Source organism: Vicia villosa, unplaced genomic scaffold (assembly GCF_029867415.1).
Source record: "Vicia villosa cultivar HV-30 ecotype Madison, WI unplaced genomic scaffold, Vvil1.0 ctg.002577F_1_1, whole genome shotgun sequence".
NCBI classification, from domain to species: domain Eukaryota; kingdom Viridiplantae; phylum Streptophyta; class Magnoliopsida; order Fabales; family Fabaceae; genus Vicia; species Vicia villosa.
This window is the reverse complement of record NW_026705974.1, coordinates 268,716-340,804: the sequence shown is the minus strand read 5'-3', so window position 1 is coordinate 340,804 and position 72,089 is coordinate 268,716. Positions and strand designations below refer to the sequence as shown.

Sequence of the window (72,089 nt, the reverse complement as noted above, 5' to 3'; positions counted from 1 at the left end):
AAACGGGAGACTTGATTAAAATTGAAATTGAAATGTTTGTTTGTTTGAATGTGGTAGAGCAGTAAAAATATCTCTCTATGGAGATAAGCTATGTCTATCTACTGTATAAAAGATTTTGACTTTAGCTGGCTTGTATGAGGCCCAAGCTTGAGGCTTTTTGATTGATTAATTAATATTATTGACTCTGGGAGATGACTCCACTGGGAATTAATTACAGGGTATTTTTTGTGTTCTGTACAAAGCCCAGAATTGAGGCTGACTCTACTTAGGGAGACTCTATTTATGTGCCTTGTACAAAGCCCAAGGTTGTGGCTAACTGTTGAGGATAATTGAATGACTCTATTTTATGTGCCTTGTACAAAGCCCAAGGTTGTGGCCGACTCTAGCTAGGGAAAACATTATTTTCTGCCTTGTACAAAGCCCAAGGTTGTGGCGGACTCTTAAATGAATTAAGTATGGATGACTATATGGGGAAAGATCCTAAGTGTTAGGAATCTTTGACACATGAAAGATATGGTTTATCTGCCTTGTACAAAGCCCAAGGTTGTGGCTACTGAGTGGTGAAGAACTCACTGGGGAGACTCTATTATCTGCCTTGTACAATGCCCATGGTTGAGGCTGACTCTTGACAGGGGAGACTTATTGTTTGGGTGCCTTGTATGAAGCCCAAGGTTGAGGCTAACTGTTTTTGTTGGTTTGGACTCTACTGAAGAGGTTTTATTTATTAAAAGACTGTTTTTCTTTGGAAGCTAACCCTTTCCAGGGATTTTGACTCAGCTGGTGAATTTGTCTTTTAAAAGACTGACTTTTATCATGTTTTTGGAGGCTGACCCTTTCCAGGGGTTCTGACTCTTTTGGGGAAATTATCTCCTAAGAGAATGAAATTATTTATTAATTAATTTTGGAGGCTAACCCTTTCCAGGGGTTTTTATTGAAATGATGGATTGATTTTAATTGACTTTGGAGGCTAACCCTTTCCAGGGGTTCTGACTCTTTTGGGGAAATTATCTCCTAAGAGAATGAAATTATTTATTAATTAATTTTGGAGGCTAACCCTTTCCAGGGGTTTTGGTGATTGAAAAGTGAATGGCAGAAAGATTATCTAGTGAGACTTCTTGTTTAAAGCCCAAGATGAAGGCTGACTCAATGTTGAGGATGACCAAAACATAGATCCTAGACTCTACTAAGGAGGATTGATGAAGATAAGGGTGACAGAGACTGTCCATGTCTCTCATTCCAAAAATGTACTCAATGTGAAATTGAGACAAACTTAGCTTGTTTTAAGTCTGGTTTAAATTGGAAGAAACTCACCAGGGTAGGCTAAAAGGTGACTAAAGACCTGTTCCTATGTTTATAAGAAACCTGATGGGTCCTTGTATACAAGCTCAAGAGGAAGCTGGAAATGCTTTTAAGAAGCCTGTGGGTCCTTGTACAAAGCCCAAGAGGAGGCTAATCGAGGGTCCTTGTTATAGCACAAGAGAAAGCTATGTAGTTTTGAACTTATTTTGGCTCTAAGCAAATGGGTAAGAGGTTTCACCGGGAATAATTCCTCTTTGGGTGGATGTGTCCTATTATTTGGATTCTAAGGTTTTTGCCAAGATGTTTCACCGGGAATAATTCATCTTGGGGGTTTGAACTACAGATCTCTAATTAGGAAAGAGCCTTCACCGGGAAGACATTCTCAATCCTAGGTTATATTCCTATAATATATATATAGTTTTAACTGTCCTAAGGTTTATACTCAAACGTAGTTCTAAACTAATATATATATATGCACAGTTTATATTTGACAGTGATTTAAATAAAGACTGTAAATTGAAAGCTTGTAAAGCCTAACCTGGATGGAGTGGAGGCCATTGAAGAAGTATGTACAGAGCCTCAACAGTATTTTTGTTGTTTTGTTGATAACAGTTGAATATATATATGATAAACAGTTAATGGTTTTTGAAAACAGAAGAAGTGAAGATGGACAAAGGTCACATAGGTATCTGAAGAGTTTCACCGGGAATAATGCCCTTCAAATACCAGAAGAATGTTTTGAAAACAGAAAGAAGATTTTGAAAATACAGTTTTGAAAACAAGCTAAGAAGAGAAGGTTTTTGGGACTTACACTCTATTAGAGGCCCAGTACTTTATAGTACTGGTTATAAAAGCAGTTGAAAATGATTTGAAATGATACAAGGTTTTGTTGTTTGAAAACCCTAATCATTTGATTTTATCAGAGATTGAAAACAGTTTTTGAGATTTGACAAAAGTCAACTTAATTAAAGTAAAAATAAAGATTTTCACTTAATTAAGACCTAAACAATTAGGGTTTTATCATAAAATTATTCACACAAATAATTAGGTTAAAACAAAATGGAAACATATATTTAAAGTATTTAATAAAACACTTAAAACATACTATTTTATACCTAATAAAAATATATGAATTAAATAATATTTTTATGATTTTTTTGATTATACATAAAATAGGTATATTAAATAACAAGTGTGTGAAAAATGAAGTGAAAATGATTTAATTTGATAGGTTAAATATTTATGTGAAGTTGTGAAGAAAATAAGTGTGAAAAGTGGTAAAAAATATAGAAATGTCTTCACCAAGGCTTGAACTCACGCCCTCTAAGTCACACACACAAAACAAACACCACTGGGCCAACGCGCGTGTGGTGATAGTAACTTGCATCCATTTGGTTATGTTTCAAGACAACTAGTAAATCATTGAAAAATAAAAGAAACAAAAAGTCTGGGGCGAGGGGGATTCGAACCCCAGACTTTGGGCATGAGGAGACTAAGAGCGCATGTGTGGCCACTGGGGCAAGTTGTTCATTCGTTAATAAAACAACTATCACTCAAAATAAAATAAACTCTACCCTGAGGATTCAAAAATGGCGCGCTTCACCATCTTCATCTTCAACCTCAAGCTCCATGAATTTGAATTTCTGAACTCACTCGTTTCTCAACCATTTGCCACGATGTAAACATGAAACTTGCTCTAAATTCACTCACGATTCTAAATATGTAACTAACATGAATTAATATTAACTACATCTAACTAATTTACCAGAAATCGTGAAGAACCCTAAAATTTCAAAATCAAATTAAATGACTATACTGAAAGATAAATGAATGATGATAGAGGGTTATCAATCCTCTGATGATGCTGAACAAGATAGAATCGAGCTATTTCACAAAGAGTACTTAAATTAGAGAGGTGAAGTTCAGAAACTTACCTCTGAAAAGGGAGGTCGTGAGGATGATTGAGGGCACCTGGGCTTGAATGAATGATCTCAATAGCTTCCCTGAGACTCAATGATGCTAACTGGATGCTTATTGTAGCCTGAATCCTTCTGAATTGTTCTATGGACCTCCCTCGATTTGAGCTTCAAGTGAACATGGAGGGTGTTGATTCTCGAGTTACAGATGAGCTGCAGCCATCTGGTTAGCTTCACTATGACCTGAGGAGTGTGTCTGAATGATTGGCTTGGCTTGAAACCTCCTGAATCACTCCATGGACCTCCAACTGCAAGTGCTCCAAAGTGAGAGCAACAATGGTGTTCCTCCACCTACAGAAGTGATCCAGGTGCTTGGATCACCTCAAATGACCTCCCTTGAGATGTTAGAATGCTCACTTCCCAAAGATAAGCTCTGGTTTGAAGAAATCGATTCTTCTTGCCAAAGAACTTTGAAAAACAATGAACAAGAGAAGAGAAAGAGAAAGCAAGTAATATGGTTGCTTTGGTGTGTTTTTGAATGAGGAATGCATCTGTATTTATAGGCAAATGGATCAGTATAGCTGCAGAGGAGTGAGCTTCCTTAGTGAAGTTGATTTGCTTTCTTAGCCATGAAGGAAATTTTGCAAATATCTCTTATGCAATGATGAGAATTTTGATTCCATTTGATCAATCCCCTAGCCCTCGATTTTGCTTGATCTTAGGGGACAATTCTGAGCCAGAAATGAGCTCTAATTGGTTGGTGAGAAGATTCCTTGGGTGATTCATCAATTTGCCATAAATTCACAAATGTAATCATTACATAATCACATGTTCTTGTTTTTAGAATCTTCTTCAATTCTTATGGCATGGTGAAAATGAATGCATGGCATGTTTGCAGATGTATTATGGGTCATGTAGCATCTATATTTGAGGTCATGTGCACAGAATTTCAAAGTTCCAAAATGATGCATGACCTATAATTTCACTTCATGAGGCCAACTTTGAACAAGCATAACTCTTAGCTCAAATTGAATTTTGAGAAGGTTGAACACAATTTGGAAAGCCCTAAACATCTACTTTAAATCATTAGTTTATGTCTTCTTCAGAATCCTTTGGGAAATTTATGAAAAATGAGGCCAAAGTTGGAAGAAAACTAGGTTAAAACACTTAGAAAAATTTCTAAGTGTTTATGACCTAAACTTCAAAATCTCCAAAACTTCATAAATGGTTGATCTTTTGAAAAAAGTTCCCTTGTAAGATGTTGTTTTATTTGGCAAGATCTACAACTTTCATGTTGGAAGTTTTTTGAGTTGTGTAGGTGAAATTTTGAGATCTCACCATGCCTTCAAAAACCCTAATTCCCGACTTTTCGCTCCTTGATGAATTTCTTTGGATTTCTTTGGCCAAATGACTTTGACATCCACATATTGATGATATTGATCTTTGAAAGTCATTTTTTGACCAAAAACCTTAAAAGTCAATGATGATCCTTCACAGTTGACTTTTTCCTGACAAAGTGAATTTTTGGGCTTTTGTGTAGAAATAAGATCTTCTCCACAAATGGATGATATAAATGGATTATATGGAGGTAGTAGATATCCTTGAATCATGTCTTGAGTTTTGGATTCATGCCCTGATCATAAGTCAACTATCTTGGTGAATTAGGTCAAAACCCTAATTTGTCGACCATGTGAAAGTAATGACTGTAGACTTTGAATTGGAGTGTGATGTTCAGTAGACCTTGTAATATGAGTTATTTGAAGATGATTGATGTCTTTGAATGACCCTCTGAGGTTTCTTAGGGTTTCCCAAATGTGATCCCTGATTTTAGTCCTTGATAGGCTCAAAACCCTAGTCTGGTGTCCTGAGTATACCTGTACTCATATGACTGGATGTCTAATCAATCATAGATGAGAAAAGTGAAGTTTTTGAGCTTCATGATTGTATTAGAGACTAATCTTTGTATTGATTGATCCTTTGCCTGAGCTTTCTTGTCTTTGAGCATCCTTGATTAGGTACTAGATGGAGAAATGACTGCTCTGGGTACTTGTCTTGACCTGATGAAAAATCCTGAAGATATGTCATCTCAGGGGGTCAAAAATTAGGGTATGACACTTACTTTGAAGAAATCACTTTTGAACATATCCCACGGGAAGAAAATCAACTAGCTGATGCCCTAGCTACCATGTCATCTATGTTCAATGTCAGGTGGGACAATGAGGCGCCAATGATCACCATTTGCAGAAAAAATGAACGAGTCTATTGCAATGAGATTGATACCGAAGGAGTGGAAGAAAAACCATGGTTCCATGAAGTAAAAAGATATCTCGAAGCCCAGGAATACCCTGAAGGGGCATCCATTAACGACAGAAAGTTTCTAAGAAGATTTGCTGCTAAATTCTTTCTAAGTAATGGAAACCTGTACAAACGCAACCATGACTCGACTTTGCTTCTTTGTGTGAACAAGAAGGAAGCGGAACAAATTATGGAAGACATACATGATGGTGCCTTTGGTACTCATTCAAGTGGACATACAATGGCTAAAAAGATTCTGAGAGCAGGTTATTACTGGTCTACCATGGAGACAGACTGCCATCATCACTCCAGAACTTGTCACAAATGCCAGATATATGCCGACAAAGTACATGTACCTCCAGTCCCATTAAACGTTCTGACAACTCCTTGGCCTTTTGCAATGTGGGGTATTGATATGATTGGAGAAATCAAGCCTACTGCTTCTAACGGACATCATTTTATCCTGGTCGCTATTGATTACTTCACCAAATGGGTAGAGGCAGCCTCGTTTGCTTCAGTCACCAAGAATGTTGTGGCCCGGTTTATCAAGCACAATCTCATTTGTCGGTATGGCATCCCTGAAAGGATCATCACAGACAATGGCACAAATTTAAACAACAGGATGATTACTGAACTCTGCACGCAGTTCAAGATTAAACATTATAACTCCTCCCCATATCGACCAAAGATGAATGGCGCCGTGGAAGCTGCCAATAAGAACATCAAGAAGATCATCCAAAAGATGACAGTAACCTACAAAGACTGGCATGAGATGTTACCTTTTGCTCTTCATGGTTATCGCACATCAGCGCGTACTTCAATAGGGAAAACTCCATTTTCCTTAGTCTATGGTATGGAGGCAGTTCTTCCAATTGAAATTCAGATTCCTTCCCTAAGGATTATGAAAGAAGCTGATCTAGACGAAGACGATTGGATTAAGACTCGGTTGGACCAGATAAACTTGATTGATGAGAAGAGGCTCGCAGCTATTTTTCATGGTCAGTCATACCAGAAACGTATGATCAAAGCCTTCAACAAGAAAGTCAAAAGTCAGGCATATCAAACCGGTGATTTTGTTGCCAAACATATTATTTTACCACAAGGCGACCCCAGGGGCAAGTGGACTCCCACTTATGAGGGAACATTTGTAATCAATAAAGTATTTTCCGGCGGGGCCATGTTGCTTACCACTATGTATGGCGAGGATTTCCCACACCCTGTAAATGCGGACATAGTCAAAAAGTACTTTGCTTAAAGAAAAGCTTGCTAAGTTGAAAACCTGAAAGGGAGACTTAGGAAAAAAATGAGCGTCTCGGTGGATTGAAAACCTGAAAGGGTAATCCAGGAAAAAATTAGAGACTAAAAAATAATCATAATCCCGGTAGGCTGAAAACCTGAAAAGGAAGCCTAGGCAAAAGTTAGGGAATAAAGCGTACGACTATCAGTCCAATCACTTTCTTCCAACAAGTGAGGGATGAGATACTCGAAGACAGATTGGCAATAGCAGAGTTGAAACTTGACTGGATTGTTTTCACATAGCTATTTTCCTTTATAAGTACTTTTCGAAGCTTATGACAATTTCCTACTACTAGGATTTTTGTCTCCTTGTACTAATTAGCCTATTCTGGCTCTCTTTAAAATCAATACAGCTCATGCTCAAAATCAATGTTTGCACTTTTTCTATTTTGAACGCATAAACGTCCCAATGATAATTTTGAATGAACATATGCCTTCATTTCCAAAATAACAAACAGGGATTTATTTTCCCAACCAGAAGTTTGATACGCTCTAAACTACATAAGTCATGTCCATACATCATACGCATATTCATACATAGCATATAATGTTTCATGACAAACGCATACATAACATGCACGTTTCTCATTTAGATTAAGAATCTCAACATATACATTACATGCATCATGATATTGCATGTTGCTAACTTGGTTTTTCAGGTGGACGAATATTCACAGCAAAGTTATTCTCAATCACATGCCATATTCTCCTGGATTCTATTCAGACAAGCATTCCTCTCAGATATAATCAAACCAAAGATTCATTCTGAAGAGATCTCTCTTTCCAAACAACCTATCAACTCAAAACAAGCAAAGCAGATACGGTCTAATGGTGACTCATTCTGACGCTTCCAGACTATACTACAGTCGAATAAACAACTTCATATCCTTCAGATCTAAAGCGGATACCTCAGACGGTTCCTAAATGATCTACCTTCAGATCTAAGACGATACCTCAGACGGTTCTTTAAAGCAGTCGATCTTCAAGATCTAAAGCGGATACCTCATACGGTTCCACAACTATCAACCTTCAAAGATCTAAAGTGGATACCTCAGACGGTTCCTTAAAGCAGTCAATCTTCAAGATCTAAAGCGGATACCTCAGACGGTTCCACAACGATCAACCTTCAAAGATCTAAAGAGGATACCTCAGACAGTTCCACAAAGATCAACATTCAAATCTAAAGCGGAAAAACTTTGGACAGTTCCGTAACGATCAGCCTCCAAGATTTAAAGCGGTAACCTCGGACGGTTCCGTAACAGTCAATGCAAGTAGAGATTTTCAAATCCTTCCTCAAGATATAATCAACGGACTCATGCTGATGATCAAACCATCAACACATTCGATAGATGGCATCTGAAAGCCTATCTCAGATAATGTTTTGATCGTCCAACGACATTTTTCAGATAGCATTCAGTGCAAATTCCAGCATCATTTCTGGCGGAGGTAAGTGCAAATTTCAAGGCATCTAAATATTCAATCATCTTCTACCTTCAGATTTTAATCGGTCTCTTCAGGTTTAAGAAGATTGAATACGGGCAACTGTTATACCCCAAAATTTGCCCGCATCTTTTTCAAGAAGAAGGAAACAGACTTCTGTCTAAAAATTGGGAGTTTCATATAATCTTGGATTTTATTTCATAAATATCCTGATTTTATGAATACTAAGTTTTTTAGAATATTCTTATACGGTATTTTGGTTCGTTGTTGAACTTATTCTTACACAAACGCCAAGTACTATTTATCACTTCACACACGCTGTTTATTTGAGATTTATTTGTGGATAAATAGTACTGACGTAATTGGTACAGAATTAAATTTTTGCAGGCGCAGAGTCCGGGGATTCAGACTGTACTAGTAACAATTAAATTATTATTAGTTTCCCACTAATTTTTGTACTATACTATTGTTTTCAAATCTTTTCTTTTCTTTTCAAATCTCTTTATTTCAAATCAAATCATAACTTTATTCCATACATGTTTCTTTTCAAACCCTACCATACACTTTCTTTCAAATCCTACTACCACTCAAATTTTCCTTTTTTGTACGGTATCACTTCATTCCCCAACGTCTCCATCTTTCTTTTCACTCTATAAATACCCCACATTTTTTCCATAAATTCTCACATCAAAATTCACTCATTTCCCAAATTTCTATCTCATAATTATCTTCTCTTCTTCCATGGCAAAAATGGCAAAGTGGATGGATACGTTTTTTCTTATGGTCATCACTGCTTTGGTGGTGATCATGTCTTTTTTCAGTCTACATAGTCCTGAAAAATGCGGACCTGGAATGCTTACACTCCTGTGCATCTATATGTTGTTATTTATAGTATGGGTTTTTAATCGTCATACTTAAAGTTTGTCGTATCTTTCGCTTTCAAATAATGTACCGTTCATTATATTTGTCGTACTGTTCGTTATATTTTGTAGTATTTGTACTGTCAGTATTAAATGTTGTACTATCTGTCGTACTGTAGTTTAATTATCATGATAATATTATGTGTGTTTATTGCTAGTTAAATATTTATTTTTCTGTGCATTAAATATTTTTCAAGATTATTATCGGTAATTTCGTTCGCGTACGGTTGATTTTATTTATTTATTATGTTTTTGTTTTTCTAACAACTCATGTAAATAAATTTTCACCATCAATACAACAAAAAACAAAAAGAAAAAAATTAACTTCAACTGTTAAGTTTTCACTTTGACTGTTATGTTAATTCCTGGACAGCCAGTTAACAGTCAAACTCGCTGACAGCAAGATTCTCCGTGTTTGTACTATCATTCAAATCAACCTTTTGCATTTCAAAATTCCAAGATTTTTGTTCTAGAAGTCTTCTGATAATCACATGATCAACAGAGACTCAACACTGCACAAAAATCAGGTACGTTTAACTGTCATGATAATATTTTTGTTTTTTCAGGAGAACAAGTTTTTTGAGACCTAAAATGGATTTCATGGATCTCCATATGTCTCAAAGTACCACTAGACAAATTTTCAAACTTCAAATTCGCTCGGACGCACAGTCAGCAGCTCAAACAGTCAACAGACGACCAGTTTGACCGAAAAGTCAACAGACAGTCAAAAATGAATTTTTTTGTCAAACTCCATATTTTGTCCAAAGATTCATCATTTGATCAATGGTTGATCATAATTCATCAAGAAAAGATCAGAAATCAACAAAACCGTAAGTTTCAAAATTACGGTTTTCTCCTGAAAAGTCAACTGAACTTTGACCAGCCATAACTCTCTCCTCGTTCATTCAAAAAATTCAATTATATTTCAAATGAAATTGATACCATGGTCATTGGATTTACCATTTGGAAAATATGAGCCAAGACATTACAGGTCATTTTCAAAGTCAACAAAAAGTGGTTTTTTGTCAAAGCCCATAACATCAAGATAACTTCTCCAAATGCAAAAAAGTTTCCAAAGTAGCTTGTAGAGGACATCTTGAGGTTTCTAAAAAGTACAAGAAATCCTTCATATGATCAAAATTGAGGGAGTTATGCCTTGTTAAGGTTGGCTATCTTTTGGGAAAATGCATGAAACTAACATTGATCAAAATGGTTTTTTTTCCAAAAGAGGCCAAGCATTCATGATCCAAATATGTTTCTAATGATGTTAAAGGGCTCCCATGACCAACATTAGGCCCATGACATTTTTTTTTCTTTTTTAATTTAATTTTATTACATTTAAAATTAAATTAAAAAAGAAATAGTTCAAGACAAATATCCAAAGCTTTTGTCCTTAGCTTGAGTCACCAAGATAGCTTAACTTCTGCAGCATAGAGATTGTACAGCAGGCCTAGAGCAAGAGGGTGAAGAAAAATGAAGCCATGGCCATAGAATTCAAATAATTATATATTAAAATATTCAAAAGTTCAAAAGCAATCAATAATTGTTAGCTTAAGATTGAAGCACTTCTATTGCTCATAAATAGCTTAGGATACTTCAGTAAGCATAGAGACACAAATTCAGAACCAAACACATGCTTGTATCACTCTTGTATCAATAAAAAATTTTGCAAGAAACTTGAAATTCGAATTTTGGATTTAAGGCTAAATTAGTGAGATTTAAGCATTCAAACACCTCCCTCAAGTATCACTGAACCTATTCCAATCATTTCCAGGCTTTGAAGCTCACAGAATCGAGCTCCATAAGTCATAGTTCAGTGACTTTTATTTGAACTCGGTTACACTAATTCATGCACCATAAACTTGTTTTAAATGCATATTCATGATCATATGAACTTGTAGAACATTTCTGGTTTGTTTAATTTGAGTTTAATCGCAAGTATGTGGAGTTTCCATTTTAGGGTTTCGAAACTTAAAAAATGGGGATCTATGATAGAGACAAAATTAGGAGAAACTATGGGCATATTTGAACTCAGGGGACGATTTTAAGTCGAACCATGGTCTCCTAAATAATTTATCTTGCTTGTATAAAGTTTTGATATGTGCAGGTGCTGTAGTGACGGAAAAAACCATTGGTAAAGCCTTTACCTACGGTTGCAAGTATTTGCAAGGTTGAAGACGAGGACGTGGCGTCCTCTGATTGGCTAGTTTGCGCGCGTGTGGATTTTTAAATCCAGCCAGACTCTGTGCTTGCCATCCACACATATTACCATGCACCTCTTCAATCTCAGCCTTCAGATTTCATTTAATCCCAATCCAACGCCCATAAGCCTGCTATCTATATATTAGATCCTCAGCTTTGACACACCAGATCACAAATTATATATTTTCCATTTTATTTTATTTTCTTTGCAAAATTAATTTAAAATAGTTTTAAAAATCAAAAAAATATAATAAAAATATTTTCAGGTTGATAGAATAATATATTATTTTTTGGCACAAAAATATTATATTTTTCTTCATAATTGAAATATTTTGTTTAATTAATTAGATAATATTGCTATATTCATCTTTTAATTACTTCTAACCCATCAAAAAATCAGAAAAAAATATTTTCATTTATTTAAATTAGGTTTATATATTATAAGCTAATTTTGCACATATTTATAATATTTTTCTCTTTAATTTTAAATTATGTGTATAATTGTTTGTATAATTATATGTTAATTAGCTTAATAATTTCCAAAACAATTTCAAAAATCCCAAAAAAATTAATTTTATTTTAAAATTAATTGACACACAATTTGGACATATTTTAGACTTAATTTTTTCGGTTTAAATTTTATTTCTAATTCCTAGCCTTTTAATTAAATTAATTATGCATTAATTTTAATTAAAATCAACCATCAAAAAATCCAAAAATACTTCACTTTATCTTATTGCAATTTAAATTCATAGATAAGTGTATAGGTTGTCGAATTCATGTAAATAGCGTAGTTTACATTTTTCGCACAATCGATGTAATAGCGTAGATTTATTTTCCGCATTTTACATTCCCGCACTTTAAATTCTGTACATATAAAATTGCGTGTATGACAAGAATAATAACTGAAGCGCTAGATCACTAATTTCAAAGACAAAAATATCTGAAAATAAAACACAATCACACTTGCACCTCTTAGGGTAATCCTTCTGTTACTCTTTTCAAAATCAATTCTATTGTTTCAAAGGTGATTCAAAATAATTTCTTTCTGTATCTAGTCAAAGAAAATTTTCTAAAAGAAATAAGAAAGGACCTTACGAACTTAGGGTAGACCTCTTAATTGCTTGCTCAAATCAAACAAAATAACAAATGTCTCACATATCATTGTTTTTCAAAACAAAACTTTCAAAAAAGACAACACTTTGTATATATCCAAACAAGGATCATTACGAAGTTAAAAATCTTTTTTCAAACCATCAAAACATCTTTCGAAAGATAAACACTTTGTATACATCCGTACAAGGATCATTACAAAATCAATTCTTTACAAAAGTATTTAAAACCATATACAAGCATTTCAAAGCAAGACAAATGATTCAAACAAGTGAGCTAAGCAATTAAGAGCCCATGGATAACCATGGATACAAAGGGGTGCTAACACCTTCCCTTTGTATAACCTACCCCCGAACCCAAAATCTCCTAAAGGTATTTTTCTGTTTCTTTTATAAGCCTTTCCTTAATTGGATAATATAAAAGTCGGTGGCGACTCTCTGATTTTCAAAACTCAAAGAAGAGTCAGTTCGTATCCCATGAAAAAACCGAGGACGGCAGAACTGGCGACTCTGCTGGGGATATTTAAAAAAACAAAATGTTTTCAAAAGGGGTTACCTTAGAGTTTAGATCACTTCAATGTTTTCAATTGCTTGTCTTGATTGCTCTTTTTTTTAAAGGTTTGTTTGGGAATTGAATTTACTTGTGTGAAAGATTCTAACCCGAAACTCGAGATACCTTAAGTATGTGACAATAGACCAAGGAAACTGTACGGCGTGTACCGATACGGTTGATCTGGTAGTCACCGTTAGTGCGACACTTTGGTCTGTACTGATATCCCTTGAAAACGATCAAGGAGTATGTTAGGCTTCCGAAATGTCATTAAACACTAATTTGTCTTAGAACCTTTAGTTGTACTTGACTTGTGGCATATGATTATTTCTTGTCTCTTCTTGAAACTGAGAACATTGTCCGGCCAGTCTCTCAATAGCTACTTCCCATTTTTCCTTCTGAGGAACTTGTTGTTGATCTTTCCATGAGAAGTTTGGATGATTCTTCCATCCCGGATTATAGGTGTTAGAATAAGGATTGTTCTGCTTCAAGAACTTGATCTCTTCAATTTGTTGAGGAGTTGCAAAACAATACACAGTTTGGTGAGGGCCATTACAAATCTCACAACTCACCGTCTGAGTCGGTTGAACTTGAGCCACAGTTTGAGTCTCAGCAGTCATCTTCTTGAGTCTTCTCTCGACTTCAGCTGCAATTTGGTCTTCCATTTTCAAAACTTGATTAGCCAAGTTTAAATCAATCATCCCTTCCGGTTGGCTTACACTACGGTCCTATAATTCCAAATGCTCATTCGCAGCAATGGCTTCAATGATCTTCTTGATACCAGTGGCTTTGTAAAATTAGATGAGCCACCGACAGCTGTGTCAATGAGTTGCTTAGTCTTCATCTTGAGGCCATTCACAAAGTTCTGCATCTGTTCAGTTGCATCCATATTCTGAGTAGGACATGCAACTAATAATCATTTAAACCTCTTGTACGCATCTCCAAGTTATTCTCCTTCCTTCTGTTTAAAATTTACTATGTCATACCTCTTACGGATATCACAGAAGCAGGAAAATACTCGTTGAGAAATGTCGTCTCCATCTGTTGCCAAGTTGTAATGCTCCCAGCAGGTAAAGAGTAGAACCACTCTTCAGCATCTTGTGAAAGGGTAAAGGGAAACATTACCAACTTTTTCGTTTCCTCAGAGTGTCCTTGAATTTTTAACGACGTGGTCATCGTGAGAAATCTCTGTAAATGCTTATTTGCATCTTCATTGATTTTTCCCAAAAAAGGTCTCTTTTCGAGTTGCTGGATCGTTGAAGGGTGCAACTGAAAATGAGCAACATTGACCGGTTGATTTACTATTGTCAAACGTCAAGTTGGAGCATTTGATCCTCCATAGTCACCGAGAAGTCTCTCCACTGGATGTGGATCTGCAGCCATGGTTTTAAATTCGGTGTCTGAATGTTCGGAATGAACCGAAATTATTTCCTCTTCTTCAGATTCAGAAACTGTCAGTGTTGCTTTTGATGTTTCCGGTCTTTCTTTCCTGACTTCCCGGAGTCTGGTACGCAATGATCTTTCTGGTTCTGCGTCAAAAAAAAGTTCAGCTGAGGCCTTACCTCGCATCCACAGATTAGTAAATGATTAGTAGTAATAAATAAAAACACAGAACAGAAAATTTTGGTTGCAGAGCAACAAAATTTCAATTGAGTTACAAATTGAACTTATATTTTTGGAAGTCCCCGGCAACGGCGCCAAAAACTTGATCGGAAAATAGCAAGTGTACTAATTTTTACCGATGTAGTAATAAAAGTGGAGATTCCTAAAGTATCGATCTCGAGGACTGCTGTGGTAATATAAGTTATGACAAGAATTCAATTGAACAAAAAGCACATGGGGTTGATTTGGTTGGTTGAATAAAGATTACAATAATTTGAAATAAGCAATATTTAAAACTGGACTTTGTAAAAAGTAAGAGAAGACATGCTAGGGTAGATGTATGAACCGCCTTGTAATACATGTAACCGCTATTTCATGAAAGATTCGTTAATATGATTAAGTATCGATTCTCAATAGTTATTTTCCCTTATTCCTTAGCGGAAAATCATTAGATACTCAATTGAGATTTTAATTCCTTAACAACTCAATTTTGTATCAAGAACCGTATGCACATAAACAAGAATAGACGATCACTATAGTTAAACCCTCATTCCTAAGCGATTTACTGATAGTGTTATTATTCAAAAAGCATTAAAGTGGTTTGTCCGCCCTGACCTTAACCATAAATCAAAAATCTATTTTCCAATAGAAAGAAGCATTAGACACTTTGAATATAAACTTATATCATAAAACTTCAAAGTCATAAAACAACGGTAATTCGATTCATTACATAAACGCGATTCAGGGACATCCCCCTAACATAAATTAGTTTAGCTACTCATAGTGTTTAAAAAAACTACAAAGATAGATGTAAACATTATAAGAAATTCTGGATTTGTTTGATCTTCAATTGCTATTGCTCTTGAGATCTCCTCCCCAAAACCCTTGCTCGCTCTCCTTTCTTCTGTAATTTTCTGTCCCAATGATCCAAGATGCCTCACTCCTCATCAGAATTAGGTCTAAGTAGTGCTGATTCACGTTCTAAACATGCGAAAAGTCCAAACTACCCTTAATGAAGTTGAGGCCTTTAAAAATATAAAACTGGAAAAATTGCTCGCGCCTGCCAACACGGGTCGTGTCCTGTGACATGGGCACCCGTGTTGGACCTCTGTCAATGTCCTAGATTTCCTTTCGTCCTAGAATTCTTAACACGAGTCGTGTCTTGTGGCACGGGTACCCGTGTCAGGCCACTGACTGCTCCATTCTCTTTTGTTTCCTTTAGCTTCCTGACACGGGTCGTGTCCCGTGACACTGGTACCCGTGTCAGGCCACTGTATGCGCCATATCTTCATTTTTACTTTTATTCGCATTTGTTTGGCTCTGCATTCTTCTTATGGACTTTACCTCATAAACCTGAAACATAATTACTACCAAAATAAGCATCAAAAACAACTATTCTACTAGAAATTACAAATAACATATAATTGAAAAATATGAAAGAACTAAATTAAAACAAAAAACAAACAAACAACCATGTTACCGAAATGACCGATTTTTATCAGATAATTGACGGACTATAAGTAAAATTGGTGACCGATCAAAACCATAGTATTCTTATTCGAAATTGTTTATCCTTAGAATCTCTTATGCACGCGTTAGACAAGTGAGTACGCGCATGGTATAGCAGTCCGAGCTGGAATCTCAAATCTTCGTGCTTGGCTTATTGCCTTCCGAGTAAGTAAACCTTGAATGTGTAGCACTCTCAGGTTTTAGCATCCTGAGGAGTTTGATTGGGAGGATTTGAGGAACGATGAACCATTGGAGGCCTGTTCAAACACCTGTCAGTTGTGACTATAGGATACATGTGGAGATCGTTATACGCCACTGAGGTAGGTTACCTGGATACATGGCCTCGGAGTTGGACCACCATGTTAGTACTACCAGACGGGTATAATGCCACAATATCGCTATCATACATAAGATGAGTGAGTCATCCTTTTTCTGACATGTGTGGGACAAAGGTGATCCGAAGCCCACGGTAGAATTCTGATTTGGTACTCGTGAGACATAGACCCAGACTCTCATAAGGTATATGGAATAAGGATCCATATGTCACGCTCGATAGTAGAGGAATAACTAGACAGACGATGGTGAAATGGATCAAAAGCATGACGTTCCCTTCGTCTTTAGTAAGGATTGTATGAACTCTTTCAAGTTGTTAAAGAAGGCTCTAGTCTTTTCTCTAATAGTGAAAGCTCTAGACTGGACGAAGCCATTTGAATTGATGTGTGATGCAAGTGACTTTACAATTGGCACTGTACTTGGTCAGAGGCATGACAAAGTGTATTCACACTATATACTACGCTAGTAAAACCTTGATTGACGCTCAAATTAATTACACTACCACTGAAAATGAGCTACTAGTTGTAGTATTTGCTTTTGACAAGTTCGAAACTTACTTGGTTGGCACCAAGGTGATTGTGTATATGGATCATGCTGCAATAAAGTATCTCATTGCTAAGAAGGATGTTAATCCAAGGCTTATCAGATGGGTTTTGTTGCTGCAAGAATTTTACCTAGAGATAAGAGATAAGAAAGGAGTGGAGAATCTGGTAGCTAATCATTTATCAAGACTGCTAGAAGAAGTTCATGACAAAGATGCTGGGGAGATACAAGAAATTTTTCCTGATGAACAATTTTTGTTAATAACAGATGGTGTGACTCCTTGGTATGCAAACATGGTCAATTACCTGGTTAGGAGAGTCGTGCCACCAAACTTTAACTCATGACAAAGGAAGAGGTTCTTTCACATGACAAGGAATTACTTTTTGGATGAACCCATCCTATATAAGAAGTGTATTGATTAATTAATGAGGAGCTGCGTGGATCAACTAGAGGCAAGACAAATCTTGCCTTCTTGTCATGAAGCATCTCATGGAGGCCACTTTGGTGGATGCAAGACTGCAGCTAAGGTTTTACAATCGGGTTACTTCTGGCCCTCTCTTTTTAAAGATGCTCATGAGTATGTTAAAAAATGTTATAGATGCCAAAAGAGTGAAGAACATTTCCATGAGGCAAGAAATGCCTTTAACAAACGTTTTAGAAATTGAAATTTTTGATGTATGGGGCATTGACTTCATGGGACCGTTTCCTCCCTCTTTTGGCAATTTATACATCTTAGTGTTTGTGGATTATGTGTCCAAATGGATTGAGGCAGTAGCAACTCCCACTAATAACGCTAGGGTAGTTACCAAATTTTTGGTTAAAAATATTCTTTCTAGACATGGTACGTCTAGAGTGATCATTAGCGATGGGGGAACTCTATTTTGCAACAAATGTTTTGAAAATCTAATGGTTAAGTATGGAGTGAAACACAAAGTTGCTACAGCCTATCATCCACAATGCAGTGGACAAGCTGAGATCTCCAATAGGGAGATAAAGGGAATCTTAGAGTAAGTGGTGAATCCATCTAGAAAAGACTGGGCTAGGCATTTAGATGAGGCCTTGTGGGCTTACAATACAACCTATAAGACACCCATAAGCATGTCTCCATACATACTTGTCTATGGCAAGGCGTTTCATCTGCCTATTGAGTTCGAACACAAAGCTTTTTGGGCCGCCAAAACTCTCAATTTTAACTTATCCAAGGCTGGCCAAGCAAGAATGTTGCAACTCAATGAGCTTGAGGAACATAGATTATTTACTTATGAAAGTGCGGAAGTGTTCAAAGAAAAGACCAATAAGTGGCACGACAAGAAGTGTCTTTAAAGAGAATTGAATGAAGGCCAACTTGTTCTTTTATGTAACTCTAGATTAAACTATTTCTAGGAAAGCTTAAATCTAGATGGTCCGGCCCCTTCAAATTGATTAAAGTTTATCCACATGGGGATGTGGATCTATTAAATGAAAAAACAGGCGAATCTTTCAAAGTTAATGGTCAAAGAGTGAAGATGTATCATGGTTAATCCTTGGATAATGGAAGGATCACTGTTGATTTGTTCGAATCCACTTGATTTATGCTAAGGTCAGGCTATAAGACTTTAAAATAGAAATACTGGGAGGCACCCTAGATTAATATTTTTTGTCTTTTAGTTATTTTGTTTTTAAAGTGAAAAGGAGTCAGAGGCATGCGCTGTCTAGCCTACGAAGGTGATTCAATGGAAAGGATAGGATGTTAAAATACTGAGTCTCTATGACTTAGCATAAAAGAGGAAAATACTTGGGGCACGTGATTCAGAGGGATAAGCAAGGGTCACGCCGGTGGCACTGTATCGGTGTTAGTGGTGATGTCATACGGACATGGGCATTTATTGCCTTGCACGTTTTTGAAGAAAAATCATAACCTACAAAACCACTCACTATGCCCTAGGTCTGTCCGTATCACTTCTTGCCACTTATTATAAAATTCAAATTTCTCCCTCTATTAACACGTAATTCCATAACTTTCAACCTCTCATAATCCCAAACCGCCACCCTACTCACTCAACCCCCCACTTCCCTATAAACCACTTATCACTCCTTCATTATTCCCACAGTAACTTTCAAAACCAATTTCGTTAAAAATTTCCTAAGTCATTTTCTCTCTCTCTCTCTCTCTCTCTCTCTCTCTCTCTCTTTTTCTACCCCTTTTCTCCCCAAATCACCGATGAATTTCACAAACCCTCAAACACCATGAAAGCTTCCGCCACCCATGTGCGAACCAAGAATGCTGCTCGAAATAACACAAACCCAATTGTTGATGTTTCTGATGAAGATGGAAGTGACATTGAAGCAACATTCATTAATGTTAAAGCAAGGATTAGGTTCATGAACTACATTTCAAGCTGAGCTCTCCTCTCTGAACGAGGGTTCATTCTGAAATGCAAAGACGACAACATAGGTCTTCCTAAAGGCATTGGATCATTGATCAAGGAGAAAAAATGGTCAAGGTGGTGCAAGCATGCAGGTCCATACAACACTCAAATGGTGAAAGAATTGTATGCCAATGTGATGATGAGCAGCAAGAAGAACAAAGTTATGGTAAGAGTGATAAGTGTCTCTTATTTTGAAGAAACCATCAACATGATGTTAGGGATGGAGAACCTTGGTAGCTTATATCACGAAATTCTACAGAGAACATCTGAAGATAAATATGAAGTGTTCATGCAATCTCTTTGCAATGAAGGAACAACTTGGGTAGACTCTTATGGATAAAACATAGTGAATAGGATGGATTTAACACCAGATTCTAAGTCATGGTACTAGTTAATCAAACACTTTATCAAGGCAAGAACACACAATGAAACTGTCAACAAAGCAAGGCTCACGCTATTGCACTGTGTTGTTGTTTTTATTGGCTGATTGGCATTTATGTTTGGCTAAAATATAATAGCCACAAAATGTAATAAAATGTATAAGTCTTGCAAATATAAAAGAACAAAATAGGTACAAAAGCAAGATGCTGTATGGAATGTCATGACATCGCACATGCAGAACTGGAACACGAAGATTTAGTCTGATACTCAACAAATACAAAATATTCTATGGAATATTATCTAATCATATGTAGCGCAAATTTAAAGGTCAAAAGAATCAAGTCAGAATATTGAAGAATCAAATCAAAAAATGGAAGATTCAGCAGTTTCTAATTTAGGAGAAAAATTAGGAAACTTATGATTGAAGACCTTTCTTTTAGCAGAAGATATCTGCTGATTTGTAACAGCTAGTAATGTTGCGATTTTGAGCCCAAGTCCAATTGGGAATAGGTTATAAAAAGAAACCTTTGTAACCAAGTTTTATAAGCAAACCAAGAATAAGAATAATGTAGTCATTAGGGTTTGTAAAGGTAAACCACCTAGGCTGTGGGATGGCTACCGTGTCCTTTTCGAAACCTGTAGGTAATAGATGTTATTGTTCTCACTCAATCCCGTAGGTAAGAGTTGAGTATTATGTTATTGATTGAAAGCTGTGAAGCAAGATCAACTATTGTGTCTTGAAGAGTGTCTTCAGTACTATTGGTAAGAGTATCACAGGGTGTGATTGATAAAGGGAATTGAGGGGAAGCCTCATACCTAGGAGTGTCTTAGGTAAAATATAACACGGGTAGCTTTAAGTGATTAGATCGCAGACTAGAGGTTTGTTTAGGGTCTATGAATTGATTCTATTATAGTGGACTTATTCTTGGCTTGGTAGCCCCCGGATGTAGGTTGGTTGAACCGAACTGGGTAAACAATTCACTATGTTATTTATCTTGTGCAATGTATTGTCTGTTCAGTCTTGGATGTCGTAACATCGTGTTTAACATCAGTAACAGGTTTAATAGCTTGTCCTATTACAGAACCAATGATGTCTACAATTTGGTTATGTTGACTAAACTAACATGCTCCCAGTACTCATGGACTCCTTCCTCTTAGGGGTAATAAAAAATTGGGGACCATTCTGTGCTGCCTTTGATAAGCTGATAACAGATCAGATGTCTTGATAACATGAGTGACATCTTGAGTCTGTCATACCAGAATTTCAATTGGTATCAAAGCAGGCATCCTGTCTGTTTCTGGATAAGATCCCTGGTTGTGCTGAAGGTAGAAGATTGTTTGAACAAGGAGTGTTCATATTTAATGGGCCCTTGAAGTGGAGGAAGGACCTTCGCGTGGATGATTAGACCAACCTGACCAGAGCTATTATGGCTTCTTGATGAAAGGAGATATTGATGATGGAACAAAGATAGTTAAATCCAAAGGCTTCATACGGGAGTGAAGAACTTGAATTGAACTGTTCAGCCTGTATCTATGTACAGGGAAGAAAAGTATCAAAAACTTCACGTGGGAGTAAAGATGTTGATAAGGAACCTCTGTGCCTATGTGGTTTTATCAGGTCAGGAATTTGGTTAGGTCTAGTCTGTTGCTTAGTGCAGAAGCAAACAGTTTGCAGGGTTGATTTACATTCAATCCTTGGATGTCATGCTTATAATTGGTTCATGGAGTAAGTATAGTGTAAGTTCTGTTGATGTATGGCTATTTTCCGCTGCATAGCCGCTGGTGCAATCCCTATTGTAAAAGAAATATTCCAGGGTTATTTATATTCAACAGAATGTATGGCAGCACCATACAGCTATACTTAAAGTGTCAAAGATACTTGGGTAATCTCTTAAGTCCAGTCAAAATGGCATGGTTCATTAGAGATGATGAATATCAAATGATCAATGATATTCATAATCATCTGTAAGTGTGAACCTTGAAGAGCTTCAAGGATGATGTGTTCCAAGGAGATGGAACTGATGTGGTACTGGTATGCAGCTACCAGTTAAAGACAAGATGTTCTGGTTCTGAACTAATGTAGTGTGAGTACATTTGTTTGGAACCTACTCCAGATCTGGAAGAGGAGACATCTGCTTTGTGATGGTTGATCAGGACACAGTCAACATGTACTTCTACTCCAAATCTTAATTTATGGGAGTTTAGAAGTAAAAGCTCAGTGCTAAAGAAGTCTCGTGAAGATATTCCCTTCTGATCCTTTGTGTTTAAATCAAAATGAGCTTATGTCTGATATCTGCTTCTGATCAAAGGAACTAGATATGTGGATGTTATTCATAACCATAGAGAAGTTGTTGGAGCTGAATACTGTGTCTCAACCACAATGAAATATGGTCACGAATGTTGACTGCCCTAGTTGTTATCTTAAAAGGGTAGTATTTTTTTTCAAGGAAGTCAGATGGCTCAGAAGAATCTGACTAATTCAGTGTTATGCCATAACAGAATCAGTTCCAGAAACCTAAATGAGGGAATCTCCTTTATAGGTACAGACTATGGCATCCATCATCTCAAAATCAGAATGAAAGTCTGAAGAAAAGCTTATTGAGATGTTGGCTATTCTATTCCTTGATATATCTGGATGTTGTTGATTATTATACTCTATTGTTTCCACCCCAAGTGCTATGAATTAGATGTTAGAGATGTTAACCAAGAACCATAAAGGATGATGTCATATCATATGTTACAACATCATCTCAAGGTCTTCAGTATTTTTTGTGTTTATTGCCAAGAGTAAGCAAGGAGGTGATTAGTCAGAATATTCTAGTGTCAGTAGTAAATTCTAACTGACTAACCGATAAGCACCTTGATGGTAGACTTAGTACTTATTAGGTGAAGAACCTGGATGCAAGACTGTGAAGAAGAAATCAGTCAAGATGAACTAGTGTGAGTAGTAAATCTTACTGAGGAACTAATGAGTACTTTGACGGGAGACTTAGTACTTATTAGATGAGAAGTCTGAATATAAGTTCCAGTTGTGTATTCAAGGACTAGTGTGAACTAAATGTTAATGTTCACTGTTATCTTCACAAGTTTAGGAAGTGTGGCAATGGTATCTGGTGAAGCATACAGATAATGTTAAATATCTTGATGGGAGCTGGATATTTGCAATAACTGTATGAAGATAAGAAGTAAGTGATTTAGAAAAAGCTCTACATAAAAATACATAATCACTACTATTGAAGACACCAGAAAGATAAGGTTCAGACTTATCTGCTGAAGATTGATTTATGGGTAGACAATTATAGTTTCTTCTACTTCAAGTTGATGAGTGTGGCAATCTGAATCTAGTGTAGCAAGCAAACTGAAGATTCTAAATTTGGAAACCCTGACAAACTACAAATGAAGGGTGTTTCAAGAATAAACATCAAAGATGTCCTAAATTTGTATATCCAAGGGGGGTAAGAGAGTATAGAGATCATCAAGGGCAATGTTATTCTACTTCTAATAAAATGGAAAGTCTTTCAAAGACTAATCTTTAAGCCAGAAGAACAATGTCATACAAGATGTCAGAACATAACTCAAGACACATTTTATCATTGAAAACCAGCAAGGATCATTTTTCATATTATCGTATAAAAACATGTATTGAAGGTGTATATCACTTGTTCTGATATAGTGCATGTTCCAACCATTGCACAAGTCCACCTGATGCAGTTCGTATTCAAATAACATCACTTGATCAAGACATTGGATAAAGTCCAGGTATGTTGTTTAAATTGCTCAGGTTTCTAGAGTCTTTTCCGCTTCATTTTTTTTAGTCTTGTTTGAGTCTCTCATGTTCTTCTTTCGGATATGAGTTAAGTATAGAGTCTAGGCTTTATTTGCTAAAGTGTGACAAGCATAGGGTACAAGGGTAGTGTTCAGACATTATTAAGTCTGAGGTCATTCTTTGAAGTTGTTTTGTAAAGGTAGTTTTTTAAACTTTAGAATCTTGTTTCGAGTCATGAACACAAAGTGTTTCTTGTGTTCTAAGTCATCCAATGTAGAGATCTTGTTCTCTATACTTGTATATGGATATGTCAAGTGAGTGAGTCTAGCAGTTGAGTCACCTCTCATGCTCTAGGAGAGGAAGGTGTGTAAGTTGTGCCAACTCTCAAGTTGAGGGGGAATGGCTTGTAATTTCTTCCTCGTGTGCATCAACTAAGGGTAAGGGGGGAGAAAGCTGATGAAAGAGTATACTGTTGCAGACATGGAAGTGAGAAGTTGTATTGACCTAATAGACCATGTATCTAAAATAAACATGGTGAGATTATGCTCAACAAAAGTGTAAGACGTGGCAGTTCTTCTTGTTGAGAATGTGGCAATCTCTTTGTGTTTTCATGTTATGTCAAGTGATCATCTACAGAAGGAACATTGTTCATGTCAAGGGAAGATGTGATGATCTAAATATATGGAGCTTACTTGTATTGTTAGATCCCTCAGGAGTGTGTGAAGAGCATATGTGGTTAATAAGTGAAAGAGTGCAACAATGAGTGTGTTCAACTGGTTTGCTGAACAGAGAGTGAGCTCTTGAAAACATGAAGATGAGTCTTATGTTTTCGTTCATTAGTGCAACTTTTTTTGCTTGAAGAAGCACAGGTTATCTTGGACAGGGGGAGTTATTAGTTCCTTTTTGGCGGTTATTTATTTGGATGGTTCTCTCAAGGTTAGTTTAAGAGGTTTGGTCTGTGTGGATAAGCAATAAAAGGTGACAATGTCTGACAGGATGTCATGACATGTTTAAAGACATAGTATCTACTAAGTCAAACTAGGAAATTTTTTTGATACTATCTATACGCATCAATGGACGGTGTAAAGTGTAATTTTTGACTATGCATGCGTTGATTTTAAAGATAACTCCTATCAGAAGAAACAATCAAAAACTGCTTTGGAAAAGTTATTGCTTTTGGAATTGTTTCCCAATAAACCGTTTGACCGTTAAACAAGACCAAACCATCACTATTTCCTATGATCTCAAATGACTATTAATTGGCATCTCCACAGATTGCAAGAATCAAATTCTCTCAATATGTCCTTCGTGTGTGTTCAAATAAGTGTTGTCTGGGTTTGGTACTGTGATGGGTTCCTATGCCAAATTTTGGCAAGACATGGAAAAACACGGGCTGGGGAAGTTATTGGTTTCTGTCATGAGTTTTTCTGTGAGTTCAACAAAAGTGTTCCACCGTATACAGCCTTTTGTATAGGATCTTTTGTTGTTGTGATTTGTGATCTTAGTTATGAACACAATTGTGATTTGTGTTCTGATTTACGAGGAGTGATGGTAAGATTTCATCCATGTTCTCTCTTAGACTTTAAGCTAGGATTTGGTTTCTAGTTGAAGATTGAGTAAGGGTTCTCTTATGCCACCATTGTTCCTCAAAGATAAAGGCTGTCTCCCATCGTCTTCCTCATGTACACTAGTGTTGCATGAAGATGTTCCACTGCATATTATGACATCGGTTCTATCTTTGTCATATTATGGCTAAAAGGGGGAGAGTTTCTGATTCTGCTTCTGTCGAAAGAAACAAAGGAATATTTGCAGACAGAGTATGATGTGAAGCTTTGAAGAACATAAGACCAATTCTGAGAATGTAAAAGATCTGTTCTTCTTTGTTGTCTTGAAATTTGAAGTTATGTTTTACTTCATATGTAATTTTTAATGTATGTATAATTTTAACCGAAATAAGCCAGATGAGGAAATTGTTGTAGTTTTTATTGGCTGATTGGCATTTATGTTTGGCTAATATATAATAGCAGCAAAATGTAATAGAATGTATAAGTCTTGAAAATATAAAAGAACATAATAGGTACAAAAGCGAGATGTTATTTGGAATGTCATGACATCAACTCATGACATAGCGCCTGCAGAACTGGAACATGAAGATTCAGTCTGATACTCAACAGATACAGAATATTTTAAGGAATATTATGTAATCCTATGTGGCGCAGATTTAAAGGTCAAAAGAATCAAGTTAGAATATTGAAGAATCAAATCAGAATATGGAAGATTCAGAAGTTTCTAATTTAGGAGATAAATTTGGAAACTTATGATTGAAGACCTTTCTTTTAGCAGAAGATATCTGCTGATTTGTAACAGCTAGTAATGTTGCGATTGTGAGCCCAAGTCCAATTGGGAATAGGTTATAAAAAGAAACCTTTGTAACCTAGTTTTGTAAGCAAACCAAGAATAATAATAATATAGTCATTAGGGTTTGTAAAGGTAGACCACCCAGGTTGTGGGATGGCTGCCATGTCCTTCTCGAAACCTGTAGGTAAGAGAAGTTATTGTTCTTACTTGAAACCTATAGGTAAGAGTTGAGTATTATGTTCTTGATTGAAAGTTGTGAAGCAGGATCAAGTATTGTGTCTTGAAGAGTGTCTTCAGTATTTTTGCCAAGAGTATCACAGATTTTGATTGATAAAGGGAATTAAGGGGGGCCTCATACCTAGGAAAGTCTTAGGTAAAGTATAACACAGGTAGTTTTAAGTGATTAGATCGCAGACAGGAGGTTTGCTGAGGGTCTATGAATTGATCTTCTGCAATGTATTATTTGTTCAGTCTTGGATGTTGTAACACGTGTTTAACATCTAGAACAAGTTTACTAGCTTGTCCTATTACAGAACCAGTGAAGTTTACAATCTGGTTATGTTGACATAACTAACATGGTCCCAGTACTCATTGTCCTAGTACTCAGATGTCTTGATATCGTGAGTAACATCCTGAGTCTGTCATACCATAATTTCACACTACATCACAGCGGGAGAAGATGTCAATGTTGGAAAGTTCATTGTTCAAGAGATTAAGGCATGCGCTGGAAAGACAGACAAGATACTATATTTTACTTGCCTCATCACTGCCCTGTGCTTAAAGGTTGGTCTTCAGCACAAAGAGATTGATGAGGTGTGCTCAACTCCAGCTGCATTCGACAAGGCGAGCCTGCAGTTGCTTATGATGCCCAAGGCAAGAAAGAGAGAAGAGGCAAGACATCACTTGGCTGATGAAGGGAAAGTTGAAGGAAGTAACAAACAGATTCTGGAGATAATTAATAAAATAAGGGGAGAGCGTTTCTACCGTATAATGGACGGTGGTGAAGAAGGCCCTCCATTCCCAAATCACATATTGGGGATGGAGAAAAAGAAGGATGAAAAAGCTACCAACACTGAGGAGAGTGAGAAAAAGAAAGGAAAGAAGGTGGGGAAAGTATGGAAGGTGAAGAAACCCAGTGAGTCTGCAACTGTTGTGACTCTGGATAACTCTTTAGAAAAGAACAAAAAGAAGGGAAAGAAGGAAGTTATTAAGAGACTTGAGTTGGATATTGATGTGTTGATTAACTAAGTTGTCAAGCATAAGAAGGAGATGGATGCTGAAGCGTCTAAAAAGGCAAAATCCCTTCTCTTGACAGATGAAGAAGAATAAGGAGAAGAACAAAAACAAAGAGAAGGAGGAGTTCAAGGATGACAAACAAGGGAAGAAAGATGATGATGTGGCTGCTTATTACTCTTCAACTAAATAGGAGAAAGGAACTGAAAAATCTAGAGATGAGGAAATGAAGGAGTATTCTGGAGATAAGTCTGCTGATGAGGAGGAAGAGTCTGCTCGAGAAGAGGAGCAATCAGGTGAGGAGGAGGAAGAAGGAGAATGATCTTCAGCCAGTTCGAAAGAATTGGATCAGGCTAAAGATACTTCTGAGACAGTGAAGGTTGTGACTCCCAAAAAGGCGTAGGGAGATGATCAAAGTAACACCCCTCCACCAGCAAAGATAACTACTAAAAATAAGACTCCAGGCAAGGCTCTGGAAAAACTAAAATCTCCAAAGAAAGTCCAGGTCAAGACTGATGAAAACAAGGTTGTGGAAGAGATTCCAGAAGTCTCTGACACATTTGAAAGTGAAAAATCCAAGTCCCCATCTCCAAATCCTACCAAGAAGGAGGCTGATAAAAATAAGAAGATTGTCAAGCCTACCAGAAGGAGCAACATGCGTAAAGTATAGTTGGTAAGCAGGAGGCAAGGCAAGCCCAGTCTCCCTACCAGAAGGAGCAACATGCGTAAAGGATAGTTGGTAAGCAGTGAAGACCCTGTTCATACTTTAAGTTTGGGGGAGTGGTGGGTACAACCACGACTCTTTTCTATCCCACCTTATCTTACCAATCAATCATCTTTTGTTGTTTCAATTTGTTCCCCTTTCCCTAAATGGATGTAGAAGCCTTTTGCTAAGTTTTTTTTAATTCTGTGTGTTGTAGGCTTTATCAGCCTTTTTTTATTGATGAAATGTTAGTTTGTTTTCATGTTTAATGCTAAAAATAATTATTGTCAATCATAAAAACAAAATAGAGAAACTTAATGTGACATTCCCTCTGAGAGCAGACTGTAAATAAACTTAGGCTCTTAAAAGACTTAAACTAACTTAGAAATATAGACTTGAGGAGGATTTTGACACTGCTCTCAGGATAAGAGACAAGACTTGTCATGACTTAAGTAGCCTCTTAGGTAACCAAATTATGTAAAATAGTTGATTTGAGTTTAATTATAAAATAGAAGTTAACTAATTCTTAATGGGGTAAATGATGTAATAGTTATAAGAACTGTAACACTCCGGGAACACTGCATGACTTAGCAAATAAACACACAAATGTGTGCAGTAGGTAAGGGCCAAAAAAAGCACTCCTAAATAAAAACTCTCTTGCCCGAAACTGGAAGAGTATTGCAAATAAATTTATGTTCCTGAAACAGGAGGAATAATAAGTTGTCTCGTCATAATAAGCAGGTTGGACTCATTACAAGTGAGATCCCGTCTAGTGAAAAGATGAGGCACTTACAAAAATGATTTTGAATAAAATAAGCATGCATGTGTAGGTCCTAGGTGTAGGTTTATAAAACAATAAACTCACAACCCTTTCAAGCTGTTGGTTTGATTTTTGGACAACAGGAGAAAGGAAACAAGAGTTTAAAACAGGCTGGTTAACCTCAGAGGAGACTTCTGTCATGACATGAGGTGTTCTATAGCCTGGTGAGTAGTCGATCATTGATGTGCCTTTTGCATATGTTGTGCCCATTTGAGCTAAAACGTCTGAATAGAAAAACTCTAGGTTAAGATATGGGTCTAGCAACCAGTAGGAGGTTTGCTTAACATGTTATGTATGCATTTTCTTGTCAAATCACCTGAGGACAAGTGATAGTTCAATTTAGGGGTGTGTAAACCCATACTTTGTGAGTTAATACATGCATTGTTAGTAATTAGTTTAATGTTATTTTATTTTAAATCTGTTTAGTTTTTATGTTTATTTGATGTGTTAGATTAGTTAGTGTGGAGCACATTAGGTGCTCCCTTTTGTTGGTTTAATGTTTTTTTAATGCAGGAGTTAGCAAAGAGGCATGAAGAGGCATGACTAAGCAAGTCAGAAAGTATGCCGTGAGGAAGGAAGTCTAATTCGTAAGGGAATAAAGTGTAAGTTAATATAAAAGAGGAGAAGTAATCATACTGGAGGGAAGAAGTGTATTGGGCACTAAAAATGAGAAGGGAAAATATTCAAACACAAAGTGGAAGCAAGCAGCGTTGCAAGACAAAATTCTACAAAAAGTACACTACTGCGCCGCCTACTGTGACAGTCTGCTCATTTCACCTTGTTCCCCCACTACTAACGGCTAGTACTGAAGCCCTTTTTGTTCTTACTAAAGAGACGTTTAGGATCCCTTGTGTTGGGTGATTCTTTATCCAAGGCTTAAGATCCAAAACACAATAGAAACCCCAGTTTTCTTGGTCTATAAAAGGAGCTAGATGAATCATTTGAAAAAAGGTCAGCATATTTTGGTTACAAAGATATAATTTCCTAAAGTTTGCTGAGGAAGTGTGTTAAAGTTTCTCTCCCCATTTCTTTCTATGCTTGTTGATGAACACTAGTACGACTGAAGTTGTTTCTTGAAAACTTAGCCATCTCAAGTTCTACTTTAAGCCTCTCTTAAGTTATTATCTTTTGTGCAACTTATTGTTCTAAGATGATTCTTTTGAGAATCTTGTTCATTGTTTGTACTCAGCTCACCATGAGCTAAACTCCTTTTAGTTGATTTATGTGAAGTTAATATATAAGTGTGTTTATGTTAAATGAGTGTGACTAATGCATGATTTACCATGTATTATATTTCTAATATTTGTTTCTTTGACTGATCACCTTAGATATATTTACAAGCTTGTTGTTGTGAGAGATCCAACAACAAGTGGACTTCATGAGTAAAAGTGATTGGAAGAGTAGGATAGATATGTTCACTTAAATTAGTTGCTTAGACATAAGTAACTACAATCATTAAGGAACTCAGAACTTTTAATAAACATATATTAGGGTTACTAGTGGAGCTCATAGATTTGTTTTCCATGCCCTTTTATATATGCTACTGATTGTTGCAGAGATATACGTTTATATCCTTCTGACCTTGCATGTCACGACTTTACACTTCATCAGCACATGAACACACTAACATATATATATATATATATATATATATATATATATATATATATATATACGAATCATAGCTCAAATATACTTCTATTATCACTTTCACAACATATTGTCTCTTACTGAATTCTCATAATATAAGAGAGTTGGACTGAAATCCAACAATCATTATTATTTTTTGCCTACGTATGCTTAAAATGGAAAATAGAGTTAAGACAAAACTTCATGTCTGCATAGTAGCACTTCCTGTGGGTACTATATTCTTTTATTTATCACATGCTACAATTCCAACATGCATACTTGCATGTGACACTATAGAATTGCGAACAAGAGTTTGGTGTCGTTAACGATGAAAGTTTGCATGTGTGTTAAGTATAGAAATATGAATAAAGTCAGTCCTAAAGATGATTTTACTCTGCCTCACATTGATATGTTGGTAGATAGTATGGAAAATTTTGAGGGTTTCTTCTTCCTGGATGGTTTCTTACGATACAACCAGATCAAGATGGCGCCGAAAGACATGGAAAAAACCACATTCATCACACCATGGGAACATTCTGTTACAGAGTAATGCGTTTTGGATTGAGGAATGCAGGTGCGACGTACCAGAGGGCCATGAATATCCTTTTCCATGAAATGATGCACAAAGAAATTGAGGTATATGTGGATGACATGATTTCCATGTCTTAATTAGAGGAAGGGCATGTGGAGGATCTACTGAAGTTGTTTCAGCGTTTGAGGAAGAATCGTCTTTATTTGAATCCAAACAAGTGTACTTTTAGTCTCCGTTTTGGAAAGTTGTTGGTTACATTGTCAGTCAGAAAGGAATCAAAGTAGATCTTGATAAAGTCAAAGCTATTCGAGATGCCAACACCAAGAACTGAGAAACAAGTGAGAGGTTTCCCGGACGTTTGAATTATATATTCAGGTTTATCACCAATATAACTGCTACCTGTGAGATGATTTTCAAGTTGTTAAAGAAAAATCAGGGATGTTTGTGGACCAAGGATTGTCAAAAGGATTTTCACAGTATCAAGTAATATCTGCTTGAACCTCATATTTTGCTACCTCCTATTGAAGGAAGACCTTTAATTATGTATTTGATTGGGTTAGATTTTTCCTTGGGTTGTATGATGGGTCAACAAGATGAAACAGGAAAGAAAGAGTATGTCGTTTACTATTTGAGTAAGAAATTTACTGATTATGAGTTTCGGTATTCGTCGCTTGAATAGACTTGTTGTGCTTTAGCTTAGGTTGCTAAAAGGTTGAGACAATACATGCTGAATCATACCACTTGGTTGATCTCCAAATTGGATCCAATCAAGTACATATTTGAAAATCCTGTGTTAACTAGAAGAATCGCCCGATGGCAGATGTTGTTATCATAATAGGATATTGAATATTGTGCTCAAAAAGCTGTGAAAGGTAGCATGTTGGCAGAGTACCTTGCTCACCAACCGACTGAGGATTATCAGTCTAGCAGAATGGATTTCCCAGATGAGGATGTGATGTATTTGAGAGCTTGAGTTTGTGACGAGCCATTACCAGAAGAATGACCTGAAGCTGGATCTCAATAAGGTTTAGTTTTTGATGGAGCTTCTAACGTTCATGGTCATGGGGCTGGTGTTGTTATTATTACTCCAAAAGGTTCACATATTCCTTTTAGTGCAAGGATATGTTTTGATTGTACAAATAATATTTGTAGCGGTGAAATTGGTGAAACTAAAGCAATGGGAACGACTTGGCTCATTTGTTTAAAACAGAGTCGCCACCGCGCTTTATTGTTTCCAAAAGGAATGGGAGAAAGAGCGAATAAAATCCATATATATTTTTAAAATCAAAACTAAGAAACTTATCAGAGATTTGAGTAAGGAGAGTTTGTTATACAAGGGGAAGGATTTAAGCACAACTTATATTCATGGTACTTCATGGGAACCTGTCATACCCCAAATTTGTCCTACCCTTTTACTTTCATCTGGCTTAGGCTTTTCATTCATGTACATATCTCCATTAGGACGTTAACATGATTCATGCATTCATTAATCAATAATTTGGCACTGGGATCAAGGATCTTGAAGAGCTAAGGTTGTTATATTACTTTGAAGCTCTCACTCTCGTTAAGAAACTACTCAATCAAGGCATTTTACTTGTGATTCAAGTCATTCTATTGGGCTCTGATCAAAAGACATGAAGTATGTGCTTATTGACTATGAATAGAGATGTGTTTATATGCTTGCATTCACCGGTCGACCTTAGAAGGTGAGAACGACGTGGGGATCTTCTCATCTTTGGAATTCATTTGGTTTATTAATTAAAGATTGGTGTACTCTGAACTTGGGATTTCACAAGAAGATTAGACATACTTGAAGCATCATTCTAATGCTTAAAAGGTTTTGAGCAAAAACTTTGACTTTTGATCAAAGTCAACCATGGGAGGGTGATTTTTTGTCTAAGTCTTTCATGAAAAATATTTGTGGGCTTTCATCTTGTCATCATATGGTTATCATCCAAGTTTGCAAATTTGAAGAGGAAATTCAAGCTCAAATCAACAAAAAGAGCCAAACAGTGACTCGCTGGAAGAAATGCAAGCTCATCTCAATTCAAGGATTGTTCAGAATCTTAAAAATCAAATAGGATCATCCATAATTCATACAGTATGTTCATTCAATCCAATAAATTCTACTTCAAAGTCAAAGAAAACATGTCATCCAAAAGAGGAGCATTTCACTATAATTCTAAGTTATAAACAAAGTGTACACATTCAGTTCCGTTACGAAATTCCAAATCCATTACAAATTTCAAGTCCATTGCGAAATTCAACTATACAAAAAGAAAACAACAGCTGACTCCATAAATTAGATCCGCCTCATTTTCACCACAATGTTAACTAGCTTTATGATCAAGTAATCCATATCTTTTAGAACCATTCTCCATAGTTCCATTTGACATAAACCTGCACATTTAAAACCAAATTCATTCTGTATATTCATTTCAAAATATAAACTCATACATACACATTCATAACAACCAATACAAGTTAGCTTTCAGATAACTAACAGAGATCCAATACCATGAACCGTTTCAGCAATAACCGCTTTCATCAGCAGAACTTCTCCTCATACCAATCCACAATCCATATTGAAATGGTCCTGTACATACAATTCAAAACCAGTTCAGACTTGAAGTCAACCATTGAAAAATTCAAAGCAAAAATATAGATAACATCACATATTCAAACATCCATCGTACATTCCCATCATGTAAATACCTTACCATTTCAAAGAAACGTGACAATCATAACATACCAGATATTGATTCATAAAACCACAAGCATTTCCATTCCATATATATCCTACATAAGTCATACCATATTCAAGCTCGCAGCATTTAACAGATGGAGCCCTACGTGTTTTCTCGTCATCATAGACTTGCACAAGAGTCCGATTCAGCTCACCATAACCCCAATTCAAATATTTGAAAACCTGCAAGAAAAGCACATTCAATACAGGGGCAAAGGAAATGAACAGACACTAATGCATACATGCCAAAACGCAAGGATGAGTTCAAGCACTCCAAAAGTATTCAGCAGGATTCTACATACACCATTCATTCAGCTCGACCTCCATTCATTCACGCTGCAGCCAACGGGAACTAGTTCAGTTGACAAATAAACAACCTGCCCCGGCCCTTTGTGTCTTGCTATTCTTTCTTCTTCAAGCTATGAACAAATACCAGTCCTAACCACTAACAACCGCATTCAAACCTACACAAAACCTGCAGTTAGTAACTTATAAACAGCCAAACTCTAACTAACAGCAGGGCTGCATTACCATCAGAACACAGAGAAAAATAAACCTACTAATTCGTAACAGCTGCATACGCGTAAAATCACAATTCAGCACTCCATTCAAATCAATCCTTTATCCAAAACAGCATGCCATTCAATCTATATTCACACACAAAAGAAAAGGAAGACAGCAACCAGCCATACATAACATAACAGAAAAAAACAAAATCCATACGTGAAATTCTGCCACACAAACAAGCAGCTCCACATTGGTATCACTCTTCACCATCAAGAAACCTGCAGAGCCAAAGTTCATATTAGTCCCACGTTCAAGGAATTGAAAACTATGTTGTAATTATGCAAGTCCCACATTCAAGAAATTAGAAAAAGCATTGCAAGTTGTAACTCCGAGTCCCACACTCAAGGATTCGTAATCATTGCCCAATCATTGCTGTATAAATAGTCAGCTCCACCCACTCAGAAAGGGACACCTAGAAAAGACCTAAGCACTATCAGCTTTCATCATTGTCTCGCTTGCAGACTTTGAAGAAAGAAGTGAAAAGCCTCAGTTCAAACACTCTCACTGCCACCCTCACCACCACCATACGCTCAAAACAACAACTCTTAGAGCTTCAACATCTGAAGCTCTAAGCAGCGAGCTAAACCTCCATCACACCTTTAATCATCATCTCTCAGCTCTCAATCACTCACAGCACCGAAATTACAAAAAAAAGAAGAATCGAAAAAGAGAAAAAAGAATAGAGCAAGAGGAGCTACCGGGATTGAAGGAGTATCGCGTCTATTTCGCCTTCGCAACTTGGAGTCTCCCGGCCTTCTTCGACGGTCTTCGCCGATTCACGCTTCAGGTACCATTCACACCTTGTTCCGATCATGTTTGCTTAATCCTTTTCGTTTTGGGTCGTAAAATACGATGAAGCTTCGATTAGATCCCAATTCCTCTGTTAAATCTCGATTGAATATTGAGCGGTATAGACTGAGAGCCAATTTGATTGAGGACCTTGGTTTGGAGAGATGAAGGCGCGTACGGTGGCGTTGGTGAGCTTCGACTGGAGAATGAAATTCATCGCCGCCGCACCATCGTTTTCGTGAGAATGGGAGAGACGAGCACGAGGGAGACGAATCGTCGCCCCTTTTGTTTACCCTAACACACTAAACGCACCGTTTTGTTGTTTTTAATTTTCTCTTCAATTCATTGTTTGTTTAATTGATATAAAAAACGTGAAAACCAAAATCTGATTTCTCCTTGGGCCTGTCACGAAATGCTGAAGACACCCCTCCTTGAGGCTCATCTTAAAACCATTTTTTAGGATATAAGAAAATGCTGTAACAAAAACCTTTGGGCTGGGCCCTGCGCCCCTATTACTCTTCACACCCATAATCCAGTTCACACCCCCCTGTTTCCATGATTAGAATTTAAGTTTTAATTAGAGTTTTATCATTTTCTTTTGTACAATAAAAATTGCTAATTTTCTTCCTCTTATTTTAGACTTTAGTACATATTTTTTCATATAAAAATGTTCATAAAAATGTTAGCTTTAGGTTCACATTTTAGCTTCTTTAGCTTGATTAAAATTCAACTTCTTTCATAAAAAACCATAAAAATAAATAGTACCTTTAATCCACTTTTGTGCTATATTTTCTACTTGTTCTTTTTATGCTCTTATGCTATTTTCATATATTCCACTTTTTGCTTTATTTTTCACGTGTCTTCTATTCCTAACCTTAGGTAGAAACCATGATAACATTAGGTAGAAATTCCCATTCATATTAGGCTAGATTTCTTAAGCTAGTTCTTTTTCTTTTCAACTTTAATCCATCTAAAAATACTTGAATAAACTCCCATAAAAAATACCAAGAAAACTCATAAAAAATGACTAATAAATACTTTGACTAATAAAAAGGGAATGGAAGCTTGTAACTTCTCTTGCTTAAGGGATGTTCGAGTGCTTGGAGCTCCCTTGCTTAAGGGTTCCATTCCGGCGTAAGTTCCCAATCTCTAAAAAACACAAACCAAAGAGTAACTCGAGTTTCCCTTGCTTAAGGGATTTCCTCGAAACACTCAAACTCTCTCTCTCTTCTCTCGCTTTCTTAAGGGCGCCGTTATTTCCGCTCCATTGCATCCTAGGCTGTCCCCTTGTGCAAGAGCGCGAACGTTAACGCCGCCCAATTAAAAAACACAAAAACAAACAAAAATATGGAGCCGAACTACGGCGCTCTGATTCCTGAAAGGGATACGTAGGCATCAAGTCGCGGGGCTTGAACGAGCACATTTGTAAATAATTCCTTCTCTTCCCCGTATTTCTTTTGCATTCATTCGCATGTAGACATAGTACACACCCTTTAGATAGAAACAAACATAGGTGGATACCATCGAGTACGATGGGCGCGAGGGGTGCTAATACCTTCCCCTTGCGTAACCGACTCCCGTACCTTGATTCTCTGGTCGCAAGACCCTGTTCCTTCCCTTAATAGGTTTTCTGATATTCCTTTCCCTTATGGGATAAATATATTGGTGGCGACTCTGTTCATTTTTCGCGAGCGTGCGACAGCTGGCGACTCTGCTGGGGACATCCTAAGCAAGTCGATCCTAGCCTTTGTTTGTTTCTTTTATTGGGTGTTTATTTGTTTTTTATGTCTATATCTTGTATATATGTTTGCATGTTTTATTTTCTGCCTGCATATCATGTTTATTTCTATTTGCACATCATGCATATGGATTATATTTTGTGTTCCTTGGGGTCTTCTGTTCTGTTTTGCAGGTGGGGGGTTTGTGTGAGGTAAAAGGCCCACTACCCAGGCCAGTGACACATAGGATTAGCGTGGATGCTCATGTTGACTACCGTAGCGCTTGCTATGGATGAGTTCAATATGGGGTACCACAGCTGGGCGAGGTTCTTTCATGGAACACTGTGTCTGGCATGCTTGTTGCCTCAAACACTTTGTACCCCATGGGAACTGTAGACCCTAGTGACCATTAGGGACCACCTGTCCGTGTCTAGAATTCATACCCGTGAGTTTGGGGAGGGACAGGATACTAGCCTTCATCATACCCGGATTTTCACATTGCAATCTGAAGCCGAAACTTTGAACTTGTTATACCCAGTGTTACTCAGATATTCAGAATTGCGAGAGGCACTCAGTCTCTCACCACATTGCACAATGACACATCATGTTACTGCATCCACGTCACTTCATTTGAGGAGAATTCTAAAGTCCACTTCAAAAATAAGAAGAAAAGAAAAAGAAAATGAAAAAAGGAAGAGAATATTTTACTTCACAAAAAGAAAAGAAAAGAAAATATGCAATTATGAATGGACTTTAGGATTCTCCCGATGAAATGCATTCCGCCATATCATTTAACATGCATGTTTATTTATTTTCAGGAACATTTGGCTTTGTCTCCGACCAACTCATGGCTCCTCCATTGAAGACTGGTAGTCGCAACATCTCCTACACATTTCTAAATCCGAATCTGGATTCTCTCGAGTGTTTGGTTAAGAAGATCACGCCGGATGAAACAACCAGGTTCCGTGAAAAGTATGGGTATATTCTGAGTCTTCTCAAGATGCCATTCACCAAATACGAGCAAGAAGGAGTTCATACCTTGCTTCAGTTCTACAACCCTTCTCTCCGTTGCTTCACGTTCCCTGACTACCTTTTGGTTCCCACATTGGAAGAATATTCTCTTTTCCTCGGTTTTCCGATCAAGAAGGGAGAAGTTCCGTACTATGGCACCATGGAGGCTCCCACTTCTATTGAAATCTCCAAGGCTCTTTATTTGAGCAAGTCAGTTGTTGATGCAAATCTTTCCGAGAGAGGAAGATATCAGGGTTTTCATATGGAGTTCCTGGTCAAAAGAGGGTGTGATGCTGCTGAAGCGAAAGAATGGGACACTTTTAGGGCTATCCTGGCTCTAAGTATCTATGGTGTCCTAATGTTCCCGAACGTGCCTGATTTTGTTGATATGAGTGCAATCCATTTGTTCATTCTACAGAATCCTGTTCCTACACTCTTGGGGGATGTTTATCATTCAGTTCATCAAAAGAATCGTCAAAAGAAGGGTTTGGTCAGATGTTTTGCTCCTTTGCTATACCGTTGGTTCAGATCACATTTGCCTGATCGTGGAGCTTTCGTTGATAGTAGGCACACCTCTAAATGGGCTGAAAGGATTATGGGACTTAGAGCCAAAGACATTATATGGTATAACAGATCTTTGGAAGACAAGGAGGTTATCATGAGTTGTGGAAGGTTCAATAATGTGCCCCTCATGGGTGTTAGAGGTGGGATCAATGATAATCCCGTCTTGGCTAGGAGAACTTACGGATATGCTTTCGTCAATCCTCCTGAGCAATCTGAGATTGCTGAAAACCTTTTTTATCATGTAGCCACCAACACTGGGCAGATGGCAGAAGTTGTGCAAGCCTGGAAGAACATTTGTTGGAGAGACAAGAAGCATTTTGGTCAAAGGGACTGTGCGACTTATGAAAACTATACTAAGTGGGTCGAAACTGTGGCTAATACCCAAGGGATGCCTTTCCCTATTAAGGATCCTTTGTACCCTCCTGTTGGCGCACAACCCAACATCGTCTCCATGCCTCGTTATAATCAGACTGTTGAGCAGAATCGGAAATTGACTGAACAAATGGAGACGATGCAAGTTAAGATGAATACTGATAGGCAAGAGAAGCTTTCTGCCCTTCATAAGTTGAAAATGAGAGAAATAGAGCTTGAAGAGTTGTATGCCAAGGGAAGCACTTCTCAGAAGAGGCCGAGAGTGGTTGTCGATCCCAAGTCCACTAAAATTCAAGAGAGGAAGATCAAAGAGCATTATGAGGATCAGTTGGCGGAATTGACAAAGAGGCTCCAAATCCAGACTGATATAGCCAAATCAGAGAAAGCCCGTCGAAAGAAAGCAGACAAGCTCCTTCTGGAACGTCAGGCAAGGATTGAAGGGTGTTATGAAGAGATTCGCAAGTTGAAGGGTCGAGTGGAGGAAAAGGGGCAAAGTGATACTCAAGCTCAAGAGGAGGCCAGAGGTTGGGAATTGAGAAGCCGTTACTTGGAGACCATGCATTTCAGAAAGGACCTATTGATTCAAGAAGTTATTAAAAGACCAACCCATGCTGAGACCAAAAAGCTGTTTGAAGAAATGAAGGCTTGGAGCTATAAGAACATTGGAGATAGCCCACTCCGTCATTTGGACATGGGAGATCCTGCTTAGTATTGGTTTTTTGTTATAGAATCACCACCAGTCTTGTTGGATGGGGTTCTTATTTCCATTTTCTGTATTGTTGGCTCATGAGAGCAGAATATTTTGTACTTCAAACGTGGTTGTGGAATTAATGGATTATGGTTGTTTATCTTGGTTGCGCTTCGTTATTTCTCATTATCTTGTGGTGTTGGTTCGAGACAAAGCCAAAAATTCTTGAAAATAATATAACATGCACACATGCACCCATGCACTCATATCATACTGCATTTTCAGGTTTTTTTTATCAGATTCTAATTGGGGTCCCTTCCAACAACAGATTTCTTTTCCGACGACGAAGCTGACTTTCTTACATCCTTACCGCACCAGGAGCAACGAGAGAATCATGGATCAATTTGAACAGAGTCAAGCTGCCCTCCGTAGGGATATGGATGTTATGGGGGAAAGAATGACCCAACTTATGGAGACTCTTCATGTCGTTGTCCAAGGGCAAGAAGAGCTCAGAAAGAGCGTTGCTGGGCTGATAAAAGATACTCCTACCAATTCTGCTGATGGAAGGGTGAAAACTAAGGAGATTCCTGCTGAGGGGATACCAAAGATAGTGGATGACCACCACGAGGTTATTGACCTTGAACATGATCTTACCGCTGAGTTAACTGAGACTGCTAAGATGTACCAAGCTCTCGAAGAACGCCTTAAGGCCGTTGAGGTTGCTATAACTTCGAGTTTCGACACTGCTGCTATGTGCTTGGTACCTGGGATTGTTATTCCCCCGAAGTTCAAAGTGCCAGATTTTGATAAGTACAAGGGAGTTACCTGCCCAGAGACTCACATTCGTTCTTACTGCCGTAAGATGGCCGCTCACGCTGAGAACGAACCTCTGCTTATGCATTTCTTCCAGGATAGTCTCACTGGAGCCCCATTAGAGTGGTATATGAAGCTCGAGAGGTCTAATGTTAGTACTTGGGGAGAACTTGTTGATGCCTTCTTGAAACAATACCACTACAATACTGCTATGGCTCCTAGCCGTGCTCAACTGCAAAATATGTCACAAAAGTCTGAAGAATCTTTTAAAGAATACGCCCAGAGGTGGCGTGAACTTGCTTCCCGTGTCCAACCTCCTCTCTTGGACCGCGAGTTGATTGATCTGTTTATGGGAACTCTGAAAGGGCCGTATCTTCAGCACATGGTTAGTAATACTTCTCCCTCCTTTTCGGATGTGGTTATCATTGGTGAGAGAGTTGAGAACTGTGTCAAAGCGGGTACCATTCAGGGTGTTACTAGTCCTAGCACCTCAAGTGGTAATGGTAAGAAGCCGTATTCTGGGTTTGTGAGGAAGAAGGAAGGTGAGACTAGCACTGCCTCTGTTGACCAAAGCCGAGCTCCTGCATATTCTGCTGTTCCACCTCCTTATTATCCGATGCCTTATGCTGTTCCTGGTCTATATGTCCCTCAGGCATATGCTACTGCTCTTCCACAACCATGGATGGCACCCCAACAGCCTTTCGTACCACAACAACAAGCTGCTGCTCCTCAGAATCGTCAACAGAACCCTAGACCCCAAGGTCAAAGGGGCCCACAAAGAACAAGATTCCAAGATAGGCGTATTGATCCGGTTCCGATGTCATATGCCCAACTCCTCCCTCAGTTGCTTGCTGGCCAATTGGTACAACTCCGTGAACTTGGGCCTCCACCTAGTCCTCTCCCTCCTGGTTATGATGTTAATGCTCGAGGTGAATTTCATTCAGGGGCTCCAGGTCATACTATTGAAAAGTGTAGAGCATTCAAATTGAAGGTTCAGGATCTCCTTGACGACAAGCTTATCTCATTCGCCCCCACTGGTCCCAATGTGCAGAATAATCCTATGCCTCCTCATGCTGGTACGACCAATGCTATTGAGTTATGTGATGATCAGATCCTGGTAAATGATGTTAATGAGGTTAGGATGCCGCTAGCAGTTGTCAGAGAGTATCTTATGCAACAAAAGGTTTTGTGTGAACTACATGACTACTGTTTGCAATGTTCTTCTAACCCTGAGGAATGCACTAGGTTGAAAGAAGAAATCCAGAAACTAATGGATGAAGGTGTTCTTAGGGTGGAAAGGGTTGTTTCTGGTGAAGATGTGGCCACTTTAGAGATCCCTTACTATCCTGCTGAAGTGTCAAAGACTCAAGACACTTCTTTGGTCATTCATGCTCCGAGTACTCCTTTGGTTATTCAAGCTCCGAGAACTCCGTTGGTCATTCAGGTTCCAGACGCCTCTTTGACCCCCTCCACCTCATCTCTTGTTCCCGTTTCTGTGAGCAATTCCAAGGCTGTTCCTTGGAGTTATAATGCTGTGTATATTCGAGGAAAGAAATATGATTGTCCTCCGGTGGGTAATTCTAGCATCACTAATGTTACTGGCACTAGTGGTATTACCCGTAGTGGTCGGATCTTTGCTGCCCCTCCTCCGCCTCCTAAAGAGACCAATAAAGAGGCTAGTACACAAGCAAAAGGAAAGCAAGTTGTTGTTGGTCCTCCTGTAACACGTAATGCACAAGATGCCGAGCAACTCTTGAAGATCATTAAGAAAAGTGATTACAAAGTGATTGACCAACTTGATCAGACCCAAGCCAAGATCTTCATCTTGTCACTCTTAGTGCATTCTGAAGCCCATCGTGATGCTCTGATGAAAGTTCTGGCTTCCGCTCACGTAACTCAAGACATTACCGTGCCTCAGTTTGAAGGGGTTGTGACCAACATTGCTGCTGGTAATTGTTTAGGTTTTTCCGATGATGAACTTCCACCTGAGAGTAGGGCACATAACAAAGCGTTGCATATCTCAGTCAAGTGTCTGGATGCTGTGTTGTCTCGTGTTCTGATTGATACAGGTTCTTCTCTTAATGTGATGCCCAAGACTACTTTGTTTAAGCTGAGTATGGATGGGGTTATGATGAGACCGTGCACTATGAGTGTCAGAGCGTTTGATGGTTCTAGAAGGTCCGTAGAAGGGGAAATTGATCTGCCTGTCTTGATTGGCCCTCACATGTTCTATATTGCCTTCTATGTTATGGATATACGTCCTTCATACACTTGCCTCTTGGGTCGTCCTTGGATCCATGCTGCTGGGGCTGTGACATCTACCCTCCATCAGTGTTTGAAATTTGTTGTGAATGACAAGATTGTTGTGATCACTGGTGAAGAGGATTTGATAGTCAATAATCTGGCGTCATACCGTTATGTTGAAGTGGAAGGAGAGATACAAGAGACACCTTTTCAGGCATTAGAGATTGTGTCGGTTGATAAACTTCCCGTGGTTGAGAATAAGAAGGAACTCGGAGCGCCCCTCTCGTCTCTAAATGATGCTAAGGCCTTCTTAGAAGTTGGTACTCCCCATAGTGCCTGGGGCAAGCTGATTGATGTTCATGAGAAGCGAGACAAGTATGGCCTTGGGTATCAGCCATCTTCCTCTACTCAGCTCAGCGTAATTCCTGGAAAGAAGGTGATTCCCCCCATTTCTCAAGTGTTCGTCAGTGCAAGCACCAGTTCTGGAAGTCAGGTTCTCGCCGTGGATGATGATGATGAAGAAGATCTCTCTAGATTCGTTTGCCATGCTGCGCCTGGACAGGAGCTCAACAATTGGACTATCTTGGACATCCCCAGAGTCACTTTTATGGAGATGTAATTTTCTTGTTTCGATAAGTCATATGCTTCGCCCTAAGCATTTTGACCGCTTGTATAAAGAAGGGCCCCCATGTTGTTTCAATTTGTTTAATATTGAATGAAAATCATATCTTCGCATGCAATTACTGTTCCATTTCTTTCATTTTTGTTTTTACTTTAAAAACTTTTTTTCAAAAATGGCAAAGCTTTTTTCTTTTTTTCTTCTTATGTGTTGCATTCTAAGGCATAAATCATCCATCGTGCAGATCCGGCTCGAATTCCATCAAAAATGATAATGTTACAGTTCCACGTCTTAATATCCTTGAGAATCCAATTGACCAAGCTGATGAGGATAGTGGGGAAGATTGTGAAGTCCCTGAAGAATTGGCAAGACTTTTGAGACAAGAGGAGAAATCTATTCAGCCACATCAAGAAGCCATAGAAATCATCAACCTCGGTATAGAAGAAGTAAGGAGAGAAGTCAAGATAGGCGCCGCTTTGCAAAGTGATGTAAAGAGAAGGTTGATTGAGCTGCTTCGAGAGTATGTTGACATCTTCGCCTGGTAATACGAAGACATGCCTGGTTTATACACGGATATAGTTATGCACAGGTTACCGCTCAAACCAGAATGTCCGCCTGTAAAACAGAAACCACGAAGAACTCGACCTGATATGGCTTTGAAAATCAAGGAAGAAGTTGAAAAACAGTTGAAGGCTGGCTTCTTATCTGTGTGTGAATATCCTCCTTGGATTGCAAACATCGTCCCTGTTCCTAAGAAGGACGGAAAGGTACGCATGTGTGTTGACTACCGAGATTTGAATAGGGCAAGTCCGAAGGATGATTTCCCTCTGCCTCATATTGATGTGCTAGTCGACAACACTGCTCAGTATTCGGTGTTCTCCTTCATGGATGGTTTTTCTGGCTATAATCAAATAAAGATGGCTCCTGAAGACATGACCAAGACCACTTTTACCACTCCGTGGGGTACATATTGTTATAAGGTGATGCCTTTTGGTCTTAAGAATGCTGGTGCAACATATCAACGAGCAATGGTGACTCTTTTCCATGACATGATCCATAAAGAGATTGAGGTGTACGTCGATGATATGATTGCAAAATCCCAAACTGAGGAGGAACACTTGGTATATCTTGAGAAACGGTTTGCCCGTTTGCGTAAATTCAAGTTGAGGCTTAATCCAAACAAGTGCACTTTTGGAGTGCGATCTGGAAAATTACTTGGATTCATTGTGAGCCAACGAGGGATTGAGGTCGACCCTGATAAAGTAAGAGCAAGACAGAACATGCCAGCACCGAAGAATGAAAAAGAAGTTCGAGGGTTCCTTGGGAGATTGAATTACATAGCCAGGTTCGTTTCTCATCTCACTGACACTTGTGAACCCATCTTCAAACTGCTGCGCAAAAATTAAGATGTCCGTTGGGATGATCATTGTCAGGAAGCCTTCGAAAAGATCAAGCAGTATCTCCAAGAGCCACCAATTCTCATGCCTCCGGTTCCCGGGAGGCCGCTCCTTATGTACTTAACTGTGCTTGAAGGATCTATGGGGTGTGTGTTGGGCCAACATGACGAGTCTGGTCGAAAAGAGTGCGCCATTTATTACCTGAGCAAAAAGTTTACCGATTGTGAATCCCGCTACTCACTACTCGAGAAAACTTGTTGTGCTTTGGTATGGGCTGCTCGCCGACTGAGGCAGTATATGTTGACTCACACCACTCTATTGATCTCCAAAATGGACCTGATAAAGTACATCTTTGAAAAGCCGGCTCTTATAGGAAGACTAGCCCGATGGCAAATGCTTTTATCAGAATACGACATCCAGTATGTCACACAGAAGGCCATCAAAGGAAGTGTCCTTGCAGATCATCTTGCTCATCAGCCATTAGAAGAGTATCAGTCAATGAAGTTTGACTTTCCTGATGAAGATATCATGAAACTAGATGATAATGAAGGACCCGAACCAGGGGAGCGATGGACTCTCACGTTCGATGGTGCATCAAATGCTATGGGCCATGGTATTGGGGCAGTTTTGACTTCTCCTCGTCAAACTCACATCCCTTTCATAGCTAGAATATGCTTTGATTGCACGAACAAGGTCGCAGAATACGAAGCTTGCATAATGGGTCTCGAAGCAGCCATTGATATGAGAATCAAGATCCTTGAGGTTTATGGGGATTCTGCCTTGGTTATACATCAAGTGAGAGGTGATTGGGAGACACGACACCCCAATTTAGTTCCTTATAAGGACTATATCTTGGAGTTGCTGCCCGCTTTCGAGGAAATCACCTTCAATCACATCCCCCGAGAGGAAAATCAATTGGCAGATGCTTTGGCTACGTTGGCGGCTATGTTCAAAGTTAGCTCCCCTAAGGAAGTGCCAGACATAACGATCCTCTGTTACAAAGAGCCTGCCCATGCAGTCCCTGCTCATTGTCTCACTACTGAAGATGTGTATGATGAAAAGCCATGGTATTACGACATCAAGAGGTATGTTGAGAAGCAAGAGTATCCCGAAGATGCTACGATTGGTGATAAGCGAACGCTTCGAAGGTTAGCATCCAAATTCTTCTTGTCAGGAGACGTCCTGTACAAAAGAAACTATGATTCAGTTTTGCTCAGATGCGTGGATAGACACGAAGCAGAATTGATCATGCGGGAAATTCATGAAGGATCTTTTGGAACTCATTCCAATGGACATTCTATGGCCAAAAAGATCTTGCGAGCGGGATATTACTGGATGACAATTGAAAGTGATTGTTATGTATATGTGAAGAAGTGTCACAAATGTCAAGTGTATGCTGACAGAATTCATGTCCCTCCAACCCCTCTGAATGTCCTGACGTCGCCTTGGCCCTTTGCTATGTGGGGCATAGACATGATCGGACGGATAGAGCCACAAGCTTCAAATGGGCACAGATTTATTCTTGTTGCCATCCACTACTTCACCAAATGGGTTGAAGCTGCTTCTTACAAGAACGTAACCAAGCAAGTCGTTACTCGCTTCATCAAGAAAGAGATCATATGCCGATATGGGGTTCCAAACAAGATCATCACTGATAATGGGTCCAATCTTAATAACAAGATGATGGCAGAGTTGTGTGAAGAGTTCAAGATTGAACATCATAATTCATCACCCTATCGGCCAAAGATGAATGGCGCAGTCGAAGCTGCTAACAAGAATATAAAGAAGATTGTCCAGAAAATGGTTAGAACGTATAAAGATTGGCATGAGATGTTGCCATTTGCTTTGCATGGCTATAGAACTTCGGTTCGTACTTCAACTGGGGCAACTCCCTTCTCCCTCGTCTACGGTATGGAGGCCGTACTACCTGTCGAAGTGGAAATCCCTTCGTTGAGAGTCCTGATGGATGCCAAGCTCGATGAAACAGAATGGGTTCAAACGAGGCTTGACCATCTAAATCTGATCGAGGAGAAACGCTTATCCGCCATCTGCCATGGCCAGTTGTACCAAAAGAGGATCAAGAAAGCGTATGACAAGAAAATTCGGCCTCGAGAATTCCACACAGGTGACCTAGTCGTAAGGAAGATCCTGCCAATCCACACCGATCCAAGGGGCAAATGGACTCCCAACTATGAGGGACCATATATCGTGAAGAAAGCATTTTCAGGTGGTGCTTTAATCCTGACAAAAATGGATGGGGAAGACGTTCCGCTTCCAGTCAATTCAGACTCAGTCAAAAAATACTACGCATAAGACCCGCTAGGTCGACGTACCTAGGAAAAAATAAGGGCATCCCGGCAAACCAAAAGGGTTTGGGCAAAAATTAGGGATAAAACAAAAAAGAGAATAACCCGCTAAGTTGAAAACCCGAAAGGGCGACTTAGGCAAAAAGGGGCATCCCGCTGGATTGAAAACCCGAAAGGGCGATCCAGGCAAAAGTTAGGGATCAAAAGCGAGAGGCTGCAGTCCGAATATCTTTCACAAAGATCACTATACGCCCTTGACAGAACAGACGGATCAATCCAACCATTACCCTTCTGAAGCAAAGCATTGAGAGGATCGAGGATATGGGAACTGTAGCAATATCAGTTTTAATGGAAATCCGAGCATTTCTCTTTGCCATTTTGCTCTTTGCATTTTATTTCCTTTTTCGCAACTACCTCATTTAGGAGTTGCTTCCTTGTACAGAAGCCTATTCACAGGCATTCCATCAATAAAATGATCTTTTGATGCAAAAGCTTTCTTTCTTTCTTTTTCGCATGCGAGATGTGATTTAATTCGTTATTAAACATTGCATTGAAAGCATAGGGGCAATCATCACAAAATCAAAACGAAACATGATGTTACATAAACATAAAAGTGTTCTAAGGGGCACCATTTGCATCCAAACGTTGTTTTCTGTGCAGGTTGCAGGTTCTAGCCATCATCTTGGCTCATGATGTGTCACCAAGGTCATCATCATCCCACGTGAAAGTTCCAGAGTATAATTGATCAGTACTGGTAAGCATGGGGCACCTGAAAAGGTCCATATCCCTCTTCCATATGACAAACGAAGAGCGGTCTCTCAAAACTCGTGATTCCCCAAGCAGCTTAGGATGTAAGGAAAGTCGAGCAAAATCATTTCATCCCCAGCAGGGCTATGTTCCAACCCTCAACGCAGTTACCAATAATCTTTGGTACTGTAGGGTTCCAATATCAATTCACGATGATGGCTCAAGACAACAGACAACGGACCCCAATGATCCCGCTCCTCTGCCTCACCAAAGCCTTTATTTGGCGCCTTGCATATAGTATTCATTGCATTCATGTTGCATCTACAAAAAGGCGTAGCATTTCCATGAAAATGGAGCATTATGCTAAAGGAAAATTCAAACATGCATACAAAGCATAAGCCAGATAATACAAATCGTCCCTCAATCAAGACGATGATACATCCCCACATAAAAGGTTGTCCTTACAAACTTCGATTGGTATCTGCTGCCACATCACAAACATTCCCAAACCACGGTGCCGATACGCGGTATCCTCAGTTTCTGATGAGCGTCTGACACAATGTCTCCTTTTGTCCCTCGATGTCGAGTCGATGTTGAGTCAAAGATCGCCACGAGATCTTATTCCTTTCCAAAGTGTAGAGGATCGCACGAGATCTTCTTCCGATGTTGAGTCATTGATCGCCACGAGATCTTATTCCTTCCAAAGTGTAGAGGATCGCACGAGATCTTCTTCCGATGTTGAGTCATAGATCGCCACGAGATCTTATTCCTTCCAAAGTGTAGAGGATCGCACGAGATCTTCTTCCGATGTTGAGTCATAGATCGCCACGAGATCTTATTCCTTCCAAAGTGTAGAGGATCGCACGAGATCTTCTTCCGATGTTGAGTCATAGATCGCCACGAGATCTTATTCCTTCCAAAGTGTAGAGGATCGCACGGGATCTTCTTCCGATGTTGAGTCATAGATCGCCACGAGATCTTATTCTTCCAGAGTGTGGGAGATCGCACGAGATCTTCCTTCGATGTTGAGTCGTAGATCGCCACGAGATCTTATTCCTCCTAAAGTGTGGAAGATCGCACGAGATCTTCCTTCGATGTTGAGTCATAGATCGCACGAGATCTTATCTTTTCAGTCATAGTTTCATACAGCAGTCGCTTCTATCAATAAACTTGTATTGGCACCTTGGCTACGTTACAAGCTACCACCGTTCATCTGATTACTCACTGTAAATTCTTCCACCAGAAAAAAGAAAAAAAAATCTCTTTCCCCAGCAGATATCAAAACAAAAATAAAAAATAAGGATAACATTCATACCATCTTTTCAGGACAAATTTCTGGTACTATGATATTTAATCTTCTTCCACCCCGAAGGTTCGAAAGACTGGCGTCAATCTCACCTTTAGGTTTAAGACGATTAAATAGGGGCAGCTGTCATACCCCAAATTTGTCCTACCCTTTTACTTTCATCTGGCTTAGGCTTTTCATTCATGTACATATCTCCATTAGGACATTAACATGATTCATGCATTCATTAATCAATAATTTGGCATTGGGATCAAGGATCTTGAAGAGCTAAGGTTGTTATATTACTTTGAAGCTCTCACTCTCTTTAAGAAACTCCTCAATCAAGGCGTTTTACTTGTGATTCAAGTCATTCTATTGGGCTCTGATCAAAAGACATGAAGTATGTGCTTATTGACTTTGAATAGAGATGTGTTTATATGCTTGCATTCACCGGTCGACCTTAGAAGGTGAGAACGACGTGGGGATCTTCTCATCTTTGGAATTCATTTGGTTTATTAATTAAAGATTGGTGTACTCTGAACTTGGGATTTCACAAGAAGATTAGACACACTTGAAGCATCATTCTAATGCTTAAAAGTTTTTGAGCAAAAACTTTGACTTTTGATCAAAGTCAACCATAGGAGGGTGATTTTTTGTCTAAGTCTTTCATGAAAAATATTTGTGGGCTTTCATCTTGTCATCATATGGTTATCATCCAAGTTTGCAAATTTGAAGAGGAAATTCAAGCTCAAATCAACAAAAAGAGCCAAACAGTGACTCGCTGGAAGAAATGCAAGCTCATCTCAATTCAAGGATTGTTCAGAATCTTAAAAATCAAATAGGATCATCCATAATTCATACAGTATGTTCATTCAATCCAATAAATTCTACTTCAAAGTCCAAGAAAACATGTCATCCAAAAGAGGAGCATTTCACTATAATTCTAAGTTATAAACAAAGTGTACACATTCAGTTCCGTTACGAAATTCCAAATCCATTACAAATTTCAAGTCCATTGCGAAATTCAACTATACAAAAAGAAAACAACAGCTGACTCCATAAATTAGATCCGCCTCAGTTTCACCACAATGTTAACTAGCTTTATGATCAAGTAATCCATATCTTTTAGAACCATTCTCCATAGTTCCATTTGACATAAACCTGCACATTTAAAACCAAATTCATTATGTATATTCATTTCAAAATATAAACTCATACATACACATTCATAACAACCAATACAAGTCAGCTTTCAGATAACTAACAGAGATCCAATACCATGAACCGTTTCAGCAATAACCGCTTTCATCAGCAGAACTTCTCCTCATACCAATCCACAATCCATATTGAAATGGTCCTGTACATACAATTCAAAACCAGTTCAGACTTGAAGTCAACCATTGAAAAATTCAAAGCAAAAATATAGATAACATCACATATTCAAACATCCATCGTACATTCCCATCATGTAAATACCTTACCATTTCAAAGAAACGTGACAATCATAACATACCAGATATTGATTCATAAAACCACAAGCATTTCCATTCCATATATATCCTACATAAGTCATACCATATTCAAGCTCGCAGCATTTAACAGATGGAGCCCTACGTGTTTTCTCGTCATCATAGACTTGCACAAGAGTCCGATTCAGCTCACCATAACCCCAATTCAAATATTTGAAAACCTGCAAGAAAAGCACATTCAATACAGGGGCAAAGGAAATGAACAGACACTAATGCATACATGCCAAAACGCAAGGATGAGTTCAAGCACTCCAAAAGTATTCAGCAGGATTCTACATACACCATTCATTCAGCTCGACCTCCATTCATTCACGCTGCAGCCAACGGGAACTAGTTCAGTTGACAAATAAACAACCTGCCCCGGCCCTTTGTGTCTTGCTATTCTTTCTTCTTCAAGCTATGAACAAATACCAGTCCTAACCACTAACAACCGCATTCAAACCTACACAAAACCTGCAGTTAGTAACTTATAAACAGCCAAACTCTAACTAACAGCAGGGCTGCATTACCATCAGAACACAGAGAAAAATAAACCTACTAATTCGTAACAGCTGCATACGCGTAAAATCACAATTCAGCACTTCATTCAAATCAATCCTTTATCCAAAACAGCATGCCATTCAATCTATATTCACACACAAAAGAAAAGGAAGACAGCAACCAGCCATACATAACATGACAGAAAAAAACAAAATCCATACGTGAAATTCTGCCACACAAACAAGCAGCTCCACATTGGTATCACTCTTCACCATCAAGAAACCTGCAGAGCCAAAGTTCATATTAGTCCCACGTTCAAGGAATTGAAAACTATGCTGTAATTATGCAAGTCCCACATTCAAGAAATTAGAAAAAGCATTGCAAGTTGTAACTCCGAGTCCCACACTCAAGGATTCGTAATCATTGCCCAATCATTGCTGTATAAATAGTCAGCTCCACCCACTCAGAAAGGGACACCTAGAAAAGACCTAAGCACTATCAGCTTTCATCATTGTCTCGCTTGGAGACTTTGAAGAAAGAAGTGAAAAGCCTCAGTTCAAACACTCTCACTGCCACCCTCACCACCACCATACGCTCAAAACAACAACTCTTAGAGCTTCAACATCTGAAGCTCTAAGCAGCGAGCTAAACCTCCATCAAACCTTCAATCATCATCTCTCAGCTCTCAATCACTCACAGCACCGAAATTACAAAAAAAAGAAGAATCGAAAAAGAGAAAAAAGAATAGAGCAAGAGGAGCTACCGGGATTGAAGGAGTATCGCGTCTATTTCGCCTTCGCAGCTTGGAGTCTCCCGGCCTTCTTCGACGGTCTTCGCCGATTCACGCTTCAGGTACCATTCACACCTTGTTCCGATCATGTTTGCTTAATCCTTTTCGTTTTGGGTCGTAAAATACGATGAAGCTTCGATTAGATCCCAATTCCTCTGTTAAATCTCGATTGAATATTGAGCGGTAAAGACTGAGAGCCAATTTGATTGAGGACCTTGGTTTGGAGAGATGAAGGCGCGTACGGTGGCGTTGGTGAGCTTCGACTGGAGAATGAAATTCATCGCCGCCGCGCCATCGTTTTCGTGAGAATGGGAGAGACGAGCACGAGGGAGACGAATCGTCGCCCCTTTTGTTTACCCTAACACACTAAACGCACCGTTTTGTTGTTTTTAATTTTCTCTTCAATTCATTGTTTGTTTAATTGATATAAAAAACGTGAAAACCAAAATCTGATTTCTCCTTGGGCCTGTCACGAAATGCTGAAGACACCCCTCCTTGAGGCCCATCTTAAAACCATTTTTTAGGATATAAGAAAATGCTGTAACAAAAACCTTTGGGCTGGGCCCTGCGCCCCTATTACTCTTCACACCCATAATCCAGTTCACACCCCCCTGTTTCCATGATTAGAATTTAAGTTTTAATTAGAGTTTTATCATTTTCTTTTGTACAATAAAAATTGCTAATTTTCTTCCTCTTATTTTAGACTTTAGTACATATTTTTTCATATAAAAATGTTCATAAAAATGTTAGCTTTAGGTTCACATTTTAGCTTCTTTAGCTTGATTAAAATTCAACTTCTTTCATAAAAAACCATAAAAATAAATAGTACCTTTAATCCACTTTTGTGCTATATTTTCTACTTGTTCTTTTTATGCTCTTATGCTATTTTCATATATTCCACTTTTTGCTTTATTTTTCATGTGTCTTCTATTCCTAACCTTAGGTAGAAACCATGATAACATTAGGTAGAAATTCCCATTCATATTAGGCTAGATTTCTTAAGCTAGTTCTTTTTCTTTTCAACTTTAATCCATCTAAAAATACTTGAATAAACTCCCATAAAAAATACCAAGAAAACTCATAAAAAATGACTAATAAATACTTTGACTAATAAAAAGGGAATGGAAGCTTGTAACTTCTCTTGCTTAAGGGATGTTCGAGTGCTTGGAGCTCCCTTGCTTAAGGGTTCCATTCAGGCGTAAGTTCCCAACCTCTAAAAAACACAAACCAAAGAGTAACTCGAGTTTCCCTTGCTTAAGGGATTTCCTCGAAACACTCAAACTCTCTCTCTCTTCTCTCGCTTTCTTAAGGGCGCCGTTATTTCCGCTCCATTGCATCCTAGGTTGTCCCCTTGTGCAAGAGCGCGAACGTTAACGCCGCCCAATTAAAAAACACAAAAATAAACAAAACTATGGAGCCGAACTACGGCGCTCTGATTCCTGAAAGGGATACGTAGGCATCAAGTCGCGGGGCTTGAACGAGCACATTTGTAAATAATTCCTTCTCTTCCCCGTATTTCTTTTGCATTCATTCGCATGTAGACATAGTACACACCCTTTAGATAGAAACAAACATAGGTGGATACCATCGAGTACGATGGGCGCGAGGGGTGCTAATACCTTCCCCTTGCGTAACCGACTCCCGTACCTTGATTCTCTGGTCGCAAGACCCTGTTCCTTCCCTTAATAGGTTTTTTGATATTCCTTTCCCTTATGGGATAAATATATTGGTGGCGACTCTGTTCATTTTTCGCGAGCGTGCGACAAAACCTCTTTGAAAATGTTATTGTTTTTGTGTACATGTATTTTAAAAATCATATGTGAACATGTTAAAATAGAGTGTGGGGATGGGAAAAGAAGTTTTTGAAAGTGAGCTCGATAAGACATAGCATCTTAGGCCTACATACCCCTTTAACAATAGGGAAGTAAAATCTTTTGTAGTTCCTCTTAAAAGGAAAATAAAATGGGGCAAAAGTGGCCAAAACCTTTTTGGGTGTTAAGCTTTAAGAATACTTAACAAGTTTTTAATAAAAGGGGACGAAACACTAACAATACAAGGTCAATGGACTAAGAGTAGTTTCACCGGGAATAATTATCCTCTTAGTACCACGGTTTCAAAACAAAAGGGGTGGTTGAGCTTTAACAATACAAAACCAAAAAAAAAGGAACAAGCTTTAACAATACAAGGTCAATGGACTAAGAGTAGTTTCAGAAGGAATAATTCTCCTCTTAGTTCCAAGGTTTTAAAACAAAGGGTTGGTTGAACTTTAACAATACAACATCAAGGGAGGGTTTAAAAATGTTAGGCTTGAAAAATACCAAACCATTTTTAACAAGTGGGGGTGCAAAGCTTTAACAATACTAAGCACAAAGATAAAGAGATTGAAAGAGAAATTGAGTACCCTGACAATTTTAGTCAATATCATTCCCATCCCTTTGGATTTTTCTACAACAACTTAAGTAGTCAATCAATGATACCTCAAGTGTGTGTGTGTGTGTGTGTGATTTAACATGTGTATCATGGATAAAATCAAGGGTGAGTTCAACAATATCATGGTGTAAAATTAAAGATAAAAATTGAATGAATAAAAATGGTGACATATGTCAAGATCATTTCATGTATGAATGTATATGATGAAATGGATGAATATATAGAAAAGCATGTATGTATGGTTAATCAACTAAAATATATAAGAGTATATAACACAAGTATATATGGATCAATCACAATATTACAAATCGAGATAAAACCGAAAATAGAGAAGTGTAAGAGTAATTAGACAAGCCCAAGAGAAAACTCAATGGAGTATTAGTAAATAGTAATAAACTTGTATCAAAAACATAAGCATACTAATGAATTTTTTAATTGTGACTAACCATATAAAAAATAAACTTATTTCTCTAAATTTTTCAAGTGGCATGTTTATCAATAAATTACCACAAAAGAAACGTGGACTAACAAGCCCATGAATGATTCCCAAACCAATGATGAACCAAAGGTACTAAATACATATGGATTAAACAAATGAACATAAAACCAAATTTTTCAAAAAGATACAAAACTTCTTGCGTATGAAGTTTCTTTTTAATTTTTTTCATACAACCACTTCAAGTAGACATGATCTGCTCTCCTCAACTTCTCTTTCTTGAATGTAAAACCAATTAAACATAATCATTAAAAAATAAACAGCTATTTGCCTTTTTAAACGAAAAACATCAACCAGTAGGAATTAGACGTACAACATAGCAAATAAAACAAACAGAGAAAATAAAACACATGCAAGGGTCTCACGTGAAGATTCTTGAGAAAATTCTTATGAAAAATTAAATTAGAAATAACAAACATGGTAACAGTAATGAATGGAAACCAAAATTAAAAGTTATCACTTAAATACCAGTTCTCTTTTTCTAATTTTTCCAACCAAACACCACACAACACTTAATGCATTTTTCTAATCGAGCAAGTAGACATGAATAGCTCTCCTCGCTCTCAATCATATTCACAATAAAAACAAAGACGTCAACAGAAAACTTTCAAGCACACAAATTAAAAGAAGAATAGAAATGTACCGGCGGAAAGAAACGGCACTTCAGTTAAATTCATCAAAAAATGAAGAGAGAGAAGCTCCAACTTCTCTCTTCTTTTTGAACTTTCAGTTTCGCTTTTTATTAGGGTTTGCTTGTTGCACATGTTCATGGCAAACGTTCAAGAGGGAGGATGGAGAAAGGTTCATAGGAGGAAGTCGGGTTCGGGAGGCCACGTTTCTTGGGATGTGGCAGTAGGAGAAGGCAAGAGGGGAGCAGACGTCGTTGTATCTTCATTCTTTATCACAGAGTTTGGAGAAGGGTGGAAAGCAAGTGATATTCTTTTTGAGCTGAAGGATTTTGGCGACATTGTAGAGGTAGTCATTCCGGCTAAGAGAGATAAGAGAGGCAGAAGGTATTGTTTCGCTCATTTTGCTAACGTCGCTGACGTTCATCACTTAGCAACCAAGTTAGATAACGTCTTCCTCGACAGAAGAAAGGTGCACGCTAACATCCCGAGATTCGGTAGACAAGCCACTTTTCCATCTAAGGGTTCATGTTTTGACATTCAACATAGAGGCAATCCTAATGCTAACGAAGGCTCATCACGGCAACATGTTATCAACGGAGGTTGGGTGGACAAAAGATCGTTATGGGAGGTCGTAACAAACATAAAGTTTAAAGAAGTGGTTAAAGGAGAGGCGACCCAGGTTAGAACTATGAAGATTTCATCGGAAGAGGAGGACCAAATCAGATATGGTAGAGCGTTCACCGGGGTGTTAAGGGATTCGAGTGACGCTTCGGAAATAAAACGCATCTTCTTGGAGGAAGGCATCTTCTCCATTAGGGTCACTATATTAGGACATTCTCTCTGCTTACTTGAAGACCTTGTTTTTGGCGAGGTGGAATTGTTCATAGCCGAGAGAAGAACCTGGTGGGAACAATGGTTTAGTCAGATCAAACCTTGGGAGCCCAAGGACGTGGACGTGGATAAGATGACATGGGTGATCGTTTCGGGTATTCCTTGCCATGCCTGGGGATTCAAAACCTTTAAGCTATTGGCTGATTCCTTAGGATCTCTTGTGCAATGTGACGTTTCGACCATTAACAGGGTCCGGATGAGTGAGGCTAGAATCATTATCAAAAGGAACAGACATTTGTTGATTAATGAGGAGTTTTTGCTTTTGTTTGATGGCATTCCTTTCAGGATCTTCATGAGGGAAGAGGGACCTTTCAAGTTTTCGGAAGATGTGGTCAAGGCCAGGGAAGAGTACTCCTCCTCTCCGGTGGAGGAGTTTCAGTCAGGCGAAGAAGCTGAAGAGCCTTTTGTTGCTCCCAAGACCCATATGCCAGAAAAAGTTCTGAAAGAGACACGCGAATAGAAAGGGTGCGCTTAGCGTTGAAAAGGGGAGTCTGTCAGGAGAGGTGACCAGCAAGTTTAAGGAAAACTTAAACTCTCTTTGTGGTAAATCTGCAGCGGAGAAACCCTCTGAAAACTTGAGCCACCAAGAAAAAGTGTTGGGAGTGCCTCATGCATTTAATGCATGTAATGATCGTAAAAGTAGCATTGGGGACAGCGAAGATGTGGGAAGTTCTTCTTGCGTGAAAGAAACAGCTAATACTTTGATTGTGGGGTCCACGCTTAGAAACCTACCATCTGAATCAGATACTGGGCCGGAAGCAATTTTGGAAAAAGTCAAAGGACCAATTTCATTTGATCTAGCTTGCAAAACGGCCCATTCGAACAAACTTCTGAAGGGGGAAAAAAAAAGAAATTCAGGAAGGAAAAATCGCTGCAGAATATGGGAGCAACGGTGGAGCCTTATTTCGGCTATTTCGCGAGTATAGTTCCCAGAAACTCGACAAAAATGAAGAAGCATCCTTCGAATGTGATTATTCCCGAAGAGGAGACTGAAGACATTTCTAACGGTACATTTTTTCCTTGCTCATCTCACACCGATTCTGAAGTATTTCGATGCAATAGTAGATTAAAGAATCAGTCGTATTCGGTGGTGGGACGGAAAATATGGAACTCCTTAGTTATTTTAGGGGTGTCTGGTATGAAGGATGATCCAGTGGGTATTAATAAATTGGAATGTCTTGAAAGAGGGGGTTTTAAGGAAGATTTAGTGCAGAGGGTGATCAACAACAAGGTTCCATGAATATCCTTTCCTATAACATCAGAGGGGCGGAGTCGCATCTAAGAGAAGGAGAATTAGTCATTTTCTGAATTCTAGCAAGGCTGATATTTGCTTCCTTCAGGAAACAAAATTGTCTCTGTTTAATGATAACTTGGCTAGGTCTTTTTGGGGTGGTACTGATTTCGATTGGACGGCCGAAAATGCAACAGGTGCAGCGGGTGGTACTGTAATCTTATGGAAGAAGGGATTACTGGATGTTTCTTATAGTTTTGTTGGAAATGGCTTTGTTGGCATAAATGTTGACTGGAAGGGGCGGAATATCAATTTCGTAAATATCTACGCTCCTTGCAGTACAACAGCAAGGAGAATAATGTGGAAGGCGCTGTTACAAATTAGTGACAGAAATCCTAATTCGCAATGGTGTCTTGGCGGCGATTTTAATGAGACACTGAGCACGGCTGAAGGAAAAGGGTGTGGGAATCATTTGAATAGGAAAGGCATGGACGAGTTTCGGGAATTTATTGTTCTCATGGAGGTCGTTGATATTCCGTGTGTGGGAGGAAAATTCACTTGGTTCAAAGATAATGGAAAGCCAATGAGTAGACTCGATAGGTTTTTGGTCTCGAACAATTTGATAGATGAGTGGAATGTGGTGGATCAACGGATAGGCAAGAGGGACATTTCGGACCATGCGCCTATTCTTTTATTATCCGGTGTTATAGATTGGGGTCCAAAACCTTTCAAATTCAACAATGCGTGATTCAAGCATGAAGACTTCAAAGATTTCGTTCACGTGGAATGGTCAAAATTATCTATCAAAGGCCGGGGGGATTTTATGTTATTCGAAAAGCTCAAAAGATTGAAAGAGAGTCTAAAGGCTTGGAACCGGGAGGTTTTCGGTTGGATTGATTTAAAGGTGGAAAAAGATGTGGATTCCATCAATGAGGCGGACGATTATTTGGCGGAAAATAATGGGTGCAACTTTGAAGAGATTGTTGAGAAGAGAAGAAATGCAACTAGCAACTTGTGTGAAATCTTTAAATTTGAAAGAGAGTGTGCTTAGACTCAAATCTAGACAATTGTGGCTCAAGGATGGAGACAAAAACACCAGATATTTTCATAATTCCATCAAGAGTAGGAATTGCAAGAACTCTATTTCTATTTTGGAGGGAAAAGATGGGAGGGTAGAGGGAGTGGAGGAGGTGAAGGCGGAGGTTTATCATCATTTCGAGAACTTTTTTAAAGAAGAAGACTTTAATAGGGTGGTGCCGGAAGGTTTGCCCCTTAATTGCTTAAGTGAGGAAGATAGGAAGTGGTTGGAGAGGGAGCCTACGGAGGAAAGAGATAAAGGAGGCGGTGTGGGATTGCAACGGTAACAAGAGCCCGGGACCGGACGAATTTACTCTTGAGTTTTTTCAACTTTGTTGGGAAACACTTAAGAGTGATATCATAATTTGTGGAGGACTTTTGTAAAAAAGCAAGACTTACCAAAGGATGCACATCTTCGTTTTTTGAGTTAATTTCAAAAGTTTGAAACCCTCAATCTCTTTTGGAATATAGACCGATTTGTCTTGTTGGAAGTTTATACAAAATTTTGGCAAAATTTCTAGCAAGAAGATTAAGAGGGGTGGTAGGGAAGTTGGTGTCTTTTAACCAAACGACCTTCATTCCGGGTAGAAACATAGCGGATGGGGTTCTTGTGGTGAACGAAGTGTTGGATCTCGCCAAAAGATACAATAGAAGTTGTGTGGTATTGAAAGTAGACTTCGAGAAAGCATATGATCGGGTTAGTTGGAAGTTTTTGATCTATGTTCTAACTAAGATGGGGTTTGGAACAATTTGGTTAAAATGGATGGAAAGTAGGATCTTTTCTAGCGATATGGCCGCTCTTGTCAACGGAAGTACTACTAAGGAATTCCATGTGGAGATAGGGCTTCGTCAAGGGGATCCCCTCTCCCCTTTTCTTTTCGTTTTGGCTACGGAGGTTCTATCGGCATTGATGAAAAAGGCTATTCTCAACGGTGACTTTCTCGCGTTCAAGATTAAGGATAATGTGGAGGTTAGCCTACTTCAATTCGCGGATGACACCATCATCATTGGGGAAAGTGACACTTCTAATCTTTGGAGCATGAAGGCTATTCTTAGGGGTTTAGAGATGATGTCGGGCTTGAGAATAAATTTCCTTAAGAGCAACATATATGGTGTTAATGTTGAAGATGCTTTTCTTGAGGCGGCTTCTAGCTTCCTCTCTTGCAAGATGGATAGACTTCCATTTAAGTTTCTCGGCGTGAAAGTGGGAGATAGTCCAAGGAATTACTCAATGTGGAGGGATTTGATTTTGGCAATGAAGAATAGATTGGCGGTGTGGAAAGGTGTGCATCTTAACATAGCCGATCGAATGTGTTTGATAAACGCCGTCTTAAGCGCCTTACCTATTTATACTCTCTCGTTTTATAAAGCTCCGACCAAGGTACTTAACGAGATCTCCGCCATACAAAGAAATTTTCTTTAGAGTGGCAATGCCGTTAAAAGAAACATTAATTGGGTAAAATGGGATATCGTGTGCAAATCGATAGAGGATGGTGGATTGGGGGTAAAGAATGTGGAGGTGATGAGTGCGGCGCTTATTAGTAAATGGAAATGGCGGATCCTTTCGGAAGACAACATTGCTTGGAGGGGTATTCTTAAGTCGAGATACGGGAATGTGAAGAGGAAGATGCTTATAGGAGACACTTCCGTTATTGGAAAAAGGGACTCAATTTGGTGGCGAGATCTACTAATATCTGATAATTATGATCTTTTGTTGTTTCAACACTTTACAGGGGCTTTAACTTGCAAAATTGGAGACGGAGAAGATGTACCATTCTGGTACGGCTGTTGGGCTTCTTCCCAGCCCCTTGTGGTCATTTTTCCGGAGCTCTTCGCAGTTGCAAAGGACGACGGCATGACAGTTGCTGCTGCAGGATTTTTCGACGGCACAGTTTGGAAGTGGGATCGAGAAGCTGTTATGCTTGACTGCGACAGTAGCAGCGCCACGGTCAGCTGGCAGCAGCTTTTGGATCTTGTGGAACAAGCTGAACCGCTACAAGGTAGGAAGGATTTGTTTTGGTGGAGGCTAACCAAGGATGACGCTTTTACGGTCAAGTCTTGTTTCGATTGGTTCTATGATAAGCTATCCGGGACGCCCATTTCTGTTTCGGTGACAAAGGCAGCAGCTTTTATGTGGAAGGTAAATGCTCCATCTAAATATCTTTTCTTTGGCTGGAAAATTGTTCACAATAGGATAGCAACCAAAGATCATCTGCATAAAAGAGGGGTTTTAGAAGATAACAATCTTCTTTGTGTATTCTGTTTGTCGGCGGAGGAGAATTTAGCTCATCTTCATGGAGGCTGTAAGATCTAGAAGGGTATTTGGCAGCAGGTGCTTGTGTGGCTCGGTGAACACTTTGCTTTGTCTTTTGAAGAATTTACGTTCTTTCCTTTCTTTTACGACAAGGTGAGAAACATAACCGAAAGAAGGATAGTGGGAGCCGTTTGGTTAGCATTGTGTTGGTCCATTTGGATGAGTCGGAACAACATCATTTTCAATAATGCTAGTTTTAGTTTTTCGGAGTGCATGACGGAGTTGGTTTTCCGGTCCTGGATGTGGTTGGAATCGAGCCTTAAGTGTGCTCCGCTTTGTAATTTTAATACTTGGCACATTAAACCGTTAAGTTGTTTTGTTTAGCGGTTCCCCCGTTTTGCGTCTGTATTTGGGTAGAGCAACCCTTTTGCTCTGGTTGAATTCAATTACCTATTAAAAAAAAACGGCGCTTCGACGGTTGTGTGATGGCGGCGGAATCTCACGGGTTTTTGCTATTCCAATGGAGATGTTGAGATAACAATGTTGTATGTAAGTCGAATGGTGTACGCCTGTTGGATAGGGAAGTCAATCCGAGCTACAAAAGGGAGATGCGGTACATGCACGGAAATAAACAGCACGAAAATAAACAGCAACGCAAAAATTCTCTCTGCAAACATAAACAGCAACACACAATATCGTTTTCGGTTATGAGTGGTGAATGGTTCGGATGACGTGATGGTGCTTGTTTTATGTAAAGGTGATGAAGGAATTTTTACAGTATGGAAGGGGAAGTAGTGAGAGGTGGTGGTTTACATTGTGTTTTGGTTGTAAAGAGGGAGTGAAGTTGGAATATGGTTGTTTATGTGAACAGTAGCCTTATCTCATGTTTCCACTTATTTTTCTGGGTTCATGAGATTTTTTGTGCAGAAAAAGGAGAGTGATGAGGAATGAAAGGTTTCAGAGAGAATTGTGGTGTATTGAGGTGTGTTTTTGGTGTATTTTTTGTTGTGAAAAATGATATGAAATGAGGCTCTATTTATAATGGTTGGAGAAGAATGCAATGCATAAAAATTTTGTTTGATGGATTTTGGAGGAAAACCATAAAAATGGTTTAAGAGCACAAAAGTTGGTATACTTTAGCAGCTTCTAAGATGCTATTGTCTCACAATGTTTCTTAGCAAATCCAAATTAGATTGCTTCTTTTGAATCATGGAAAAAGTTTTGGTAATCATAATTCACTTTTCTTGCAATACACAAAAAAATCTTGAATGGCATGTTAGACCAAAGTTTTACATGGTGAATGGAGATCAATTCTGGCCTGGTTTAAGATCAATGTGAAGATCTTGTGGCATGGAACAAGTTTCTAGTTGATAATAAGTTAAGAAAATGCTTGGACAAAGCTTTGATCACTTGGATAATGCGTGAAATGTTGGAGTAAAGCACTCATTTTGTTGAGATTTAGAAGCACACAAGACATTTAGATGATTTGTAAGAAGGATTTGCATATTTTTTATTTATCATGAAGCATAAAAAAGCTCACATGGAAACATAAGAAAACAAGCAACATTAATTCATGGAATAGTGTATATACATGTACATATATATATTTTATTTTATTTTTTAGTGATAAAATAGAGACCAGAACGAATAACAATCGAACACGCGCTTGATTAGAAAAGTAAAATATACATACCATCGTGATTTACGCGAGACAAAGTTTGATAAAAACATTCGGAAAAATTTAAAATCACAAATAAAAATATCCGGTTAAACAGACCCTGACAGATAAAATAAATGCAACCACAAACAGCGTTGAAAAATAAAGCGAGCACATCAAAATAAACTACGCGTTACGTAGTTTCATAAAATGGCCAGTTAAAGATTAGAACTCAATATTTTGCCCGCTAATTTTTTATGTAGTGTCTAATGGCTTTAACCGGTCTGCCTATAGAACCAAAAATTTAATCTGAAAATATTAGAATGATTCAAAAAAGACGCTTGAGGCGCTGAAAATGTATGAAATGGAATAAAAATGCAATTTTCAATTACTTTTACTTTAAAACGATGCAAAAGGAAAATTTTTGAATGAGGTGGGATCTTAGGGTGCAACAATATTGTTGAATATGAAGCTTGCATCATGGTCATTGAGGAAGCCATTGATCTCAAAATTAAAATTCTTGATGTTTATGGAGACTCTGCACTCGTGATTAATCAGATTAATGGAGAAAGAGAGACGCGTCATCTTGGTTTGATCCTTTACAAATATTATTCCATAAGGCTTTTGACATTCTTCAACAAAGCTGAATTCCACCACATCCCTCGAGATGAGAATCAGATGGCCGATGCTTTGGCCACATTGTCTTCCATAAATAAGGTGAATTTCCATAATGATGAACCTCAATTTACAATCAGGCGTCTTGATAGACCTGCTCAAGTGTTTTCATTTGGGGAAGTAATAGATGAAAAACCTTGGTATTATGATATTAAGCATTTTCTTCAGACTTAAGAGTACCCGCTGGGAGCATCAATTAAGGATAAGAAAACCTTGAGGAGATTAGCTGAAAGTGTATTCATCAATGCTGATGTTTTGTATAAGATGAATTATGATATGGTCTTGCTCAAACGCGTGGATAGACACGAAGCATACATGTTGATGCATGAGATACATGAAGGTTTATTTGGTACCCATGCCAATGGACATTCGATGGCGAAGAAGATGCTTAGGGCTGGTTACTATTGACTAACAATGGAATCTGATTGCTATAAGTTTGTAAAGATGTTTCACAAGTGTCAAGTGTATGCTGATAAGATTCATGTGCCTCTGACGCTTCTCAATGTTATCTCCTCTTCGTGGCCTTTCTCTATGTGAGGCATTGAAATGATCAGGATGATTGAACCCAGGGCTTCGAACAGACATCAGTTCATTCTTGTGGCTATTGATTACTTTTCCAAGTGGGTAGAAGCTGCTTCCTATGCTATTGAGACTAGGCAAGTTGTGGTCATATTTATCAAGAAAACATCATTTACAGATATGGTGTGCCAAGCAAAATCATTACCGATAATGGTTCAAATCCGAATAATAGCATGATGATAGAACAGTGTGAAAGCTTCAAGATTGAACACCACGGTTCTCCACCTTACAGGCCAAAGATGAATGGAGTTGTTGAAGCAACAAATAAAAATATTAAGAAGATTGTTCAGAAAAATGGTTGTTACGTACAAAGACTGGCATGTGATGCTCCCATTTTTACATGGGTATCGTACATCCGTTTGCACTTCAACAGGGGAAACTCCCCTTTCTCTAGTTTATGCTATGGAAGCAGTGGTCCCCGTTGAGGTTGAGATTACATCGAGAGTTTTAATGGAAACCAAGTAACGTGAGGCTGAACTGTGTCATAGCAAGTTAGATCAATTGACTTTGATAGAAGAAAAGAGAATGACGCCTTTATGCCATGGTCAGTTTTGTACCAAAAAAGAACGAAGAAATATTTTGATAAAAAGGTTCGACCTCGTGTATTCAGAGAAGGTGACCTCATGCTCAAAAGGATCTTGTCTTTCACCTCTGATTCAAGGGGCAAGTGGACTCTATTGCAACCCAATTTTTGACTGCTGAGATTCCACCATATTCCAAAAAGTAGGATCATCATCATCATCATTATCATCGTGCATATATCATTTGCTAACCAAAAATACAAAATAATTGTTGCTTGTTGCTTGTGTCCCAAGACAGGAGATTGAACATATTAGGTTTTTGAGGCCCACAAGGAATTTAAACATTCTCCTATGATTAAAAGGTTTCTCCCATCAATATCCTCGTCCAAGGATGGCCCAATTCAAGATCAAACACTTTCAAGACCACCTGAGGCCCAAATTAGGGTTTTGACCTAATTCCCCTAGAGGGTTGACATTTAATCACGACATGGATACAAGAATACAACCATGATTCAAGGGCATCCAAATCAACATTATAATCCATTAACACCATTCATTTGAAGAGGAGACCTTGATTCGTATGGAATCCACAAAACTGCAGTTCATTTGGAAAAAGGCAACTGTGTGGGTCAACCTTTGACTTTTGAGAAAAATGGTCAACCATGAACTTTTGAGGATTCAAATCATCAACATATGACTATTGAAGACAGTTGACCAAGAGAAATCAAGAAAATTCATCAAGAATAAAAAAGTCAACAAAAGTCAAAATTAGGGTTTTTAAGTGATTTTGACCTCATTTTGGGAACTTTAAATTTCACCTACACACTCAAAAATCTCGCACATGAAAGTTGTAGATCTTGATCAAATAAACAACTTTGTCACCTATCTCATTTAAAAAAATGATTATTTTGAGAGATATGGAATTGTGAAGATTATGACAAAAGAGTTTGAGAACAATTTCAACAAGTGGATTGAAGTATGTATCAAAGGCTTTCCAAAGAAACCATTAGCATTAAATTGCATGGCTTGAGCTATGTGATATGGTTTTGTCAATATGGCTCCATGGCACTTGAAAATGAAAATGAACATGAAGAACAAAGTTTGAGTTTGATTCTAGTCTGAAAGAATCTTCAAAGGACAACCCCTCTAACTTGTTCAAGGCACCAAACTCATAAGATTACACTCTCTTTTGAGCTATGATCCAAGTGTTTAAGGCATTATCCAAGTGATCATTCCATTAATGGCATAAAGATCACACTTCCATTTTGAAAAAGAGGCTTTAATCACAACAACTCTTCTGTTGAGCCACTACAATCTTTCTTCTGCAGCAAAAGCATTTCAAAAACAACAAGTAAGCTCCTCGTGTTCACAATAAAGTCACACAAGCATGCTTGAGCATTGTACCACACCATGGGAAACACAATTTTCTTCTTTCTTCACAAACAAGCAAGATGGTACAAGTATCACATCGGATCCCAGATGGATGAGATTTTTCCCTCCACAAACCCTAATTTATGCCTATAATAGAAAAAGTTGCCTCTTGCATCAAATACACCAGAATTCTCCAAGTCACCTCTCAATTGAAATTCTCCAAATACACCGAAGCTCTAGTTTGAAGAATTCGATTCTTCTTGCCAAAGAACTTTTGAAAACCATAAGCATGAGAGAGAGAATGAGAAAGCAATTTCTTGAGTTGCTTTGGTGTGCTTATTACTGAGGTATCCACTTCTATTTATAGGAAAATGATGCAGAGTAGTTTGGGAGAGTGAGCTTGCTTAGTGAAGTAGTTTTGGTTTTTGGCCATGAAGAAATTCAAAGAATCTCCAAAATGTAATCATTGCATTTTCGAGCTAGCTCCCCATCCATTGATCTCTTATGATCTTACGGGACAATTCTGATGCAGAGGAAAGTTCTAATTGGCTTAGAAAAGATTCCAATTGATGAATCACCATTTGCCATAAATTCACAAATGTAATGATTACATAATCACAAATGTGCAATAATGCAAATGATTCCATTTTATCCCTTGTAATGTTTCTGAAGTTTAGAGGTACCAATTAGTGTAAGCACTTGCATAAAATTGCAAGTTTCAAACGTAGGCATGACCTATAATTTCACTTCAAATGCCTGACTTTGATCAATCATATCTCTTAGCTCAAGATGAATTTGGACAAGGTTGAACACAATTTGGAAAGCCTTTAACATGTACTTCAATTCATTAGTTTGGAGTTTCTTCAAAATCATTTCGGAAATTTGTGAAAAATGGGCTTAAAGTTTGAAGAAAACTAGGGTTTTTTGCTAGTTTCATGAACGTAGCAAATTTGAAGCTCCATATCTCTTCAATGGTTTATTTCTAGCCAAAAAATCATTTGTGACAAATTTTTTCATTGGATCAAATCTACAACTTTGAAGTTGGAAGTTTTTTTCATTTTAAACTTGAAATTTTGAGATATTCCCTTCCTAAGTTTTGAAAAAAAGACCTTTAAACACTTTAAAAAATTTCTAAGTATGAAAAGTCAATCTTTGACTTTTTGATCCTTGATTGATTTTCTTGATTTTTCTAGGTCAAATGTCTTCAATAATCATATATTGATGATATTGATCCTTAAAAGTCATAGTTTGACCCAAAAAACCCCAAAAGTCAAAGGTGATCTTGTATAGTTGACTTTTTTCAGATGAAGTGAAATCTTGGACTTTTGTGATGAATCAAGTTCTTCTCCTAAAATGAATGATATGAATGGAACATGTTGAGTTAATAGAAGTTCTTGAACCATGTTTTTAGTTGTGGAGCCATGTCCTTAAAAGTCAACTGTCCAGGAGAATTAGGTCAAGAACCCTGATTTGTAGGCTAGATGAAATTGATGACTGTAGATCTTGAATTGAAGTACAATTCCCATTGGATATTGTTGTATGGATCATTTGAGGATGATTGAACACTTTGAGTGATGCCCTGACGCTTTTTAGGGGTTCGTAGATGTGGTCCCTGATTTCAGTCTTTGATGGGCTCAAAACCCTAGTCTGGTGACCTGAGAAAACCCGAGTCCTGATGACTGTTGTCTAATCAACATAGGTGAATAAGTGAATCATTTGAGTCCGATGATGGTATTAGAGGTCATTTTCTTATTGATTGATCCTTTGCTTGAGCTCTTCAAAAGTTGAAGAATCTCTCAAAATGCTAAGCAAGCAGGGGCAGTCACCCAAGCGTAGCTGAAGCTACCTCCAACACAAGTCAGGAAGGGGCATGGTCCCAAAATTTTTGATACTAGGGAAAGTCAGTTTGATATGAACGGATATCCGAAAGTCCTTACAAGACGATTCTCTTCAAAGTCCTTACAGGTTGAGGCAAGACATTATGCATTGGCATTTTATTCTCATCAGGAGGTGTTTAGTTTAAAGTTCAGGTGTGAGCTAAACAACTTATGAACTTGAGAACCATCAAGGTTGTCATCCTCAATGGTCTTAAGCTGAAAGTCCAATCTTTAGTGGCATCTCTTTGCATTTCAGTGCGATTTTCAAATCTCTTACAGACGTTGCAACTGTTGCTTATTGGTATTCCTCAACAAGAGTTCTGACATGGGGACATCAAATTCCTTTTCTTTATTTCTGACTTTCGAGTCGTGAGTTTCCAACCCTCGTGTTGTGAGTCCTTTGCTTTCCGACCCTCGTGTCGTGAGTTTGATTCCTTTCTAACCCTCGAGTCGTAAGTTTATTTCCTTTCTGACCCTCGGTTCGTGAGTTTGATTCCTTTCTGACCCTCGCGTCGTGAGTTTGATTCCTTTCCGACCCTCAAGTCGTGAGTTTGATTCCTTTCCGACCCTCGAGTCGTGAGTTTGATTCCTTTCCGACCCTCGAGTCATGAGTTTATCTCTTTTCCGACCCTCGAGTCGTGAGTTTCTCTCCTTTCCGACCCTCGAGTCGTGAGTTTATCTCCTTTCCGACCCTCGAGTCGTGAGTTTATCTCCTTTCCAACCCTCGTGTCGTGAGCTTATCTCCTTTCAGACCCTCGAGTCGTGAGTTTATCTCCTTTCCGACCCTGGAGTCGTGAGTTTATCTCCTTTCCGAATCTCGAGTCGTGATTTTATCTCCTTTCCAACCCTCATGCCATGAGTTTGATTCCTTTCCGACCCTCGAGTCGCGAGTTTCCAATCTTTCATTTACTCTCCGACCCTCGAGTCGTGAGTTTACAACCATTCGTTGTCTTTCCGACCTTTGTGTCATGGATTTCCAACAGTTGCAGATAGTTGTCATATACACTCCAATGTGTCTATAAGACCATTACTTGATTGGCATCCTTACAATCAATACGAAAATGCAGAACACTATGAAAGCCACATTGGGGCATAAACCCCGTGAATATGTCATGCTATATCCTGGGGCATTTTCATCTGTTTACCTCGCAGGTACATCCTTTCGAGTACACCATGTCAGCACACTGGCAGATCTAGCCAAGCGAGAGATCCTCATTCCCTAGCTGAGTGCGTCTAGATGAGGTTTTCATTGTTCCAAGATTTTCATCTCCTCAGTAAAGCACATCTCTATGCAATTTCCATGCTTCATAAGTCTTATTCCCCGGTGGAATGCCTTCTCCCCAGTTGAATCATGATTGAATGGTATCTGATTCCCCACCAAGCTCTTAATGAGGTTCCTTGCGAGAGAGTTCCTCGTTCTCCCCAGTAGAGCATTTTCTCTCCCCAACAGATTGACCTGTTTTCCCCAGGAGAGTCATCTTATTCCCTAGTGGAGTGAACTTAAAAATAGGTTCTTATGATAGATTCGTCATCCCTAGCGGATTTCTTCCTCAGCGGGTCATTATGCAGGAGTGTTCATCTTCCCCACTGAGCCTTTCATCATCAGAGATTCACATGCATCCTCAGCATAATCTATTTCCGTCAAGGAATTTCCCAGCTGAACGCATTCTACACGAGCAAGTAGGTCACCCTTATCAGGGTTGTCCCCATGACTTGCCTTTATCTCCACATCCCAGAGTGTCGAGAATTTGCTTCTCCAATGAAGTTGCCAGGATACTCCCCAAGAAGTTAATTGGGATGTTCATATCCTCAAGCAGGATTTATTCCCCAGCCAGAGCTTGCATCCTGATTTGATCATCTCCAGCAGATCCATCTTTGCCAGCTCGTAATAGTGACTTCAGGTCACTCATCTTGTCCTCCTCGCAGAGTTCTATTCTCTCTCCAGGACTGCTTCAACAATTCAGTGCTCTTCCGTTGCCTCCCTGAGCAGCGCCCGAATCATGCGTCATTTGCATAGCATTCTCAAAAGCGTATAGTGTCTTCTTTCTCGGTAATGTTATTCCATACCCATTCATACATGCATCATGCATAAAACATATCATATATGTTTCTTTCTGCATGAAGGTTATTAAGATACGAATGCTCCCAAAGAGCAATTCGCCTAGTCACTACAGGCACTTATCCTGATGTTTCGAATCAGAAGAGGATTGATCTACTTATTTTCTGTGGCAGCTCAGATCAGTTCAAAGACATTCCTATTCCCGATGCCCCTAGATCGGTGGAAGATATTTGTTCCTATCCTGATATTCAATTCAGTTTTGAAGGAACAGCCTCTGGATCTCTGTCGATCTTCCGAAGGAGCAAGCTCTTTGATGCATCAGATCAGTTGGAAATATCTACTCCCTAACGATTTAGTTCGTTCAAAAGAAGAACTCGCCTGCCCAGTCCTGATGCTTACTATCAGTTGAAGACTTTTTCTTTCCCCGGCGTACACAGTTCGGAAGATATATTTGTTCATATCGTATATTAAGATTCAGATTAGTTGAAGGAACCGCCTCCGGATCTCTGTCGATCTTCCGATGGAGCAAGCCACTGATATCATCAAATCAGATGGAGATGTCTCCCTGATCGACTTTGTCTTTCAGATGAAGATTGTCCTACTTATTTTCTGGCATCATGTCCAGATTAAAGGCATCCTTTCCCCGGCGTACACAATTCGGAAGAGATATTGTTCCTATCCTGATTTCCAGTTCAGTTTTGAAGGAACCGCCTCCGGATCCCCGTGGTCTAACGAAGAAGCTAGCCGCTAATTCCCAGATAAGTAGGAATATCTACCTGATGATTTAATTTCATCAGAAGAGATGCCTGCCTTGATCCCCAGATCATGATTCCCAGATCAGAGATACCTATTACCCGTTGATGTCTGAATCAACCGATGTATCTCCCTCAATTCCCAGATCGACCTAAGACATCTATCCCAATGCAAGTTTGGAGACATCTGCTACGTCTGATACTCAGATCAGTCGAGATGTTCATTCTCTTGATAACCAGATCATTTGAAGTGTTTCCCCTGTCTGTGGGTGCCCGTTCCTTCTTATCGCAAGTTGGAGCATATTTAATTATCCAGGTCAATTGAAGTTTTTTTCCCTTCTTGCAGGGTGGTACATTTCTTCTTACTGCAATATGGAATCTTCAATTGATCAAGAGCGCAAATTTTCGAGTTCATTCTGGTATTCAATCTCCTTCCACCTTAACGGTTCGAAACTTTCATTTCTCACTCGTCAGGTTCAAGAAGTTTGAATAGGGGCAGCTGTTGCACCCCAAAATTTGCCCTATTTCCTGTGCTATAAGTTATAAAGGACGTTTATTTCGTCGCTAAAAATCAAGAAAATAATAAAGTGTTTCTCATCTGAGTGCTTGAATTTGTGGAGGTTTGATTGAGGATTAATTGGCTTATATGTTGAGGTTTCCTCTACGCCTCAAATATTGTCGTCCTCAAGGATTCTTCAATGGATTGTTGTTGTGGTGTTTTGAAACACAAGTGAGGTGACATAGGAGATTGATTGGTTTACTTGCTTTGGTCAATACCCTTTACGGTTCTCATCAAATATTTGTTACTTCAATCACAAGTTAACTGGTATTTTGAGAATTGAAGTTAAGGATTCAAGGTTGTCATTGAAGTTTAGAAGCGAATATTTACCAAATGACCTAAATTTCATCGAAATGGCGATTTGATTAGAGTTTATTGATTAATAATCAAAGTAATCTAAATCAAAGTTAATTCAACAAATATCCATTACAAAAGCAAGATCACAAAAGTTCAAATTCAAGTTAAAATATCCATTACAAGTTCAAATCCATTACATTCAACTTCAACAAAGCCCAAGTCCAGGCCCATTACAAAAAGAAGTCAACTAAAAAAGGGAGATTACAACCCCTGAACTTGCATTTTCAATCAAGAAACGACCCTGCACTTCAAATAACAGGCCAAGCAATCCAAAACCAGGAAAAAAAGTCAGAACCGAAAAGTGTACCAAACTCATCTTGAGCTATCTCTCTCGATCCATTCATCAACAAAACTCAGAGAACCTAATCAGAAAAGGGAGAGAAGTTCATAATAGAAAACTCATAACAAAAAATTGGGAGGGGGAGAAGAACGTGTAACAAATCGTAACAAACTTTTCAATCAAAAACTCTGGCTGAATCTTCAATCCTCAACAATCCTTCAATTATCTCCTGAATCTTCTCTCAATTTCACTCATCTTCACCATCTCTATCTCGATTCATCACTTCTCCAATCTTCAACCACCAACCTTCAACTTCAATCCTTTGATAATCACCAAAGAAACTCGATTCTTCACCCTTCGATCACCATCGTTCTTCATTTCAATTCTCCAGAAAAGTCACAAAAAAATTCTCTAATAACCATAATTTTCTTCATCATCACCTTCGTCGATTCTTCATCAAAGAAAGTCGCTAACAGAAAAATATTCACTGAGAAAAATTATTGATCTCTCTTTGCATCACGCTTCAATGACCTCTTCAATCATCAATCTTCAACAATCTTTCTTCACAACTTCATTGGAATATCTTCTTCGCTACGATGCTACAATCATTATCGAAGCAACCTTCGATCTTCAAAAAATCAGATTCGTAATCTTCATCATCACCGCAGACCTGCAACCAATTGTTTCATCAACACTCTGCATTCAACACAACATCATCGATTCAATTCAATACATTAAGCATATCATAGCGAACATTAACAACAAAAACAACAAAAACGAAGAAATAGATAAGAGGAATGGAATCGGAGATTTAGACTTGAGACCTTGATTTGAAATCGGAAATTGGCTTTAGGATACGAGGCGATCGACGAGAATGAGGCG

The 72,089-nt window shown here is 38.5% G+C and overlaps 1 protein-coding gene and 2 long non-coding RNA genes across 3 annotated transcripts; 1 reads left to right on the top strand and 2 right to left on the bottom strand.

Annotated features, from left to right (window-relative positions):
- Positions 1-33,165: 33,165 nt before the first annotated feature.
- Positions 33,166-34,030, bottom strand: LOC131639283 (uncharacterized). The gene is made up of 3 exons (XR_009294915.1): positions 33,896-34,030; positions 33,365-33,776; positions 33,166-33,247 (listed from the first exon to the last, which is right to left on the bottom strand). It is a non-coding gene; the product is annotated as an uncharacterized LOC131639283 (long non-coding RNA).
- Positions 34,031-37,514: 3,484 nt separating this feature from the next.
- On the top strand, positions 37,515-39,531 carry LOC131639281 (uncharacterized). Its single transcript, XM_058909780.1, has 3 exons — positions 37,515-38,700; positions 38,827-39,241; positions 39,411-39,531. The coding sequence occupies exons 1-3, from the start codon at positions 37,515-37,517 to the stop codon at positions 39,529-39,531; spliced, it is 1,722 nt and encodes a 573-aa protein (XP_058765763.1).
- Positions 39,532-49,681: 10,150 nt separating this feature from the next.
- Positions 49,682-50,657, bottom strand: LOC131639282 (uncharacterized). Its single transcript, XR_009294914.1, has 3 exons — positions 50,523-50,657; positions 49,992-50,403; positions 49,682-49,874 (listed from the first exon to the last, which is right to left on the bottom strand). It is a non-coding gene; the product is annotated as an uncharacterized LOC131639282 (long non-coding RNA).
- Positions 50,658-72,089: the final 21,432 nt, after the last annotated feature.

Coding starts and splice junctions, on each gene's coding strand:
- LOC131639281 (XM_058909780.1), top strand. CDS start 37,515: ATGGCTCCTCCATTGAAGACTGGTAGTCGCAACATCTCCTACACATTT. Junction 38,701..38,826: donor CAACATCGTCTCCATGCCTC/GTTATAATCAGA, acceptor TGAGAGAAATAG/AGCTTGAAGAGTTGTATGCC. Junction 39,242..39,410: donor CATGCTGAGACCAAAAAGCT/GTTTGAAGAAAT, acceptor TCATGAGAGCAG/AATATTTTGTACTTCAAACG.